We start from the raw sequence: 54,487 nt of genomic DNA on the forward strand, positions 1-54,487 counted from the left end.
TTTGCGTCTTAGGGTAAAATTTGTTTGGGAATTTTGTATAATTAGGTTTACTTTTTTTATTTTTAAGGATTCAAACAATTCCTGGGCAAAATTGGTTACTCTTTTTTCCATAAAATCGGGTTTGGGATTTTGTTTTTCTTTAATCGTAAGGATTTAGGGGCTTTTTAATTTGTTTGCTTTTAAATTTTAAGGAAAAATTGTTTACTCTTTAATTTTTTTAATAAAATAAGAAATTTGTTTTTTTTGTATTTCTGTGGACCAAAACCGAATTGGTTTTCCGGATAAACGGAAAATTGGTTCGGTTCCCAGTTCGATTAAGTTTCTATATTTTTCTAAACACCCTTACATTTGGGTGTTCAGGATACCCCTCGCCAAAAACTCACCAAAGTTAACAATCTTCATTGAAACAGACATAGAGTAAGCGCCAAAGTCAATGAGTGAGTTGTTGTCTACTGAACGGCAGTGGTAGAAACAATAACTTTTTTTCCAGTGCCAAAAGCAAGTCGACTACGAGGGTTTGCACAAATAAGTGAAATAGAGGATAAGCATAAGTTTTAGGGAAAAAATTGTGAGAATAATTAATGAAAAATGGGTGGGAAAAGTTTTAGGCAAATTTTTTTTGTTTGTTTGTTATATACTTAATTCTTGTCAGTTAAAAATTGTCAATGATTGAGACTACAACAATGAATAACAAGATTGCAAAATTTATTTTTAATCAATTTCTTGATAGTTAATAACTTTAAACATCATTTAAAATGGTTAAAGATTATTTCAAACTCTTGAATCTGTTAAAAATTACAATTCTTGACAGTTTTTTAGAACGGTCAAAAAAATATGTCAACTCATTCTGTTAAGAAATGGGGTTTTTCTCGTAGTGACATAGTTTATGATTATTGTTTTATACTTCTTAAAAGATTGTAGGGATTTAGTTCAAACTCGAGCTTGTAAAGGAAATTCGAGAAAATTTTTAAAAGGATTATGACAATGAATTGCTATGAATTATCAACTAAAGGAAATTCGTAAGAGACCCTAGTTTTGAATTCAGGTTAATAAAGCAAAGTCAAGAAATATTTTATATTCACACAATAACTATAAAAATGAGATGAATTGGCATGAACCCAAGAAGCAAATTAATCAATATTGAATTTCACAAAACTTAAAATCATACATGACATGAATTAATCAATGGTGCATAGCAAGAAGCAAAATTGTTTTTATTGATGGAAGTGAGTGAGTGAATGAGTGGTTGGTGTGCATATGCAAATGGGTGGTTTGGACATTTCAATTTCACTCTTCACTCACCTATCTTCATCACTAGTGCAATTTTCTGACCATTTGGGTCCTACCCTTAATTTAATGCCCATTGTGTCTCTATTCAATCATTCAATTTTGGACCAATACTTCACTCAATCAAATTACATTTAATTAACTCATCAATCTTTCATTAATTGCCTCTAATAATGCACGGCCTCATTATATACTACCATATATATGGATACTACTATGTACCCACCTACTAACATTTAGGTTTTTTCTAAAATTTGAATTGATATAATTATAAGATTAAATTAAATTTCACTCACACACATATATTTTGAATCTTATGTTGGATTTTACATATTATTTTGTTCTTGACATCGTATGAATATTGTAGGAAATTAAGCCACTCCATAATAACAAATTTATTTGAACCTTTTACTTAACAAGGGTTATTATTAGAAATATACGCGGTTACTCATTTCAACGATTTTCTAGAACTATTAAATGCTCTAAAAAAATTAAAAACTCTTGAGATAAAAAAAAAAAAAAAAACCTATAAATACTTGATATAATTAAAAAGGGTTTTAACAATTAATCTAACGAGGTTAATAATCTCGAAACCTTTTAATAAAATTTACTTTTAATTAATCATGGGTGCGTTTCAAGTTAGTCAAGTATGTGGATATATAATAATAATTTAGCGAATAATAAAGTGAGTAAAATTGAGGAAACTTGAAGTAAAATTTTGAAAAAAAATAAAATAAAATTGGGGAGGGAGGGAGGGAGGGAGGGGGGACGTGGGGACGTGGGGGTGGGGGCAGGCTAGAGTCCAAAACCAAAAACGAAAGGGACAAGTCAAGGGGGTTAAGGTGACCCCATGGGTTGTATTCTTTGGTCAAGCCCTAGTCAAACTGATTCTGAACTTTGTACAACTCCTTCATGTCCTAGCTGGCAGATTCAAATTCTAAAAATGTGTTAAAAAAGTTTGCTGACATGGCATCTAGGCTTTTAAATGTCCTTCCTCAAAAGACGAAATTGACATCTCTCTATCTCTAAAAGGACAAAACTGTCCTCTTCATAAATAAATACATGCCAAAAAATGGGGTTACTTTTGCTATTTTCTAAAGTTTTGGGGCTATCATGTTTTTTAATAATAAATTATTTTTCTGACATTTGTAAATTATAAAAGTAGTAGCATGAGATTGTGAGACTAACCCAAATGATTAGTGTGTTCTTAGAATCTTAGTCATGTTATTTAGTCTTTTAATACAGATTTTCTTATCTTCATCTTCTCATTATTTATTATATTTTTTAACCTTTCTTTCCCTAATATTATATAATTAACATGATAAAAGTAAATTTCAGCACTTTCAATTTTTCATATCAAATTATAAAAAATTAGAAAAAAAAAATTTCACTCTGACGTCTTTGAATAAATTATTGGGACACATAAAATAGTTAACAGGGTTTTGATTACAATACAGTATTATACAGATAAATTTAAGAGTTTTTCATTTTAGTAGTTTACGAATTGTACGTTGATATATCAAAATACAACCATATAATTTTAAAAGAGATTGTACATACAATACAATCTCCATGAATGGAACAAAAAATCTGTGACCAAAGTCAGTGAAATTAAATGCATGAAAAACAACAATACAAAAGGAAAAGAGTATGATGATTAGAGAAGAAACCACGTGTGTAGGCAGTGGAAGAACTCATCTTCACAATTCTCTTTTCTATTCCTCCAAACACCGTATCTTTTTCTCTCCCACCTCCCCTGCCCAATCTCCCTCCTCTCTTTCTCTCTCTCTCTCTCTCTCTTTCTCTCTCTGTAAAAATTTTTCGGGGCTTGTAGAAATGTCAGTTTGAATGGATTTGCTTGGCCTTTTCTTATAATGATACCCTTTCTCTCTCTCTCTCCCTATAGATTTCCTTTCCCTCACAAAGTGTGGTTTGAATGAGTGGTTTTGGATTTGAAACCATCTTTCACCTTTATTATTAAGATTATTTTTTTCGAAGTTATGTTCATCTCAAAACATAAAAAAGATTGTCAAGTTTAAGGATATCCACCATCAAAAGATAAAAAGAAGAAGATGATCATCGTCTATCTTCTCTTTGAGCTATATGCATTGATACCCCTTTGCCTAAATTAGCAAACATTATTGAGATTTGACTGGTTTCAACACCCTATATCAAATCAAATTCTCCTAAAAGAAGCATAGACAAAGGCCCATCGGCCCTCTCTTTCTTTCTTTCTTTCTTCCTCTTCTTTAAAAAACTTACTCAAGCTTCTCTCAATCTCTTGTTCTTTTAATCTTTTTTTTCTTTTCTTTTTCTTATTTGCATGCATTTTGGAAGAAATGGCCGATCAAGGTTGTGGTAGTAGTGGTGGTATGAGAGAATACAGAAAAGGGAACTGGTCAGTGGCGGAGACCATGGTATTGATAGAGGCAAAACAGATGGATGATGAGAGGAGAATGAAGAGAAGTAGTGGTCATGGTGATCATCATCAAAGTAGTGAAGGAAGAAGCAACAAACCAGCTGAGCTGAGATGGAAATGGGTTGAAGATTACTGTTGGAGAAAAGGGTGTTTGAGGAGTCAAAACCAATGCAATGACAAGTGGGATAATCTCATGAGAGACTACAAGAAAGTGAGAGATTATGAAAGAAAAGTTGCAGAATCTCAAAAAGGAGATGGAGAACCACGACCTCAACAACAACATCTACAACAATCTTATTGGAAGATGGAGAAGAATCAGAGAAAAGAAAAGAATTTGCCAAGCAACATGTTGTTTCAGATATATGAAGCACTAGTGGAGGTGGTGGAGAAGAAAGGATCAGGTCAAAGAGTAATGTTAAGTGGGTCACCTTCATATCATGTGGTGGAGAGGCCTCTTACTGTACTTCATCACCATTCTTTGCCCCCTCTCTTGCAACACCACCAACAACAAATTTCATCTCCATCTCCTGTTCCTATTTTACCCCTACCTCTTCCGCCGCCGCTGCCGCCGCCTCCTCCACAACATCCAGCTAATCAACCACCACAATCTCATCACTCAGATTCCGATACAAGTGAGTATTCAGACTCACCTGCAAAAAGGAGGAGGAGAAATGGAGGAGAGGGAACAAGTACTGCAAGTGGAAGCGCTTCTCATGAAGTGGGCACAGCTATTTCCAAAAGTGCTTCCATTATAGCAGAAGCGCTTCAGGCCTGTGAAGAGAGGGAGGAGAGAAGACACAAAGATCTTGTAAGTCTCCAAGAGAGAAGACTCAGGATTGAAGAATCAAAGTCTGAGATTAACAAGGAAGGGATTAATGGCCTTGTTGATGCCATTAACAAGCTTGCTAATTCCATTCTTGCTTTGGCTTCCAACAAGAACCAGCAATCTTCTTCTTCATCACCTCCAAAATAATCACCATTTTCTTCATCTTCAAGTAATTATTAGCAAACATTATCTATTCAATCTCTTAAGATAGTTTCAGTCAGAGAGAGAGGGCTTAATCCCATTTTATTGTACATACATTATTGATAATTAATCCCATATGTTTTAATTCCATATCCATTTTCATGTTATCTCTTCATATATTCATGTTATATCTCTTAAACCCTAATCAGGGTTCGTCTTAATATAATGTTATCGATTATTTAAGAATTCATGTCGGCCGGATAGATAACATGACCTAATTTCTTCTCTCATTTATAAAATTTTTGCATGGCAGTTTAAGAGACCCAATTTGTGCTGAAATCTTGAAGCTTCATACAACAACCAAGAATAAAATATGGAGATAGATTCTGCAAATAGTCAAGCATTTTCATGGAATATCTCAACTCCACGCGCCTTAATTTTTATGTTAATAAGGTTTTGATACTGGTTTTGTTTGATGACATTAATGAGGGGATAAAGAAATTAATTGTGTAATTATATATTTTGATCTGGAGAGGTCAAGATAAACGAGGTAAGTCTAGGTATTCAAACCCCATTTAATCTGTGTATAAAAGATTGAGAATAAGTTATTTCATAAAAAATGCACAAACCAAATCATTCTAACCCATCTTGTAATATATCACAAGTCTTACACATATATGTATGTTAATTATAGTCATTAGCAAATTAAATGTATGTAATATCTTAAGAAGGTAATATTTAGTGATCAAAATAGTACATAAAAGTTTGGCCGAGATACCATAGTATTTATTGTATGATAAAATTAGACTATATGTACACTAATTTTTTCTTATGTGTCTAATTGGCATTAACATGATATGTCTAATAATGAGATTTTATATAATGTTTATTTTGAAATATTTGATTATAAAAGACTATTAACTAATATGACAAAACCCTTTTCGATGTGAATATAACTACACATCGGTAGAGTGATCTTTATTGTCTCATAATACAAATGTCAGTATTTCAGAAACACCTAGAACCTAATTAAGCACTCAAACAAATCTTAATGAGAAATGTTAGCTGTATAAAGAGAAATATAAAGAGGGACATACAAAGACAAATCCTATCATTGAAAAAAGGGAAAAAAAGAGAGAGAAAAAATCATAAAGATCAAAGGTGAAATTTACCTTTGTATACCCTTCTTTATATTTCCCTTTGTAATGTTAGTATCTCTCTATCTTAATTAGGTGATGATCATAGTCTAAAACACGTAAACACCACACGCCCATGAGAAGGGAAGTGGGGAAAGAAGAGAATCATATCATTAAGAGGAAGAAAATAGTGAGGTAAAAATGCTGCAGAGAGGCTGAGCAAAGAGCAGGAGTTGTGTGAGACTGGTCAAAGGGGAGACCAGTCAATGATCTGTGAATAAGGATATGTGGGAAGTGAAAATACGAAATTACCCCTTTTTTTTATTTTTTTTTATTTTGGGTGCCATTATTGGGGTCAGTCTTGCATAGTATTCCCTTGTGACAAAAGTTATGGACTTTTTTTAATTTTAGTTTTATTTAATTTCCACTCATAAGAATCCAGAGAGAGAGAGAGAGAGAGAGAGTCATTATTGACTAATTGGGTAGCCTTGCTGTAATTTTCTGACAAAGAGCCCTCTGTGTACTAAAGTTTCCCTTTCCCCTTTCTGGACTCTATCATTCACTGTGACCAATGCCCTATGTTTCATTACTGGCTGCCTGTACTGGCCCTTTACCATACCGGCCTTGTTGGATCCTCGGAATAGAGAGTTGTTATTTCGGTCGGGTTTATATGTTGTTCAGGATATCCTATCCTATTAGACCATTGAATCTCTTCAATGATCTAGTTAAAAGTTAAAATCACTTTAAAACATTATTTGAAACTAATTTTTTTCTTTTGTACAATAATGATCGGGTGTTCGTATTAATCCTTGGAGTAGAAATTTTTTATCTTGCTCTAACATTAATTTCAATCAGAATCCTAACTACGTCATTGGATACATTTAATAATAATATTATTAAATCTAATAATGTTTACTTTTGAAAATGAAACTTAAGCCATAGATCTTGAATCCAAATTTGTACCATGCTGGTAACATTACCGGTATGGTATCCTAAAATTGTTATAATTATTAAGGTTCCTTTTTTTCTGTTTGTTTTAAAGGCAAAAGCAGGAATTAAAGCCTGTAAAATTACTCTCTTTTCTTACATTTTTACAGCTCTCTGGGCTCTCACCACCCTTACTATCAATAGAACAAACAAAGACCTTTTTTGTTTTCCTTTTTCCTTTTTAATTTTCTTTTGTCTTTTTGGAAATTCTCCCATGGGTTTTGTCATAAAGTATTGGAAATCAATTAATTAATTAATCAATTGAGACTAAAATAATCCTAGTTTATCAAATTACCATTTTTGGCATCAAAGTTGAAAAGATCATTTAAATATAATCAAAAAGAGTAATGGAGAGAGAGAAAGAAAGAAATTAGAGTTTAATTTATTCCGGACGAGAAAATTTTCTATGCAACTTTATATATATACGGACACCGAATGTTGTTACCGAAATTTTACACCAATCTATTTGGCATCTAACTCAGATGTGGTCAATTAGGACACAACACAGGTATTCAGTGAATAAACGATTGTCCAACAATTATGGACGTATGTCCATATCTTATAGACGATCGTTCATCATAAATAGACGAGAGTCCAGGAAATATCAATGGACTCCTGTCCATATATTATGGCCAGTAGTCCTTTTACCATGGTATCGTCCATCTCAAATAATTTTTTTTTTTAAATTTACAATTTCTTTTTCATTTATAAAAAACTATCGCTTGTCTAAGTCAAAATGTTTAGATGAAATATTCATTTTTAAAGCACAAAACTTCTAGATGAAATAAAGGAAAAAAAATTTGATTTTTAAAGTAAAAAGCATGGACGCTAGTCCATCTAATGAGTATGGTCATCCATATACAATGGATGGCCATCCAAATGAGATCGACTAGTGTTCATACTCAAATAATTTTTTTTTTTAATTTATAAAAAAATGCAAAGAAAGAGAGATTGATAAAAAGTATTTACAATGTAGAATTTTTTAAAGAAATTTTTTTATTAAACTAGAATTTGGATATGGACAGCCGTCCATCTTACACGGACGACTGTCCATTATATATGGACGCCTGTTTATATTAGTTTTTAAACTTTTTTGGATGGGCATCCATACGTCTATAGTAAATTAACACCCGTCCATATTATATAGACGAGAGTCTATTAATATTATCGTGGACAATCATTTATTCGTGATGAACAGTCGTCTATAACGTATAGACAGTCGATTATGTAAGATGGACGACCGTCCATTCACGGAATCAATATTTTTTGTCCAACGTGGCCGCATCTTGATAAAAAATTTGATTGCACAAATTCTACAATTAATTAATAATATAATAAGTGTATGTCACACATGCTAAAGTAAGTCTTATGATTGGTTCGTCGTTCTTAACATAAAACAAAGTTGTTTAAAAATGCTCTTTTTTTTTTTTTTTTTTTTTTTGGACGCAAACCAATATGAGAATCTATCCTAATCTTTTTAAGTTTACTCTCATTTGGCCTAACAATCATGTACACTATCTCTTCTTTTTTCTTAAACCTTTCAATATCGCTCGTAAATCAATAATTAATCAATAAATATAATGTATTTTAAGGGATTTTTGTTAATAATATAGTTTTGAAGAAACATTAATTAACATGAACAAAGATAAAGGTTGCAAGTGGCTCATTAAGTTTGTATGCTCTTTACCTAACCGCTTACCAATAAATGAAGAAGACCATTTATTTTTGCGAATTAACAACATGTTCCCACCCAAAAAATAGCACATCGACAAATTCATATCCACCAACTTTTTAAATACCATTTTAGTACTCAAAACATAATTTTGTTAATAATTTTTGTTGTCAAGAAGGGTAAAATAGTCAAAAGTCCATTATTAATGAGGGCAAAATGATCAACAAACATTGACTGTCGGAGAAGAAGAACGACGCACGTTAGCAAGAGATGATGCATGTTAGCAGCGTCACAATTGGCATTTTTTGTCATTTTTCGACCAATCTCAATGTTCAAAATCACTTCTGAAACCACTCATAGAATCCTCATCACCTGCTTTACAAAGCCGAAGCCTCCATTACTGTCATCACTCACCATTTCCCACCACCACCTCCATTCGCAGGACCAACTCTACAAAACCCATCGCCTCCATTTTCCGATCGATTTCTTTGCCATGAATTCCCCCGGACACCACCAGCACACTCCCCAGTCCCCACAACCCACTCTACAAAACCTTTACCTCCATCATCGTCCCTTGCTCACCGATGGCCGACCGTGCACCGCATGACCTTTCGACTTCCAAGCCGATTTTCGATCGTTTCCAGTGCCAAAAATTGTCCCTGCCACCACCAATAGATTCCTTGGATCTTCCTCTCCAAAAGCCTCAACATCCTAGATCTCGTTTGCTCACCAAGTGCCGACGATTGAAGCTCCCCCACCCTAGGGTTTTTTTGAGTTTTAATTGGATTAATTGGAACTGATTCATTCGATTTGTGTGTTTGTTGGGTTGAAAGACAATTGAGGAATGTTTATTTGCAATATTTTCTGGTCGTTGGCGCTCCCCAACGTGGGCGGCAATTGCTGGCAAGGGAAGAGGCTAAGAAGAGGGCTTTTTCGTAAATCACTATATTTTCCACCCAAATCAGAGGGAAACATATTATTTGGCTTGTAAGAGGGTGTTTAAAGGTTCGAGGGTGGAAAAATGTCAATGAAACTTTTTTTTGGGTGGGAAATGTCATTAACTCTATTTTTGCTTGCATATGCACCCTTTATATAATTGAGTTTTCAATTTTAGGATGACAATTTTACCCGCAAACATACAAACCCGCCTAGTCCAAATAGACTTGTCATTGATTTGGGGGAGTCCTACGTAGGTCTGCAATCGAACCGAACATGAACGAACAGGCCCGTTCGAAAATCGTTCGATAAGCATGTTCAATTGTTTGTGTTCGAACGAACACAAGATGTGTGTTCGTGTTCGTTCGATTAATAATAAGCTCGTTCGTGTTCGTTCGATTAATAATAAGCTCGTTCGTGTTCGTTCGATTAATAATAAGCTCGTTCGNCATTTGGCCTAACACTCATATACACTATCTTCTTTTTTCTTAAACCTTTCAATATCGCTCGTAAATCAATAATTAATCGATAAATATAATGTGTTTTAAGGGATTTTTGTTAATAATATAGTTTTGAAGAAACACTAATTAACATGAACAAAGATGAAGGTTGCAAATGGCTCATTAAGTTTATGTGCTCTTTACCTAACCGCTTACCAATAAATGAAGACTATTTATTTTTGCGAGTTAACAACATGTTCCCACCAAAAAAATAGCACATCATACCCACCCACTTTTTAAATACAATTTCAGTACTCAATACATAATTTTGTTAGTAGCTTTTGTTGTCAGGAAGGTAAAATAATCAAAAGTCCATTATTAATGAGGGCAGAATGATCAACAAACATTGGCTGTCAGAGAAGAAGAACGATGCACGTTAGCAAGAGATGGTGCATGTTAGCAGCCATTTACCGTCATCACTCACCATATCCCACCATTACCTCCATTCGCACAACCAACTCTATAAAACCCATCGCCTCCATTTTCTGGTCGATTTCTTTGCCATAAATTCCCTCAGACACCACCATCACACTCCCTACAACCCACTTTACAAAACCCTTACCTCCATCATCGTCCCTTGCTCGCCGATGGTTGGTCGTGCACCGCATGACCTTTCGAATTTCAAGCCGATTTTCGATGCCAAAAATCGTCCCTACCACCACCAATCGATTCCTTGGATCTTCCCCTCCAAAAGCCCAACATCCTAGATCCCGTTTGCTCACCAATCGCCAACAATTGAAGCTCCCCCACCCTAGGGTTTTTTGAGTTTTAATTGGATTAATTGGGATTGATTCATTCGATTTGTGTGTTTGTTGGGTTGAAAGACAATTGAGGAATGGTTATTTGCAATATTTTCTGGTCGCCGATGCTCCCCCAACATCGGCGACAATTGTTGGCAAGGGAAGAGGCTAAGAAGAGAAGCAATAGAAGAGACTAAAAAGAGGGTTTTTTTTTCGTAAATCACTATATTTCTCACCCAAATCAGAGGGAAACATATTATCTGGCTAGTAAGAATGTTTTAAAGGTTTGAGGGTGGAAAAATGTCATTTAAATTTTTTTTGGGTGGGAACATGTTGTTAACTCTATTTTTGCTTGCATATGCATCCTTTATATAATTGAGTTTTCAATTTTAGGATGACAATTTTACCCGCAAACATATAGACCCGCCCGGTCCAAATAGACTTGTCAGTTGTTATAGATTTGGGGGAGTCCTACGTCCATTTTTTTTTTTTTTTTTTGTTTTTTGTTTTTGGGCGTCTAGGTCTAGGTCTGGGGAACATGTCTTAAACTTAGACTTGAAAGAAATATAATTATTTGACCAATGGATAGATGGCATCGGTAAAAAATAGAGTTTTGATGATGTGTTTCAATTTTAAAAATATTTGACTTTAATTATCACAATGAAATTTCCGATTTAGCCTTGGTATACAGGTCCTTTTGATGGGTTTTGAACTTTGTGGCCATTTGCCATCATTTTTCAGAAGTGGTTTTAAATTGACAATCTCCTTATACATATACATAGTAATTCTCTTGTAAATGTGTCCTCATATTAATCGGGACATAATTAAATATTATTAAATTTATTTTCTTAAATTTAAATATTATTTCATATGAATATCCTGAGAAAATTAAAATTAATATCCGAACATCTATATATATAAAGAAAAATATATATATATATATTATAAAGGTTTTTCTTTTTTCTGCAAATACAATGTTTCAACAAATTTCTACCGACAGATGTAGATGTTAAAGTATATTGTTTATATTATTCTTAAAAAATAAAAGAATAATATTTATACACTAAGCTAAATCTCCCCTAAACTTGTTGACATAATTAAAAAAATAAGTATCTTTATAATTATTAAACACTTTCATAAGCTAATCACATTAATTGACTAACTAAATAGCTTAATACAGATACCATAATTTGATGGATCGATTTTATGGAAAAAAAAAAAAAATTAACCCCATTTATGAAAAATTAATAATCCACCTAAAAAATAATTAAGGCTCCGTTTGGCTTATTATTTATACTTATATTCCCAATCCCATTCCCCAAATATTGTTTGACACATTATTTAAGAAATATTAGTCTATTTTTTTAATTACTTTTAGACCTTTTACGTTTATTAATTTCATCAGTATCCCCAGAAAAAAAGTTTAAAAATTAACAAAAACACCCCCATCCACCAATACTTGCCAGATTCTGACAACCACCGCCGGTGGTAGCCGGAATCTGATATAATGGTCTACACCATCACTGAAAATGGCTGGTAATTCACTGATCTGACGGCCAAATCTTGGCCATCGTTGACAGACAACGACGGCCATATCTTTGGCTGTCGTTGACGGCCAAAGATAGACTTTTTGGGCCGTCGACAACCACATTTGGCCGTAAATCTGGCATTTTTCGGTCAGATCCGTGGTGGATCTGGCCAAAAAGGCCATATCGATCGAATACCCGCCAAATCTGACCGGTATGTGTCGTTACGAAATTTTTCAGCCAGATTCCGACGGTGGTAGCTGGAATCTGGCATTGCAGGTGGTAGGGGTGTTTTTGTTATTTTATAATATTTTAATATATTGGGGTGTTTATTAAATTAGCAAACCTAAGGGGTTTTTTTTTATAAATTTTTAAATTTTACCTTGTAATACTCCCTTATTCAACTACCCAATATTATTTCCAAAATTCTATCCAAAATAATAAAACAAACGGACCCTAAAATATCATATCTCAACACCATTCTCATTGATAAGTGTAAATATTTTACCTATTCGATGATATAGTTGGTACATATATTGAATACTGTTTGTATATATTGACTATCGTCGTATTTAAGACTTTTGTCATAGTAGAGATGTTCAATAATTATGTTATTGAGTATGTGAATTGTGAAGAATTAAATTTTTATTTCAAACATTTAAGATTATTTTCTTACCTAAACGAATATAAATTGTATTATTGCAAGAAAAAAATTTACTAAAATAATTTTTTTTTTTCAACAATTTCCCAAATTATATATATTTTTCAAAAAATTATTAAGGACAGCCTTAAGTTTTGTCACCAATTATTTAAAAAAAATTATCAAAATACCCTTCAAATAGTTTATTTAAAAAAAATAAAAATTCAAAGATTATAATTAATAAGGAAACATAATAATAATAGTAATTATTACTGTCAATAAACATTTTCATTTTTTATTAAAAATTTAAAACAATAAATAAAATAAAATAAAATAAAAGCTATCGCTTTCGTGTACCTCGAGAATTCTTTAAGAGAGAGAAAGAAGAGACGAAGGGTTGGTGTTGAGGAACCTTCCCATTTCCCATTTCCCATTTGCCCTTTAACCTTTCTGTTTCCGCGTCAACCCTCACAATTTTCCTAATTTTCTTTCTTCATTTTTTTTTTGATCTGATTTTGATCTAGTCCTCATGGCGACCACCGGAAACAAAAACATCAATGCCAAATTGGTTAGCTTTTCGTAATTTTGACTTTATTTTGGTTGATTCTCAGATGGGTCTGTCTCAATTTTTTGGAATTTTTCTTGATGATTTGTTTTGTGGTTTTTTAGGCGAATTTTGATGTGGGTTTGTTTAATTTTTGAGAATTATGATCAGAATTCTGCATGTTCTGATGTGGGTTTACTTTGTATATTGATACCGATTGTTTTGCTTAATCTTGACGGAAAATTCTGATGTGGGTTTGCTTTGAAATTTAATTTTAAATCAGCGAAATTCATATAAGAATTATGTTTATTCATTAATTCCTAAACATGGAGCTTATTTTATCGTTTATCTTTTTAGTTTGTTTATGGTGATGGTGTTGTTATGAGTTTCCATGTTTAGTCAAATGTTTGATTAACATGATGGTTACTAGTATTGAATGAGTTTTAAGGCAAGTTACATTTTGGCTTTGTTTCATTTGCAAAATAATTCATGTAGATTTACTTCGACAAGTAGTATTGCTTCCTTGTGCTGTATTATGATGTATAATTGTGATGTGGTCTTGATTTGCAATTGTGTTTCATTCATTAGTTGCTGGTGCTAGTGTTGTTTAGAACTTTGATGATTAATTGTATGTTTGATTACCATGTTTTGATTTATTTTTTGTATTTATTTTTCTGAAATTTGGTTTTCATTGATGTTTGTTTGTGCTTTATGCTTTAGGTGTTGCTTGGAGATGTTGGAGCTGGAAAGTCTAGTCTTGTGTTGCGCTTTGTTAAAGGGCAATTTGTTGAATTTCAGGTATTTTGGACGACATATAATTGCTAGTGAACCTTCCCCTTTTGGTTTCAAGAGCTTGATTTTTTTTATATAATTTTTTTTAGGAATCAACTATAGGCGCTGCCTTTTTCTCACAAACATTGGCTGTAAATGATGCCACTGTAAAGTTTGAGATTTGGGATACAGCAGGTCAAGAGAGGTACCATAGCTTGGCACCAATGTACTACAGAGGAGCTGCTGCAGCCATTATTGTCTATGATATAACAAATCAGGCAAGTGTGTGCCAATGAATTTATTTCCCATTAGGATATGGAATCTTCGAACTGCTCATTGTTTGAAAATGTAAGGTGTAATACATATAGAAAAGAGCTTTGTAATCCTTGAGACTTGAGGAGTTGAGTCTCGAGGATTAAGCCTCTTGCCTCCCCTCTAACTTGCTTAAAAGGAACTAGATATGAGAGATGAAATACAGAACATGCTTCTATTGGGGGTTACCTTCTCTGTTGACATCTAAACCTGACATGATAGAGCATGTTACATATTGGATCTTGATTACCTATTCAAAGTCTTTTATGGAGTGTCAATTCTCACTGTTGCCTTTATTTGTTTTGCCTTAAAGAAGGAAAAAAAAATCAATTTCCGCCCTTGTCCCTTTTTTTCTTCTTCCACATGAAATTTTATTCTGCAACATTTAAAGCAAAAACAAGCATCTGTTTTTGTCTATGGAATTGGTTTCAGATAAGTTTCTAGAAGGTTGTACTGTTATCTAAAGTTGGTTATTGAGGGGTAAATCGTAGAACAACATGCTGTAAATATAAGATTCTTTAGCTGAAGAAGATTGTTCTGAACATTGCTCTGTTTGTATTCATTGCAGTTTTTTGTATTCATTTGCTACATTTAACCGTGTAATGAATTGATGGATTGTGAAAGTTAAAGAAAATTCTTTGATTTTTTATTATTTATTCTTTTGTAGGCCTCATTTGAGCGGGCTAAGAAATGGGTCCAAGAGCTTCAAGCACAAGGTAGTGAATCATATTTTAAGCCTCCCATAGTAGGGGTTTTATTCTTAATGTTATCATCAGGCAGCATTTTTTCGTTAGTTATCATGCTTATTAGGAATGAATTCTGGATTTTGAGCTGGATGTGTTTATCTAGACTATTTATGGATTGTCATTTCTTCATTATCCTTTTTTATGTTCATTTCTTTTATTTGAATTTGTCATATTGTTGTAAAGTGGTAATTTCTTATTTATTATATTCTTGTTTCTTTTGGTGACAAGGCAATCCAAATATGGTTATGGCTCTTGCTGGGAACAAAGCTGATTTGCTGGATGCAAGGAAGGTCACAGTGGAGGCAAGTACTTTAGTTTGTTGTTTTTTTACTACTTCCTATTTTCTTTCTCTTCATCCCTTTTTTGGAGTCTTCTAATGCTGCTTGGCTTTGGTTCCTCTGTACGAAATCCATTGATCTGTTTAAAAGCGGAAGCTTGTGAAGATGATAATAATCGAGAGGCTTTTTACCATCACTCTTTACCCTTTTGTACCTCTTACTGTTGAAATAAATTATTTGAAGAGCTCAAAGCTCAGAAAGATAGCTTAGTAACTCCATTTTTCTCTGTGAGGAAATAATGACAGTAGATACTTTCTCAATGCCCATTTGAGGCTGAAAAGGTGAAATGGGGATGAATGAAAATAATCACTTTGATGAAAAACTTCTGGCTTATCAAGGAAAATAAGCTGGTTCTTTGTACATTTTATGCCTGAGATAAAATATTGAGTGGCTATTCTTCAATTTTCCAATTGTATTATATTATGATGTACTTTTACTAATTATCAGCTTTATCATAAGTATTTGGAAGTTTACTAATGAATCTGTTAGGACAAGAAGAAACTTCCAATTGGGAACAGTATTTGCAAAATAACCCTGTTTTTTCTTTTCTTATGATTTAAATATTATGTGCCATTTTTAATCAAGGCGTTTCTAGTGTTTTCTGTCAGGAGGTTATTTTATTTGGGTTTTCTATTGTGATTTTTTTAAATCAAAATTTTGTATTGCTGCAGGATGCACAAGTTTATGCTCAAGAGAATGGACTTTTCTTTATGGAAACCTCTGCAAAAACAGCATCTAATGTCAATGACATTTTCTATGAAATTGGTATGTCTTTAATTTCTGTAAGTTCAAAGAGTATTTCTATTGGAACGAAGACATCGAATTTGAAATGTGAAATGATATCATTAAGCAGTTCATTCCCTAAATCACATTTAAAAAATAAAAAAAGCTCCATTTCAGAAACAAGTTTCAGCTTTCAGTTGCTGCGTCATTGTTTATCCATAATATGTGCCAGTTTGTTAATAGTAATAGTGAACCATAACCTACAGGAACAATAAAATATATCATAGTTTCAACGTTCTAAATCAACAATGCCGGTCATATCAACTTTTACTATTGAAAAATGTTATCCTTACAAAAACCCATACAAAGAGGGTTACAAAGTGAAATCATTTAAAAGAAAAAAACAAAGAAAAAACGGAAAAAGGAAGAGAAAGTGGGAGAAATCATGAAAATCAAAGGTGGGGATTGTCTTTGTATGCTCTCTTTGTACGTGTCTTTGTAAAACTAGCATTACTCTTTACCATTATATATCTTTTTTAACAAAGAACAATTGCTTGCCTAAAGATTCCAGCACATTTTTGAATATGGTATTTTATAATCTTGTTTTCATTTATATTTTGGATACAGCTAAGAGACTACCTCGAGTGCAGCCAGCACCAAACCCGTCAGGAATGGTTCTCATGGATAGACCCACCGAAAGGACAGTAACTACATCGTGTTGCTCTTAGGTACTTAGGTGGTGGTGACCGCTGCCCACCTACTTGTATCTTCTACATAGCTCCTATAATGCTTGCTAGAATTCAAAGTCTCTTCTCTGTCCAAGTTTCCTTCATGTATTATTCATTTGAAAACCAAACTGTACATGCATGCCTTGTCCGGATGCGCTCGTGTTGTCCTGTTACTGGAATTGAGGATTGCTTCTGTTTTAAAAATACATTGGTTTGAATGTAAATAAATGTGTTATTATTACTTATGCCCACAAGTGTTAGCCCAACCATATTGAATGCAATAGAAAAATGCTATCCTTACAAAGACAATACAAAGAAAGCTACAAAGTGACATCACCAGGAAGGAAAAAACAAAGAAAAAACGGAAAAAGAGGGAGAGAGAGAGAGAGAGAGATCATGAAGATGAAGGGTGAAAATTGTCTTTGTATGGCCTCTTTGTTTTTGTCTTTGTAAGAGTAGTATTGCTCAATGCAATATGCATAGCATGCTTTTGACAGGTTTATCTGTAACTTCGGAAAAAACTTACTGGATCTTAGGCTTTACATCTGGCATGGTCATCATATCAAATCTTGTGGAATATATCAGGGCCCCAGGAAATAAATGTGCTTTGCTAAATTTTGGAAGTGGAGCTTCTAGATTAGGTTCTCCATGTTTGAATGTTTCAAGAGCTTGTCACTCGTTTTGTTTAGGTCATAAAATTGGGTTTAGACTTTAAGCTTGTGATCTCTGACCCAAAGAAGGGGAGAGAGAGTCCAAGAGTAAGTTCTACTCGATAGCAATACATATAACTATAGGTGGATAATGAAATTAAATGCAAATATGAAATAATACAAGGGTATCATATTATCCATATCACAGGCGAATAAATTCATGTAAATTTTTTTCCTTCATCTATCGAAAAATTGAATGTTTTATATCTAAATTGATTTATGTACCATGATGGTACTATTAAAGTTGTACCAAAGTATCATTTAGTATTATTTTTTAGAGCAATACTACATTACAAATGAATCTCACCAATTCAATGCGACATTCGAACCACACCGTTAGGCAATGTCAATAGGGCAAAAAATTCATCAGAAAACAAATCATCGATTGCCATATTAGGTTTGTGAGAGAAAATTTTTAAGATTCGTTTATTAGTATAACTTTATTGTATTTTTTAAGACTTCTAGTAGGGCTTTTACTAATTTTCCTTTATGAGGTTTGGTGAAATGTCACTTTCAATTAAAAAAAAAAAAAAATCACCAGAACCTGTAGCTCTAATTTTACTTTTGCCAAACTTAAGGTATTTATTCATTTGTAATAATTACATAATTAAATTTGAGGAAAAAAGTGTTACTATCACAGCTCCCTGGACTAAAACGATTTCTTTCATAAAATTGAAGGGGTAATGGGAATTTCCCCATAGTATCGAACTATGTATATTGAGTAATGCTACTGCTAGATATACAAATAAGTCTTATAAAGATTTGTGTATAAACTGATGTGACATAAAATAAATGGAAGAGTGAATATAATGAGTTTGACTTTTTATATTCACTCATTCATTCATTTCATGTCACATTAATTTGTACACAAATTTTTGTAAGATTTGTTTGTAAATATAATATTATTAATGTATATTCCCAGTATTTTCCACCACGCAAAGGTTCATGCACGCGTAATTAAACATTAATAATAAATTAAATAAGTAAAACATTGTAATTGATTAGAATGAAGGTAAAGTGGACATCTAGCTGGCATAAAAATAAATAAACCATTTACGCCAAACAGAATCTTTAATCAGTTGATCATATTAATTTATACTTAAGAAATTGAGTTCCAAAACATCCTAAATTGCACACCAAATTTGTTCATAAGATAACCTACACATTAAGTTTTATCTTATTGATAACTACAAAAAACTTATGTCATGAAATACAAACTAATGAAAGAAAACGTCCAAAAATAAACTATAGACTTACTTTATTTATTTATTTATTTATTTTTTGTGACCGGAGGCATCCAGGCCAATTTATGGACACCTTAACTAATCTTCCGGAACCTTAAAATTATCGACTGGGTAAAAGCTCTAGTAACCATCTCTATTAGCAACCGAGGAGGGACTCAAACACAAGATCTTTTGAGTAATACACCCAAGAGTCTCTATCAAACTACGCGGCCACCTAAGTATTGATTATTACATTATGTTATCTATTTGAAATTATTTTAAGTAAGACCAATATATCTTATCATTTAAATACTCCTTCAGTATAAAAAAGATATAATATGTTGTTCCTACTCAAGATTGTTTTCTTCAATGTTATGCAATGAGAATGTATCCACTACATTAAGTTTAATCTTATTGATAACTGCAAAAGTTTACCAGATGAAAAATCGAAAAATTAACTAGAGAAATCATCGAAAAATAAACTATAAACTGAAGTGAAGTTGTCATTTTGAGACAATTTTAAATAAGACAAACGTATCATATCATTTAAATACTCATTCATGATACCAATGGTAAGATGCCTTCTTTTTATTCTCGTTATTTTAGTTAAGTTGGACAAAAGCAAGATTGGCAACTGCCAATAACTACCGTTTGAAATTGATCATTATTTTTTATGAAGTCCTTGAGAAGCTGCAGCTGAAGCACAATCCATTGGCTGAATCCCTATTCTTTCCTTCTGCAAATCATAAACCACTTGAACATTCTGTTGCTGGAAGCTCCCAAACACTCCCGCCGGTCCATAATCGCCGTCATCCATTCTCTGAAACAGCAAGCATTTCACCACAGACGAATTACTCGGAGCACTCATCGCATAAAAATGGTTCCCCTGAGGCAAAACGAGGCTCACATTGTTCAAGAAATGAAAGGTTATGGTAGGAAGAAGAAAATCGGCATCAACCAACGTGTTGTTCGGGCATGGAACTCGGTAACAAAGATCAAATCCACTCCTTTCTTCAACCTCCGTCGCTCGGGGATAGGTTATCTGAGATTGAAGAAGGGAGAGGAGGCGCGAGTAGAACGGTTCAGGAAAATGAGTGTAAGTTGTTCCTGAATCAATCAGCAATCCTCCATTGCCATTGGAATCAAAATCCCTCAAGCTCAATGGCACTTGAGCTAAACTAGAATTTCCCACAGATATGGCCTCCAGGCCAATGTAATAGTAATTTGGATACATTGGACTCTTTAACATTGGGGTGAATTGGAGATTTTCTTGGGATGAAATAGCAACATCTCCCAAAATCAATGGACTTGAAATGTTAGGGTTATTTGCATACTTGAATCCCAAGAAACAATGGGAAAACCCCTTTTGGAGAAACCCTAATTGGGAGGGAAGCGAGAGCGAGCCCTTACCGAACCCTGCAATCCCAATAGGCTCGCGATACGCTGACCCGACGCAACCGAAACGAAAACTAGGGATGTCCCTGGTGATATTTCCGGGGCTAGTTCCATGAACCCGAAGGTTATCCCTCGTTAGGGTTCCGGTAATGACACCGCCTTCACCGTAGGTGTAGGCAAAAGAAGGGCATGGCCTAGCGCAAGTGGATCTGAGAAGAGTGTTCAAAGAACATCCAGCAACAGTACAGGGATCAAAGGAGTTATCAGAGCTGTGAATGTCAAGACAAAAGGAGCTACCACAAATGTCTCTAGAGCAAGAGGAAGAACGAGAAGGAGAGAAATTAGATAACTTATTGTTCCTATAATCATCACAATCCATGCAATCAAAAGAGAGATTTCCACAAGGAACCCAAGTGAGATCACTCCCAGTATCCATATAAACCTGAATCACCTGCGGTGGCGTCCCGATGTTCAGTGAAATCAAGTATCCATCCCTCACTTCCCTCAAAGGCTCCACCATATCCAACACTTCTGAGGTTTTTCTGGTAATAATTTCGGAGGTTTTGGGAATGGGGATGGAAACCCTAGAATGGGATAACCCTAGAACTAAAGGATGATGCTTTTTGGCTAGGGTTCCAGCATTGAAACTAATGAAGAACAATAAAACAAGAAGGAAGAAGAAGAAAGATACGGCCATTGAAGCTTACTAATTAGTTGAATGAGGTGAAATGGGAACAGAAGTTGCATGAATTTATAGAGCTGCGGTTTGGCGGAATGAAGGGACAAATTAACAGGTGTTGCATGAAGGAGAAGTAGGGTTAGGGTTTTGCGGCGTGGGAGCTTACAGGATGTCCACTGTGAACGGAAATTAAGAAAAAGGAAGAAGACAAAGGAGTGTTGCATGGGATATACTCATTCTAGAAAGGGTTTGAATCGGACTTCTATGAATGGATAAAACATTCTTCCACGAGGAAGCATGATCATCAACTAGTTAAACTAGTGGAAAATGATCTGCCCGTGATTATTTTTATATGTAACATTAATGTACTTAATTAGTTAATTCATTGTAAATTAATTTTTTTTATTAGTTAGGAGTAGAGAACAAAACAGATTAACAAAGATTAGCATAAATCAATGTTTCAGTTGGATTGATGAAAAAAGTTAATTAACTGACCTATTAGTAAAGTTGGGGTCATATCATTGCCGATGTCACTAGAGAATGTTAGTTTGAGTCAATTTATAAACCTTTGAGTGGTCTCCTCGACTAAAAAAGATTCGACATTCGTGAGTGTAAGTTTGGATCAATTTATAAGATATGAGTACTTTCAACGTCTGAGTAGACTCGTCACTAACAAACACGAGTTAGAGTCAATTTATAAGTCTTGAATCATCTTCGTTGAGTAGATTTTTCACAAGTAAATGTGATTAGGAGTCAGTTTATAAGTCTAGAATCCTATCAACTAAGCAGATTATCTCGTTTTGGGTGAATAAGTGCATGAAACCCAAAAGCAAATCTATATAAACTAGACCCCAAATCAGACAATATACACTCTATTGAAGCTGATAATACTAATACTATCTGGTTTAGATACTAATATATACACTCGAGCGGGTAGTACTACTTATAAAAAGTACTAATTAATAGCACTAGCTTATGGAATTATTATCATTTTAGTACTAAAAATTAATACCCTTTGAGGGCGTATTCCAACGCTATTTACTGCTTCAAGAAAGGGGGCATCGGGATACATATATTTTCTAGTAGAGCTCCTAGAGCAAATTAAATGAAGAAGGCCACGTTCTTATGTAACAAAGAGAATATATGCTTGATTTATAGATGTCAAGCATACCTGCTTTTGACTGTTTTTAAATGTTAAAGTATGTCAGTTTTTGTTGTAGTGAAATTATTATTAGAGAATTATCTTTCTTGAAGAAAATTAGTAAGCGTAATAGTTAAATATTACGAACTGTCAATAAAGCCCTAATCAAGATTCTTCTTTACGATTTTTTTTTTTTAAGTATCTGAGGTATCCAGACTTATATTGGAGTCTGCCTAATTGCCAGGTTCACAAAACACCCTACAAACCTAATAAACTAAGATAGTTGCATAAATGTATGTATGTATCTCTCCCATAACTCGAACACAAGACTTTTTGAATATAACTAACCCCAATAACAAAAGGGTTTGTCATCCGACCACAAGGGAGAGGTCTTCACAGTTTTTTTATCATTAAGATTTGGGTATTTTCTACCATGCAAAGTGGCATAGGATAAAAAATAAAAAATGGTTCGCATACTAACCCAGTAACACTATCAGATTGGTGGTTAAAAATTAAATTAAATTAAGTCAATGATTCGTAACTCATAATTTCATACAAGTTTCCCTATCAGTTTGTGGTTTGCCATTTGCCATTTCATCACCAACTTCTCCAATCCATACATATGAAAGCACTAATTGTAATGAAATTGTATTAAATTGGAGAGACCAAAATTCTTGGTAATATCGAAGGATCTTAACTACTACTGCATGCTTTTTTTTTTTTCTTTAATTTGTATGTATATTATATATTTCTTAATAGATCTGAAATGCTTAGTAGAAAGCAATATAATTATGGCATTATGTGCTTTAAAATCTAAGTGTTTGTCATGATCACCTAACTAAATGTTCATCCAACCATATTCTTAAAACATGCATCTAATTCATCAGCAATATAATTGAAACCATACTGTTATTAACTTTTTATTTATTTATATTAAAAATAAATCAAGTACTTACCACTTATATAAGTTTTATATTTTATATATATGGTCATTGCTTAAAAATATTGAATAAGGTTATAAAACTTGTTAGGGTTTTGAATGTTGCCATTGTTGTCTATAGGTCATAGGTGCTCATTTATTTCTAGACTTGCATCCATGCCACTTTCAAATGAAAGACAATAAGTAACATGAGTAATATTCTAGCAAGCTACAAGCTAGTAGAAAACTACTACATCTAGTGTCTGGTATTACGAAAATCCTTAGATACGGACTATATATCTGCATTTTTCAAATTTCGAACCGTAATTAATTAGTATAGGAAAAGACAAAATTTTCATAATTTTCGATATAAATTTTTTTGTCTTAATATTAACCTATCTACCATGTCTTTGGATCCACTACTCCCAAGCCCCTTAGGGGTGGGGGGCTGTGTTGATGTTGAAGTCCTACATCGGATAGGAGACAATGACTTTGGTTACTTATATTGTATAAGGATACTCTCATCATCCAGAAACGTTTTTTCAAGGTAAAACCGTGTAGATCCCAGAACCCAAAGCAGATAATACCTCTGGACTCACATACCATGTTTTGGATCCGGCATAACAGCCAAAACAAAAGAGAAACCTCTTCTCTTTTAACGTTAAAAGACAACGTCGACCCATCTTTCTGATATCGAATATTGAAAAGTTTTCTCTACTTTTTAACTTCAATTTGAACTAATTAATAAATATTTTATTTTTGCGGCTCATCTGTCATCTGAAGAGAAGAGAAGATCGAGTTCTCCAAGAACGTTTGCGGCGGGCATGTGGAAGGTAGCTAATTGTGTGCTTGAATGAGTTCCATGCATGTGATGTGACTCATTTTAGTTTTACCTATAATAAGATGATCATTATTTAAAATTATCATAAATATTCCCTTGATTATATTTCTATATAATAACATATCATATATTATAATTCTTCATGTTTGAATAGGGGCCACTATGATCTTCGTGTACTACTTTGGTTTCTTCTTTAATTTTTAATTAAAACTTCCAGGCTTCAAATTTGTGGCTGTAGTTAATTAATTAATAAAACAATATGACCCTAATTTTGATTCTAGTCCTGCTTTCATGCATGCATCAGCTTTAGCTTTTCTTATCATTGCGTGTACATGACACAACATCCACAAACCAGCGACGGCGCTGATCAACCGCCGCATCAGAATATTAATATTGTCACATGGGTTTACTTACTATATGGAGATTTTGGTAAACCCCTTCGCGTTTTAGGTATTTTAGTAGCCATCCACTAGTTTTGAAATAAGATCCTAACCCTCATTCTATTGAAAATTGTTCATAAACATACGTTAACATATAGAATATGATTTTATCCTTCTCACAATTTTGTTAACCCCCTCTAACTCTTAAATTTATAAATTTCACCCTTGCTCAAAACTGCCACGCCTGGCCTCGTGGGAGCTATTAGGGCCTTGCAGTGTGCTAAAGACTTGAGTCGACACAAAATTATGTTAGAGGAGGGTTGAAAGCCGAATCTGCCTTGCGTCACTACCGACTGAGTGATGCAAGGTTGAATATGCCTCATGACGGCAACAAATAAGCATCAGAAGGTTAGATCCAGCCTTGTGGAAACACTCATTTGGTCAAATTTGGCATAGGGGTTGGGGGGAGGGGATGAAAGAGGGAAAAAAAAAAAAAAAAAAGAGTAATGCTACAGTTATCGGGAATAGTGCACCGAATGACGTGGCGAAATCCTGACCGTCGATTAATATTAAGTTATAATTAATAGACGGTCAGGATTGAGCCACGTCATTCAGTGCACTACTCCCGGTGTCCCTATTATTTTCCAAAAAAAAAAAAAAAAGGAGGGGAGAAAAGAAATAAAAGTAAAAATCGCCCCTTTTGAAAGTCAAAACATCAACAATACCTTTTCTTCATTTAATTTTAATGGAAAATAAATACTAATGTTATGGGGGTTAGGGTGCATTTACAAAACTAGTGAGGGGTCGTTGGTAATAGCTGAAATGCATAGGGGTTTACAAAGTTTCCCCTACTAAAACTAGAAAAAACTAATTTATTTATAGAATATAATATCAAACCACTAAGCAAGTTCATATTAAATTAGGTTTACAATACAATTCAAGGAATTGTACTTGATCAAGCTTTAATTATAATTAAAAACAAATAATTAAGGGGGTGTATGTGAAAAAAGTTAAAGTACTTAGATATTGGAAAATGACATAGATTTGCAGGAATTAATTAATGAAAGCTAGCTTAAGCTTTAATTAATTAATAATATTAGAGAGACAAAGAGTTGGTTAGTTAATTTAATTGAGGATCTTAACTGCTTGCACTAGTTGTTTTATTCATTATTTATTGTTTAATTAACTTTTAATTATAATGTAATGAATTATTAGCTCTAAAAGTGTTTTGTCGTAACTTCAAACCCATGTCAAAAGTCCAATAACATCCTTGAAACATGCTCCTTGGCTTCATCTTTGATGTTTATGAAACATTACATTTATATCCCTACCGTTTGTCGGAAATATTGCTTAGACCCAGTGAGATCTAGTTACTAACATTTTCCCACTCAATTTAACCAATATATCTCATACATCGCTAGCAAATAGGAGACTTAATTTTTTATGAATGATGTTAACTTGAAACCTGAAAACAAATTTGTACAAGTTAATCTAAAACCAACATTATCTATTTTTACTGCTCACCTCCTCGAGGTTTGTGTTTCTCGTATTGACACCCACAAGTTTAAAATAGCATCCCTCTCCTCCCCATCAAATTTTAATAATTCTTTCAAACCTTCCCTATCCAGTTTCCACCATTTGCTAACAAACTTCGTTAAAAAAAAAGTATTGTAAACCCTCTAAGTATATAGATATTTTAAATAACCCCATAGAGTATAATTGTATTAATTATTATTATTTTTTTGTAAACATTAAAAGTAAATTATACTTATTATTATTTTATTTTAGTGGAATTAGGGGTAAATAACGTATTTAATTGGTTTTGGAGTTGAGAGCAACTTGGTTTTATTGACAGGGTTGAGAATAATTTCAAATATTTGAGGGGGGTTTGTAACATAGGTATACATAAAGGGGTTAGTGTAGTTTTCCTTTAAGAAAAATACAATACACCTAACAGATTTTGTTACCAATCGGTGACGAGGGAAGGTTTGAGAGAATTTTTTTTTTTAATTTGAGAGGAGGTGAGGGATAATAACCCAATATATCACCGGCAAATGAGCGAATACGTCAATTTATAAGTTTGGGTTCCATCATATAAGTAGATATGTTTTGGGTGAAAAACGCTTCACAAGTGCAAAAGCAAGTTCGTGCGAGCTAAACCCAAAAAGGACAATATCAACTCGATTCAACCCAAACTGTCAAATGCTCAACAATATACATATACATAACCTGAGCAACAAGAACCAATCATGATCAACACATTTTAGGTACAAGCACAAAATCCTTTGTAGCCTTCTCATTTACAGAAACTGGGATTTTGAGCAACTTAACCTTAATTTAAACTTGAAAAATTACTGATAGACAACAAGAACTTGAAAACAGTAAAGACCAATTTGGTTGTAAGATTATAAATATGAACCGAAACAGCTTCTGCAACGTGGGCAGGTCATTTACAACAGTAGAATTTTCAACAACATAAAGGAACTACATTTTCTTTCACTTCTCTCTATCTATACAGTAAAGAAAACAGAAAAAATGCACAGAAATGTTAGTTAGCCCCAACTGTGTAACAACACATTTAGACTAGCACGTATATGAAACATTATCCATCACTGCCTTTTCGCTAAAGTTTTCTTCAATCCTTTGACGATCTTTGCGAACCACATCAAGTTCATGATGCCTAGTGCAGATGGCACTACCAAAACCAAGAGATAACCCATAACATGCATCTGCATGACCTGCCATGCCAATCAAGTAACTTCATGTCATAATTGAATCACTTAAATTTTAGTTACATACAATCTCCTCGATCTTAATTTCAAGAAATAGCCAGAAACTTGTAATAAAAATTCAAACCACTTATATAACTAGGAATAAAAAATAAAATCAATATGGATACCATAGATGTGTTTAGATGGCATTCATGATGATTTTGAAGAAGAAAAAAAATATGCAAATTTATATCAAAATTAGAAAGCGTAAAGCACTTTTTTGGTCCTCCAAGTTCACTTATTGGTTCTATTTGTTACTTTAAGTTTCAAGTGGTTATATGGTCCTTCAAGTTTTGTGATTAGTTTAATTTGATCTAACCGTCACCAGACACCCAACTCAGCTGATCTAGACTATTTAGCTACTGAAATGGTTATATTTAACTAATGTGACCGATATTTTAAATTGATTAGGCTCTAAGAGATATATTAAAATGACGTGACTAAATATTGCTTGATGCAACAAAAAGTATTGCTATGTGACAATCATCAACTCTCTCTTTCCTCTTTTTCATCATACTTCCTCACATCCATGCTTTCCTCTCTATTCTCCTCCTGGCCTGCTTTTCTCTCCTCGTCACCCTTTCTCACTTCTAACCACAAACCCAGTCTGATCATAAAGAGATGGAGACAAGAGAAAGCGCCAGGCAATAGGGAAATGAGAGAAAGGGTAGTTGGACAGAGAGAAGGCTACATAGAGAATAGAGATGGGGCAACAAAAAGGAAGGAGGGCTAATAATTGCCATGTTATCAAATTCTTTTGCTACAGTGAATAAGTCGCTTTCATCTTAAAATATCAGCAATAACATAAACTGTTTAAAGCATTAATCACATCAAATAAGTGTTGGTCACGCAAACTCATTAGCTGGCATTAATGGACACGTTTGTTGATCTGGGTGTCGGATGATAGGTAGACAACATTCAACTAGAAAAAAAGCATAAAGGACCAAATTAAATCACTTGAAATATGAACGAACAAAATGAACCTTCAAGCAAACTTGGACTTTTGAAGTAGGGTTTACCCTAGAGAACAGAATAAGAGAAGGAAAAAAAATTACCAAGATTACAACATATTCTTATTGTATATGCATCATTTAGAAGTCATTAGCTATTAGAAAAAAATTTGGTCATAATGAAGTCACAAGTATACGAAATAATATGGATTTTGTTACCCATTCGAGATTGAAGTTGGGAATGATCTCTAACTGATCTACTTTCCTCCCTTGTTTTAGCAGTGAGCATATCTTTAATGCAAACCACAATGAAAATTTGAAAATAGAAAAATAGAAAAAATAAGGAAAAACACAACCATCCCTAACAAAGTAAGAGATTACAACCTGCCACCTTACTACTAATTGAAGACAATGAAATTTTAACCATAAAAATAAAAAATATACATAGATTAAAAAAAAAATAGAGAGAAGAAACTACCTCATCGTAGTGCAAGTAAACATGGTTAAATATGTAAATGAACAGCAGAATTCTTGCAATCTGCATTTTAAAACTCATTTCAGCCGCAGGAATAGAAAAAAATAAGTAACCATTTTCAAGAGATATTGACTCCCATCATCGTCAAAACAACAGAGACAGGTAATCCTGTCATTACAGTTATCAAGTGACTTAAATACTTAATAAGTATATCTTTATATCTGAGTAGTCTGAAGTACCATTGCATGGTTGGTGACCCAACACTATCTGTTAACCAATTTTCTCTTCTTCTTTTCCTTGATTTTTCCCCTTTTTTTGTTTTTTTTTTTTTTTTAATAAATTTTTATTTCACGGACATGTATTTCAATGGATACCAAATAGTGAAGAAAATTTGTCTACAATGAAATTTCAAGAAGATTTAACTCACCAGCCAAGCAAAAAAGATAACTACGCCATTAATGAGATATGCATTGGACCTCTTCATACCAGCCATATCAAGAAACCTTCATGAGCCCAAAGATATAATTAGAGTTTAACTTCAGATCTTAATCAAAACTTAACATGCACAAAACCTACCATCTCATATTAATCTCTGGAGTTGTCACCTCAGAGATGAGGACCATGTATGTATAAAGCTGCCCTTCTCCAGAAAACATAGAATAGGCTACTGCAATACCGGAAAGAGAGTGGTGGATAACCTGAAATCAAGATTATACACTAATCCGTTATACAAGCATGCCTTTGGCATGGCCTATACTCATTTAATACAGACTTTATGTTTATTCAACTTCAAAATTGACTCTCTTTATACAACTGGCTTGGCTTTCAAGAATTTCTCCGCATCAACTATTGTTATGCAGATTCAGTTTCAGCACTATATCATTAGAAAAAAGCGTCCAAAGTTCTTTTAGAAATCGATACACAGAGGGATTCCAACATTGATGCCAATAGGATTCAAAAAAGCACATTGAAAACTCCTGAGGTGAAATATGGAGTCTAGAATGGATGTCAACTTCCTAAGTTTTCAATGCAGTAAGCTAAATCTTATAAATCCAATGTAAAATGGCTGGAAAACATATACGAGAAAGGAATATAAAAGTTTTAAAAAGGCAAAATATGCAAGGGAATAAAGGATGCTTAAATGTTTGTCTGAAAGTACGGTATGCAGAGAAAAATACACAGGGTAATGTTAAATTAATAGTGCTCCAACCACAATTCTTTCACAAAAAAATAAAAAAATAAAAAAATAATGATAGTAAACATGCAAAATTAGAACTTGACTGCCTTCTGTCCTAGTGCAAACACTTACATATTCCATTCCCCCTAAAGAAGGATATAGCCATAATATCATTCCAAGATCCGCGAGGAAGTAACCAACAGAAACCTGTAAAAGATCATATCCAAATTCTTTTATTAATGTATGTATAATAGACATCAAAGCAGATATTTTTATTAATCCAAGGGCACAATCAATAGAAGTCATGAAAACTAATTTCAAAAGATACATCCCAACATGCTTCAGGATGAAGTAGAGGAGTATATGCTTCTGATCTCATCATCCTGCCTGTAATTCCAAGAATGTATGCCTACCATTTCCATCCATGAAATATTTTTTCTCCTTTGAAGAAGAGAAAGGCAGCATAAGCCATACACATTACATGAGTTTCCTAGCCTATACACACAATAGGCGGGTCTTAACTCCGCTGATCAGGAAAGAAATATGTTGACCAAGAAGTCTCAGAAGGAATCATAACAAAACATTAGCGTAAAGAACATTCAAAAACAGCATTTCATTATGTATATATGTATTATAAGAAGTTAAACCTTTGTCTGTATAAATACCATTAACAGCTATCACACCAAACATAAAGGCAAACTGCTCAAATGTCTTGGGCATAATTATTCTTTTAGGGAGTTTTTGCCAATGCTTGGCACATTTATAATAATTAAAGCCATCAAACATCATTTTTGTTTCTTCAGTAGAAGACAAGAAACTTCTCACAAAAGATGGCTAAATATTTAACTAAGAAAAAAAAGGAAAAAAAAAAAAACTTACCCCTAATGAAAAAGTAGAGAGAGGAGAGTTTCTGAAAATAACAAGACCATCTGATCGTCGGTCAGAAAAGAGATCTGACCAGAACACAAAGTACAATGACATAGCTGAGATAAAAACGGCATGAACTGTAGAGATACCGCTGCCACAATAAGGATATTAATTAGTCAATAAGGATATATGCAACAATTACCACAACAAAAGGGAAAAGCTGGATCATGCACTCACCGATTGTTCCACTCTATTCGTTGGAGTTTTGTAAGGCCATTATAACTCTTCAAGTAAAAGGTGCTAATTAACTGAGTAAGATCATAGACCTGTTGGAGAGAACAATAAGTACATGCAATTTATGAGACGAAAGGCAAATCAGTTAGGTATTTAAAAGCAGAGAGAAAAGTTCGGTATACCATTTTGCAAGCCAATAAACCACCAAAGACTGAAGAATATGGAATAAAAGGCTCTGAGATTAAGTAGTCCTTAACCAGAACTTCAGCCTTACTTTGATACGACTTAAAAGCCATTGCCGTCGGGTCTGACACTGCTGCCATCTTAAAATCCTTCTACTTTATATTAGCAGATCTTATATCCCTTCTTCTGTACTTTCTCCTACTTTCTTCCTCTCCTCATCCTGACGTTTCATCTATTCCTTAGCAGATAGACAAGGAATCAGCCATGAACTTCAAAACAAATCCATCATTGTGAAGTACAATAGCAGCAAAGCACCATAATTGTAAAATATGCATTCTCCACAACCATGAACTTCAAAAAGCTTTTTATAATACTACATTCCATATAGTCAACTCAAAGCTTCAACAACAAACTCAAAAATTTAAATGGTATTGAATATTTCCAGGCTTGATGTTTGCAAATATCACCAATAAAACATAAAAATAAATAAATAAAGTGATGAACACAGAACCAACAATCTAAAGCAAGGATTATCATGTGTTTATATATCAATACATAAAAGCAACAACTAAATAAATCATAATGCACAGATTAAAAAACTCAATTAGCAAATTAAAAACAAACCAAATCTAAAATTCCCAGAAAGCTTATCAACAACAGGGGATCAAACAAACACCAACATGAATCAAAACTCAAAACAAAAGCCATTCAAATCAGATGAAAGAGCTCACCACAAGCAGAGAAATCACGAAATCAATAAAAAAACCAAAACCCCATCTCAAGAAAAAGGTAAGTGTAGAGCGAATCAATGCAAAAGCCAACAACCCACGAAGCAGAACACTAAAACAAGTAGTAAATGGAGATGGGTATGATGAAAGAAAGTTACACCAACCGTGAGGTCGCTCGTTCGTTCGTTCCTTTGTTTAATCAATCAATGTGAGTGTGTATTGGGACACAAACTCGAACTAAAACAAACAATTGAGTGATTCAATGAAATGGCTTTCCATTTACTAATGAAATGGGACCAAAAGTGGAAGTGGGGTTTGCTTAGACGTGTCGTTTTGTGTTGATTTGTTATATGTTTTCTCTTTGTGTAGTGTGTGTGTGTGGATTCAATTCACAAAACTGTTATCTTTGTGAGATAGAGTGAAAACTGACAAGAAACAAGGATAATGTGAAGATGTGATGCAACAACTAAAATCTCATGCCTTTTATACACCAATTCTCGGTCTGATAATGTAATCACTGTTTATCCCAAAAACCATAATACAAACTTTTGTCTGCCAATAATTTATTTATTTATCATACACAAGTTATCTAAACAATTTATATATATAACAATATGATATGATCAGAAATTGTATAAACTTTTAGATTTTTGCAATAAGAGAATATAAGTTACAAATGGTGAGATTATTTATTTTGTTAAAAAGAATAATTTAAATTATTTAATTATATCTTTACCGATATATAAGATTAAATTTATCTTTAATTACTTGTTCATTGTCAATAAATTGAACGATTTATAACTTCTGCCGCTCATTATAAATATCAGAAAAGTTTGTACTTGAGATCTTTTGATTAATTTTATTTAGGGGATTCCTTAAAAGTTTTGTTACTCCAAGAATAGTTTATTGTGCATGAGCTACTATAATTAGAAATTTTTATATTTTTAAGTCAAACAATGAAGATTTATGTTGAGATCGTTTGGTTTATTTTATTTTGAAAATTCCTCATGAGTTAAAATCATTTTAGTCCTTGAGGTTTGGTAAAAGCAATACTTGGACCTCAAATTCTAAAAACTTTCTACCCACATCTTCTCGAATACTAATGATCTTTACGACCTTAAAGCCAACGTACATGATATATAAACTAATAGGTGAAGGGCAAAGTTGTCATAGCACATCCTCTTGACATTTATTTGATTTCTATAAATTGATCCTTTTATTTGATTTTGTTAGGTATTATATATTTCTTTACATGGTTTTTAATATATGTTAGTATCGGATTTTAACATCGAGGAGGTAAATGACACTATTCTAAAAGTTTTAGTTTGAATGTGTTACTTTTTAGAATTTGAGGTACAAGTTGATACTTTGACTAATCCTTGAGGACTAAAAATTCTTAACCCCTCATGGGGTGTTTTGTGTGTATTTCAAGCAAATTATATTTAAATTTATTTAATTAATTGACTAACATTATAAAATATTATAAATATGTGATAATAATTTTAAGTAATAATCAAATTAATTAATCATTTGTTCAACAAATTGGAATTTATTAATTATGTAAATAATCTTGTTGAATACAATATTCACCAAGCACACCATTTTATTCTATTAAATATTGTTATCTAAGCCTCATTAAATCTCTTTGCAAGTCTCATTAATAATAAAGTTTATTGTAAAATTTGATGAAGTATATTATATTTTATTTCAAAATCATCCATCTCAAAACATTTATATCTTTAGTTCGGTGTATTCTACTAGAAAATACTTGACTACAAATTATATTCTTTTGAAAATTTTAATTGAAGATATATTTTTATTTTAAAAAATTATTAATGAGACTTACAAAAAGATTGTATGCAATTTAAATAACATAGCTAATTAGTCCAATCCTGTACGGTGAATCATACCTACCCGTAAGGTATAGAAAAAGAATGTTTAGTTAACAAAATAATCACAATGTGTGAAATAAAACTAAAAGCATAGGGTGTTTATTGATAGTTTTGAAACCTTAATTAAGGGTATAAGTGTAATTTCTGCAACTCTCAAGGGGTTGGGTGTATTAAGTAACCATAAACTTAGTTAATTAGTGATATTAATTAGATAATATATCACCATCTTCATGATTATGCACTTAATCTTATAATTAAAAAGCATCGATGTAAAACCCTAATAAATAAATTAATGTTATAATAACAAATTTAATGGATTAGGTGTAAGGAGGTTGATGGTACACCAATGTAATTAATTAAGATCTATTCTTATTTATTATTTATGTTTAGAATCTCATATTAATTTTTAAACTGTTATAATATTAATAGTAGGTGTAAAGGGCGAATTAAGCTTAATTTAAGTTGACTATAATACTATTGCAATAATTGCTAGCTTAAGGAATAATCCCCCATGTTCAACATATTAATTAAATGGATATTAAAATTGTGACAAAATTAATGATCAATGAACCTTTCTATCACTTTGCTTAATTTATTTTAATTATGCATCTATCTTTTCATTAAATAAAAGGCCAAACGATTCGCACCGAAGTTTTCCTTAACGACATTCACAACCCAAAAAAATTGAAAAAGAAAATTAACCCCCCATGATTAAGATCTGTTATACAGTTTTCCGCCCACCGTTAAGATTTGTTAGTAAAATCTGTTTAAAGAATGGTAGGGTGGTAATTTTCAATGTAGCCAAAAAATCTAACATTTTAAAATTCTTGTCTTGGTCTGTATGGTGGTCACGTGTCGGTTCTCTTTCTTTAATATTAATTTTATAAAGAATCTCTCTTTTCAATTATAATTATTTTATTTTTATAATTAACATAGTTGGAAGAAATGGTGGTTGGCGGCAGGGAAAATAGCCGAAAAAAACCCAATCAATCAACAACCAATTATATTCCACAACACAATCAATCTCCAATTCAAAAGAAACTCAAAAACAGCCTCCAATCAAACCTAATTTCAATAGTTTCACGAAACCCTAAGATGAGTGGCGGCAACAAACGGCGGGCTACCGTGGTCGGGGATGTTAGGGGTTTTGAAGGGGGATGTTGGTGAGTGAAGAGGTGGTGACGGGTGGGGTTTTCGTTGTCAGATTTTGGCTTAAAACAGTCGTGTGACGTGCTAAAAAAGCCAATAGTGGCCAGCAATCTGCGAGGGGAAAAAAGGGGGGTTTGTTGATTGGTCGTCAGGGGTGTGCACCAACCGGGTGCGATTTGGCCAACTAGGGAGATGAAGAAGATGAAGATGGGAGGAGGAAGGGGAGATGGAGAAGAAGAAGATGAGAGGAATAGTTTAGAGTTTCTTTGTTTATATATAGGGTAAAATGACATAATTGCTCTTTGACTGTTTTTGAATTTACCATTCTATATTTCTTCAAGTCATATTAACGGACATAATTAACAGTTGGTAGGTAATTGTTGTTTTCAAACTTTTTGGGTAGTAAATTATCATTAATGAAAACTTCGGGTTGGTAGATGTCATTCGGCCTAAATAAAATGAAAAAAAAAATAAAAACCTTAAGTTACTAAGAATAAATAAGGCAAAATTTGTTTCAAAACATCTTACAAACGTATACAATGAAGGGGTATTTGATCTTTGATTAAAAAACAAGTTTTATAAGTTTATGTTAAAAATTAAGTTATATATATAATTCACATAAAAAGTTACTAAATAACTTTCTTTTTCCTATAACAACAAGGTTTTGTTGTTTTGAATATATTTTAAAAGGGTTATTATTGTATACTCTTGTGATTGATTAATTTGAAATGTATATATAAAATTATCAAAAAGAAAAAAAAATTATATATTACTACAAGGGTTTATTTTCTTTTTCTTTTCAATATACTTTTAAAGAGGTGTATTTTAAAATATCATAGCATAAGTTAATAAGTTAATAATTTTAAAATATATAATATTTTCTTACAATTACAGGTATCAGAATTAATAATCCCATTTTAAATCTAACCCTATTATATATGAATTAGACTTTATAATTGTATTAAATGATAAATCCTTAATAGGAAGAGACAATTTACAAACACTCCAAGAGAAATCATTAGTGTAAGCATCCAAAATATAAAAATTGCAAATGCTAAATTAGTTGGCAAATGTTGACTTGTGAAACACAATTCCTAAATAAAACAATCAATGAAGTTCTTTGGATAATTAGAGAATCTCATTAGTTAAGGAAACTTTAAATGCTTTCTAGGCTAATTGAATTCTAGATGGGTCTACCCCTTTCTTCTAGATACATCATTTATTAATGTTGGTAGTTCAATCTAGAGCTTCATCAAGACAATTTTCATGTGTACACAGTTTAAATGATTTATGCTAATATTGATAAGATATTACTATATTAGGATTTTTATATTAGATTTTTACAGTACTAAACGTTAATTTTTATAGATTGTTAGGTTATTTTATTTATGTTTAAAAGAAATGATGTTTTTATTATTCACCCAGATTTGATTAATCTAACATTTAAAATCTGTCAACAATGTTGAAAGGTTAACATATTTTTTAGAGGTTAAAGTGATGAAATTGTTAATAAAATTAAAGGTTGCATTGATAATATTTATGAGACCAACAGGTACTCACTACAAAAAATTACTAAGAAATTGGTGTTAAGGTGGTTGCACTTCTAAAACCAGCAAGTACTCACTACAAAAAAAAGTTAAACACACAACATTTCAGAAACCAGTGAACACAAGGGTTTACTCTCTCTCTCTCTCTCTCAGATTACTATAAAAAACCAATACCAAAAGCTTAAAACTTTTAGTCTCATATAAAGGTTCGCATAAAAATTTGTTTGGTTGGACTTATTTATTCGCCGAAATAGTTTATTTAAAGTTAAAAGAACTTTTGAAATTCTTTTACGTTGTTTCTTTACATGTAGAGGTGGGCATTTGGGACTGGACCCAAAAGCCCAGTCCCAAAACGCAATCCTAAGACCGGTCCTTGAGTCCTAGGAGGCCTGGTCCCATAAGGAGGAGGGCCTGGGCCCTCCACTGGGCCCTCCTCCAAGGTCTGAGGCCTGGGCTCAAATTTTTTTACATATTTTCATTTTAGTCCCTTGTATAATTACATAAAACCCTCTATAAATTTAAAATAAACATAAATTATAGGGGTTAAAAGGAAATTTTATAATATTTATTAAAGAAAAAATCTTCTAGGCCTAAAAAATTTATAAAATTTACCCCTAAAAAATACTAAAAACCCCATACAAAATTTTGTTTTACCCCAAAAATATAAAAAAAAAAAAAAATTGAGAAGGGAAAAATAATTTTTTCAGGCCCATAGGACTGGTCCACAGGACCAGTCCTGAGGACCGGTCTGGGTTCTAGAGTTTCTCATGAGCCTAGGACCATACTTGGGACCGATCCTTGCCCAACTAGCAACTTTTTTTTATTAGAAGCTAGATACTAATAAGCTATACTTTTATAAAATGCGTTCAAAGAAGCCGTACTAAATGACCTAACTTGTTTTTGTGAATGCTTTTTGAGTCTAGCCGTCTAGGCCCTAAACATAACCTAAGATTTGGCTAAGAAAACTTAAATTGGCCAACTTACATTGATAATTTTCGATTGAGTAGAGCTATTGACACCCCACTAATGAACTAAAGAAGCATAATTTCTTAAGACACTTCATTTGAACGAGTACCCAAACCACTGATTTCAAATAGGAACTGGAGTCCACCTTCACAAGGTCGGTTTTGGTTTCAAATTTCATGGAACTAATATTGTGCAGTTTCGATTCTGGTTCCACCACTTCAAAAACCAGGAATAGAAATCGGAACTGACGTCCGGGTAAGGGGGATTGGCCGATGACCAGAATACAACCAACACAACAGCAAAAATCCAACAACAACCACAACAACAAGCCACTGACATCATAAAACATCCAACAACAATCACAACAGCAAGCAACTGAATAAAAAAACCAACAGTGTGGTGGAAACAAAGTCGCAAAAACGCGACGATTGTGCGATAGCAGATGTAGGTGACGGACGGCGATCAGTGAGCTAGGGACGCTAATGGTGAGAGGGGTTTTGTAGATGACGTAATGGAGATGTTGATGGTGGTGACAATGGTGATTGTCAGCATCGAAATCGATAAGCATTTGTGCAGAAAACCTAACAATCGCGCGATCCCAATAGAGATGGTGGCCAACGATTGGCTGGTGCACTCAGATGGAGAAGCAAGGGGTTTTGGTGAGGCAGAGAAGTGGATGTTGATGGTGATGTCGAGGTGGTCCAACAATGCCGGAGAGATTAGATTTAGGGGGAATTGGAATTTGAATTTCAAACTTTTTTCTTTGGTGTAAATTTGAGGAAGTGACGTGGCATTTTGTTGATGTGGCAAATGATGTTGCATATGCCACGTTGGCTGCCACGTGAGAGGATGGTGTAAAGGTTAAACCTAGTATTACTGGGCCCAAAGAAATCTAGAGTTGAACTGTGGAGCTACTGTTAAGGCATGGCCGAATTCTTTAATTCCGTAACACAAAGAAAGCTCAACTTAACAAACACCATTGCACAAACCAAAACCGAATCTTCAAACCCAGCTCCGGCGAAGGACACACCAGCAAAATATCGACGGCCGGAGAAGACCAGCCACTATTTAGTACTTGGCGTTCTTGTGAACCTCTCACAAAGGAATGAAAGATCTGGTTGGTGCTTTTATGAATCTCATATTTTGTGCTTCACTTGTTATGTTATTGCTGCCTTAGTTTTTTATTTTGAAACTTACTGATCAGATTAGAATTTTTCGAACACTTTGTTCCAGGCATATCGAGACCTATTCACATTATTCGAGCAATCAAATTACCAGTTATTGGTATGGGAGGAGTTGGCAAGATTTTTGAAAACCACATTCAAAAGTTAGCCTCCAAAACTATCAGTTTAGAGTAATAAAAAAACTTTTATTCTTTGCACAGACCCAGTGAACACTTTTTTGATGTTTTCTGGGAAAAAAAATTCAAAACTTTTGATTTTGGGTTGTGACTTTAGGTTTAATTCCTCTTCTTTGTTTAAAGCGCTTTCCTTTAATATGTTGTTAACATAACAATTTTAAATTTTCATGGTAGGTGTGTCAAAGAAGTAGAGGAAATACCCATTGATCCCCATCTAAATATCAGCCTCAAAAACCGGACCAATCATTTTGTGTCAAGTAGTAAGTATCATGTGACTGGAACAAGCATTTGAATTATAGCGTTTAATCATCTCTTTCATAGCTTGATTCATTGTAATGGGTTTGTTTGGCCATTTGCTCTGCACTAATAGGATTGAAGGAGGTTGTAAGTATTTTTGTGGAAGAGAAATCATGGACCTACGGGACCAAATTTGTACAATTCTTCAGGCCAGGTAATCTAAACTCCCTTATTAACTGAGTTTCTTTGTGTCTGAACATTAACAAATGCTAGTTATGGTAGGAAAATCACTGTTGAAGATGTGTCAAAGAAGAAGTCTATGGATCTTCGCCTACTCCATGGAGTTGCATATGAGCATCCATGATTTGGTAGATGGGGATACAGATTCTATCATGGAAGAGTTGCAGAGCACAACTACAATAGAGCAATTGAAATCTTTAGCTCTTTGGAACTTGATAAAATCATGCAAGATTTCGTGACACCAATAAGTGGAGACAAATTAAGCAAATAATTCACTACTACAGAGATATAAGTGAAACCAACTGATCACACTGAAAGATCTTCTCAGGTTTATGTTAACTTTCAATTCTAGAAGAGATCAAGTATTTGACTGACAATTGAATGTAAGGAGGTTAAGGTTGAATTTTCGTACGATACAAGTAGTTCAAGTTCTACTGGGACAATGTTGGATTGTTCAAGCAAATGCAAGTCTAAATGGAATGGCAGGAAAATCAATGTTGAAGATGTGTCAAAGAAGAAGTCCATGGATCCTTGCCTACTCCATGGAGTTGCATATGGGCATTCATGGGTTGGTAGATGGGGCTACATGATACAAATTCTACCATGGAAGCTTTGGAGTTGCAGAGCACAACTACAACAGATAAATTGCAATCCTTAGTTAGCTCTTTGGAACTTGATAAAATCATGCAAGATTTTCGAGACACCAATAAGTGGAGACAAATTAAGCAAATAATTCACTGCTACAGAGATATGAGTGAAACCCAACTGATCACACTGAAAGATTTTTTAGGTTTATGTTAACTTCCAATTCTGGAAGAAATCAAGTATTCGACTAACGATTAAATGTAAGGAGTAAGGTTGAATTTTTGTATGATACAAATAGTTCAAGTTCTACTGGGACAATGTTGGATTGTTCAAGCAAATGCAAGTCTAAATGAAATGCAATTCAGTTATATTATACTTATAATTGAATTAGGTAATTGCCGGAGATATCTATATATGCTTCGATAAATCCTTATGTACAAATATTAGATCTTTTTTCATTAAAATTTTTATCAATCAGGGCAGCTACAACAATATTCAATCTTACAGGAGAAAGCAATGGATCATTATAAGATCTATTCACTAGAAACTCATGATAAGATCACCAATTTCTTCTGCAATAGTTGTTCTTTAATGCTATATTGCTTTGAAAAAATGAAAAAAACAAAAACAAAAGCACAAGATACATTTGCTTTTATATTTGGCTATGGAGTTATGAAGGATATCTGCCTGACAAAGCCTGCTGGTAATCAATCTGTACAACTTTTGCTGGGGTGCAAAGAATAGAAAAACTACAGTGTTGAGTGTTTCTTTTCTACTGCCTCTTTTAAGTTTTCGTCTCAATGCAAATGCCAAGGGCGGGGGCACAACATTTCCAATATGCCTATGCTTGTGTTGGATGTTGCCTGCAAATTTGTAGCTATACGAGAAACCCTGCACGAACAAGAAGATCAAGGAACGTTCAATGATAGCCATTGGCAAAATAGCAAAGAACAATAATCCAATGACTTCGCTAATGAGCTGGTGCTGCAAATAACTCATCTTGATATTGAGAAGTTACTGCAGAACTCATGGTGTGTTTGGAACATCAGAAAGTTGAGTAGACTTACTTGTGAACGACCACATTTGCGTACAAGTATTCTGTCCTGATCCAGGTAAATTCACATTCAAATTTTGCCCATCTGTTGAGGATCGATCAGTAATGGAGGTTGGAAAGTGTCCTCATGGCACTTCTATTGGTTTTTGAAGGTAATGTGGGTGCATTACCTTTTCTAATTCCCTTGTTTTGAGTATCTGTGATGGTGTTGGAGCAGTCTCTAATTCTTAATCTTTCTGGATTTTAGTACAGCAGTGCATCATATAGCCAATTATCTAAACTGCAGTTACAACTTCAATCTCTGATGGAGACCTTGAGTGCAACAGAACCTCACTACATCAGATGTGTAAAGCCAAATAATGTTCTAAAGCCTGCTATTTTTGAGAATTTCAATGTCATTCAACAATTACGCTGTGGTGTGAGTATATTGTGCTTAATGCATGCCTTCAGCTGCTTTATAATAACCTGTCAAACCTTTTATGAGACTTTAGTTTAATTTTGCTTGTTCAAATTTATAGCTTTTCTCATCTCTTAAAGTAAATTGGCTTTCCCTTATACCTTTTAGGGTCTTCTTAAGGCAATTAGGATCAGTTGTGTGGGTTATCCTACCAGGCGTAACTTTTATGAGTTCCTGAATTGTTTCGGTTTACTTAGTCCTGAAGTTTTGAATATGCATAGCAGCCATCAGACGTGAATTTGCATTAGAATCAACAAATTTCAGATAATTTTGTATGCAGAGTTCAATTCGAACACCCAATTCCTATCAAACCAGAAAAATGATACACATATAAACTCATAATTTTGTATGTAGATTTCGTATTCATAATATTATTCTGAATGAAAACATCATTGAAATCAGAGGTCATATGCGTCCAGTAACATTATCAAGCCAGACATAAAAAAAAGGGTAACATTTACCAAATCTTTAGTATCACAATTTATATATTATCCCTAATTTCATATAAAATTTTGCAAGTATGGATGCATTGCTCATTATAGGACTAATTGTTGGCAATGTTACATCCACACTAGCCAAGACATCATTAGCTCCTTCGCGCACTCCATCCTTTTTCGCAGCCCTTTTCTTAGATCTTCCTAAAACAAATTAACAATAGGTTACGTTTATCTTACAAAGGTGTGATTACATCTTAATGTAGTTTACCTTTTAATGAAGAGCACAAAAGAATTATGGTATGTTTACCATTGTTTCCAAATTTTTTCTTGTCTCTTTGTTGTCGCTGTTGCTTCTTCTGCTGATGTTGTATCCTCCACCTCCTCTCCTCCTCTCCTCCTCTTTTCTTGCACTATATTCACTGTTGCTCTCATTATCAGAAACATCAACACCAACAATGTCATCCTCCTCCATCTTCACCTTTTTGTCCATACTGATAGAATCACCAGATTCTATCTTCTCACACACAGATCTCTCAAAAATCATAACATTGAATTTATGATCGACATCATAGTTAAAAACTAAAAAATCCCCATGCTCCACACAATTATCTTTGACATAATTTTGTCAACTATGTTAAATAAATACCTCATTACAAATATATCCCAGACTCACAGGCCATAACTTTTTCATCTTATATATTCTGGATCACAACAGCAATTGGAAATCCATTGAAGTGTTCGACAAAAGCATCCAAGATTTTCTACCAAGGCTCCAACACCTAGAACAATCTATAGTTAAGTACGTCAATTAACCAAATATGTATGTGTTTAATCTGTAGTTTATACAATAATAGATGCATGAGTGTCAGTCAGTTCGGGTATGTCAACTGGCATAAATATAATCTCATTTGTGACACAGCATGATATCAAAATAATATAAAAAAATGCAAGACAGGACGGAAATGGGTAGTACTTCATCAGGATAGAAGCTGCTATTTAATTCCTATAATCTCTGAGCATTTAAATCAAGGTTGTGTTTTCAAGATGCTTATTAAATGATTGCTAGTTTAGTCAAGCATGATGTACTTTGTAATGGCTGAGGAAATAACACATAATAAACAACGCAATAAATTCATCATTAGTCAAAGTTACGGGAGCATAATGGTCAACTCTACCAGTGTCTTAAAACGCTAAAATATATACCAGATGCAGCTTACTGTTAATTGCTGAAGTTGTAAGAGCAATTCTGATTCCAAATCATTGAATTTAAAGCAAGAAATTATCCTTGTCAACAACTTTTTTACCTGCAAAATTGGTGACAATTATTTCATATTCTTCGCCAACCTTGGCTTCAGTCAAACCCACTGGCTTGGGCTCCAGGCAGAGTACCTGATCCCTCAACATTCTACCCGAGAGGGAGGAATTCAAAATATCCTGTATTAGGAAGCACAGCATAAGTAGCCGACTAAGGAGGCAAACTTGGATTGACATTTGCTCCAATCCAACCTTCGGAAGAACCATAATCAGCACCATGCAGCTCCCCTTCTTAATGCCCCAACTCTTTCAGATACGGCTCCATTGACCCAGTTAATATCCCATAGACATACTTCGCATTAGGAAAAAGTGTTGGAATTAATCCATACCAATTACTCAATCTTGAGCATCTTTTATGAATCAAATCAGCCAATTCAGGATTTGGCTTCAGTATTTTGGACATTGCTGCTCGAATTGAAGGGACAATGACTCGACTTGAGAGGACACCTTCTCTGTATGTCAGCACATAGCTCCTCCCAAACTAGTTCGAATGTCCGAAAGGCATGGACAATACTGTGGGCAAAGGTTGAAGACACAAGTTGAATTTCTTCGCAAAAGATTAGGCCACATAGGAGATGGCAATACAAGGATTGTTGGTAATCAGGACCAAATATTACCTCATCAGGGCTGCAACACTGGGACTGCATTGCCTTCATCCCACTCTTAAATTGTGAATTGCGGTAGACAATTGTAGTAGTAGTTCCTGCACTTAGACTCCCTTTTGTTATGAACTGCCTGCTGCTATATATAAATTGGCTTTCCCATTTCCAATAGGAAACTCTCTGCAGGTCATAAAGTATTTTCATTAATCCAGGGTTGTACTTTCAATCACACAAAATAAGAAACAGGCAGAACTTTTCACGTTTAACAACCCATGGGTGACTAACCCAAAATTAATATAGTTCATCAAAGCACAGTCCATCTCTAGCAAACAACTAAAACACTTTTGTAACACCGGGTTAATCTGTAACTCAGTATGGTTCTAACATGAGAAATTTGAGTTTGAAATTTAGGTTTTCAATCTAAAAGAAAATCAGATCAAATCCCATTCAACGTCTAAGATGGCAAGTAATAAAGTGTTATTTTTGGTCATGATCATCCATGCCTATGCTTTGTCATTTGGTCTCAGTCTCACCACGCTTATAGCATTACTCAAGTATTTTTAGGGTTCAAACAGAAGAATGTAGATGATACTTGGTGTGGCAGACTGTAAAATGACAGCTATTTTGAACAATTGCTACAAAAACAAAAAATTGAAGATGAAATTACCAGCTTCTTGGCTTCAAGGGTTGCTAGAAGGACGACTTTGAAGAACTGTGTTGGCTTCGTCTTCACAGGCTTGGACATGGAGATCTGTGTTCAATCGGTGAAAAACTAAACTTGACTGGAGATATCCCTGCTGGGAAGAACTATAGAGGATCCCGGATGCTTTTGTCGAACACTTCAATGGATTTCCAATCGCTGTTATGATCTATGGGGAAGTTGTGGCGAGTCTGGAATATAATTTGTAATGAGGTATTTTTTCAACATGGTTGGAAAATTTTTGTCAAAGATAATTGTGTGAAGTGTGGGGATTTTTTAGTTCTTAATTATGATGGTGATCATAAATGTGACGCTATGATTTTCAGGAGATCTGCGTGTGAGAAGATAGAATCCGATGATTCTATGGGCATGAACAAAGAGGTGAAGATGGAGGAGGATGACATTATTGGTGTTGATGTTTCTAATGATTAGAACAACAGTGAATCTCATGAAGAAGATAGTGATGACAGACTGGCACACAAGGCGGTCCCTTGTAATTGGCCTCAGATTGCCATGCCTGTGTGGGATTGTTCTTCTCTATTGCTCTTTCCTGTATACAACAAAGATGAACCAACAACAATGTGAGACAAGTGTGGAAGCTGTACATCAACAAGAAACATAATTAAAAAATACAAAATGGACTCCATATTCGGTCAAGCATTAAAGTTCATATCTATCACGATCAAACGGCTAATGAATAGACAGTGGAATTACCTGATAGACTGGAAAGGAAGGGGAACATCCACCACTGCAGGTAGGAGGGTTCCCAGACACCTTAACAGTCCTCAAGCGAATGAAAAGGAGCAATTCCCAAATTCAGCTCAAGATTCTCATTCACCACTGTTTGAGAAATCATTAAGAGTTCACATTAAAGTCTTAGTAACACACAATTAAAGATAAATTATTAACCATTTAATACCAGTAATACCAGTGCCAGTGTCAACAGTCATCTCTTCCTCATACAAGCTTGGTGAAAATTTGGTGACCGCATCATTTTCATTGAATTTCAAGGCTGCCCTGTTTTAAGCCCTGATTTCTAAAGTAATAAAACATCAGATTTACAAGAAAATAAAATTTAGACATAAACCATAAGGAGAAGTTGATTTCAAAATCATCTAGACCTCGCCGCTTCAATCTGGGTGTCGAACAGCCGAAGATATACATACCCACAAAGCAAGAGATGATTTCCATGTTCTTAGTTCATTTCACAACTTTAAAGCAAGTGAAAATAAATTGAAATGACTTCCAAATATTATCAAAACAGAATAATAAATTAAGAATAACTAGAGAAATGCATCAACAAGAGTAGATTAGAGTAAAGAGTATTTACTTCCTGCCCAAAAACTGCCCCATTCGAGTTTCCCATGGCCCACATTTGTGCAGGGTTTGTGAGTGTAGTATTACTACTTATTTATATAACTTTCTTAACACACTCGTTTTCTCTACTTTTGTTAGCACCTTGATCTCTGACGTCGATCAGCTGATAAGCCCCATACCTCCAATTGCAATACTCATCTAATTTCAATGTCAAAATTTTGTTGTTGTGTTAATCTGTTTAATTTATCCTGGCCCTGGGTATTATTGTGATTGTTTTGTGCTTATGTGAGTTTGAAAAGATTAGATAGAAATAATGCGTTAAGTCTTTGAATTTGTATATCCAGAAAAGAAGAAAAACTTCATCAATTGAACTTGTAATTGTGCATATGAGATTGAATATAGACTAATTTTGTTATCGAGAAAAGAAGAAAAAGCATTATCATTTCAAGTTCTAGTTACACATACGTTTATGAGATTGGCAATTTTTCATTTGTTCATTATGTTTTCTGAATATAAATTAATTTTAAAGTTACATATGACGGGCAAAGATATTATAGTGAAGATGGAAGTGATGATTTTTTCCCCCAGATGATCGACAATGATCAGAATCAGGAGCTTGAAGCTACCAAGAAGAAGAACGCTGAGAGCAGGGACCTGATTTTCAATCTGGCCATGCTCTACGCAAAGGAGTACACAGAGCAGGTTCTCATTGCATTCTTTCTCACTATTATTTGTTTGATTTCTCCATTATGAGTTTTTTTTTTTTTTAGTGATTGAGATTCTTTTGATTATACAAGGAAAAGAGCTAATCGAATTGAAACGTGAAGCTAAATTGAGGGTAGGGTTCTATGTTGACCCAGAAACTAAGATCCGTTTGGTTTACTATTTTGACAATTTTTAGAATAGTTTTTTGAAAAAAAGTTGAGTTGAGTAATATTCTGAAAAGTTTTTTGTACATTTTTTAATAGCTTTTTCTGAAAATATTTAGATTATTTTTAACCTCTTAGGTTTGTTAATTTAACCAAACACCCCCAACATTAAAAGTTTATAGATTGACAAACACTCCCGTCCATCCACATTTCCCAGATTTTGGTTACCACTGTCAAAAGGTTGTTGAAATCTACCGACTAGTTCTGGCTAGTAGTGTGCCGATCTAGCATTTCTCAGCTAGATTCATCGTAGATCTGACCGAAAAAGACTAGATTTACAATCACAGATCTAGCTGTTGATGATCAAATCCACTATTATAATTCATTGATGATATAGTCTATCTCAAAAATATTAGTCTTGATAGATGTCTGGTGATACAATCAATGGCAATAAAGAGTTTTTGTTATATATATATATATATAGATAGATAGATAGAGAGGACTTAATGGGACACCTTATCTCAAATAGGACTAAGAACCATAACAAGAAAATAGAAACAATACAAAATGTATGAATTACAGAACATTAATAGAGAAGCATGAATTATTCAATAAAAACGAAGAGAGAAACATAAAAATTGAGAGATGAAGCCGGTAGTATGACTGATAATGTTTATTGACTGAAAATTATGAACAAACGTCATACATTCACATCTCTTTTTCAAAGTGATGTGATATTTTATTTTATAATAATTTAATATCAACCCACACCATCTCATAACTGTCATATCTGATGGAAACATGTCTTTTATTATTTCAATGGTTTTGACTAAGATGGACTGGTAGTTTAATACCCTAAAACAGAAGATTCCAAAAAATCTTAATATTTAAGAATATTGTTTTAAAGACACCATCTCACAAATCCACCTAAATCATTGGGGAACTTACCTAAAATAGAACAACATTTCAATGGTTTATTTGCATAAGTAGAACATGTTTTATTTATATTTATAGTACCTGATCCACGCCATCCAACTATTAACAAAAGAAGAACAATAACAACTCAAACTAGCTGATCTTCATAACATTAATTCAGGAATTTTAAACTGAGAACTCATATGAGAACTTAACCAACAGATTACGCCACCGCTACTCAAGCTTCACGTACATATTTCCCAAATATTATGATCCCTTTCTTCACTTCAATTGTGTACTTCACTCGACCAGCTTCATCTTGCTGCTGATAAAGAATGACTTTATCCCGAACTTTAAGACCTTTATTGGCAACAAAATTAATCCAATCACCAGTTATCGCGCGCTTTGGATGTTTACCTTTGTTTCGAGTGGCCAAACGAAACTCGTATTGCTTTTGGTCTGAGTCCATCACCATAAATTGAACACATTTAACATGTTCTTCTTCAGGGAAGAAATGATGAAAGGCTTCCATTGGCAAAACCAATCTATTCTTTGTGTCAGTGGTAGATAAAACCTTTGAGAAGATCAACTCCGCCATCAGTAATTAACATAAATTAATCAGATAGGTGATATTTTTATTCGGTTCTTTGGCCTTTTTATAGACAGTTTGCTGAACTAAATACATGTATATCGCCGATTAACATCAAATCGTCTTTACCCTACCACTTAAAAGTGTGTGTGTTTTATGTAATTGAAACAATCAACTTTTGCTAGAACAAAAAATTCAACAAAAGCTGACAATTGACAAAAAGTTCTTGTTTGAAAACTAAACAAAAAAAACAAAATTAAGCTTGTAAAAGGTTTCTAATGATCTATGGAATAAGAAATGAGAATGTTTGGTCGCTCATTGGTCGATACAGAAGATTGTCAACGGTAATGCCAGATAAATTAAGGTTTTGCACGTTTCCAACTTGTACTGTTTATTATTAAATTAAGGTACAAGCACCATTGATCATTTTGTTTGTTTACTGGAATCCGGAACATTAATGCATGGTCACTTCATTTGACTGGTGATAGAAAAAGCTCTACCATTTGCATACCACACTTCTGTTTGAACTACTAAGTGATGAAGTTCGTTTATTATATTTCATTTTTAGTCTTTGTTTCTTCTGTCTTGAAGAAGTTCCAAAAGTGAGAAACAAGTGAATTTAATTGAAGTGTTTTAGTCAATCTTTATTGTTTCTTTCTAGTGTGGGCCATGGAATCAACCATTGATTATTTAGATTCTATTAGTTGGAATTAACATTTATCATCTAATTAGAAAACTTGTTTCCGTAGAATAAATATTAAAACAAAACCATNTTTTAAATAGAAATTAAAAAAATAATAAAGAAAGAAAGAAACTGATAGTTAACTAAAAGTCAACACGCACATATACATAAATAGAACAGAACCAAACTGGTAAAACGTAATACAGGAGCTTCGAAAACTAATCTGAGAAAAGGAAGACGTAATATAGAGTAACAAATTGTGGAAAAAAATACAAAAAAAGATTGAGAAACAACAGTACCTGGGACAGTAGCGCGAGACTGAGAGGTAGAATGAAGAAGGTGAAGTGAAGGGATACAGAAGTAACGAATTGTACAGAAAGAAGAGAAAGAGAAACTGAAATCAGAACGGAGTTCAGTGAAGGGCGTTACGAATTCACCGATTTCCACGCTTTCACTCTGTCTTTTCTCTGAAAAAAAAAAATTGACCAAAAATGATGAGAGACTGACTGGCTGAGTAGCTTTAAATAATATTATTTTAGTAATTGCCCAATGGCTGTTCCTTTGGCTTTGGTGGCGAATGGGGATATGATGAGCGAAGATTCTTTTGGCTCAAGCATTATATAAGCGTTACAAAATGCCGTCCACTTTTTGCCATTCATATATTTTTTTATATTCACTTCTGAAATACCAGTTTTGCCCATATATTGTTGCTAAAATGACATAAACCTTTCTAGGTTGGAAGTTTATGTGACTGAAATGACAATTATAGCCCTGCTTTATATTGTCTAAAATTAGACTTTTAGATGTGGATTTATCGCTGGGATGCAAAAAGGGAAGTTGAAAAGATTTTATTAAAGCCAGATTTGCCGTGGGGTCCTTCAAGTAAAGGGCTAGATTCTGGAAAATTTCCACTGTTTTGCTTTTTATTTTCTAGATTCCTTTCTTTTTATCTAATTCTTTATTTTATTGTCCAGATAAATAATTTTTTTACTTATTTCAGTGCACTAAGTACAGTATTAAATTTATTATATTTATAGTATCCTTATTATAGTAAAATCTCTTTATAAACATAATTATGAGATTAATTAATTTTATTACTATAAACAGGTTATAATTTAATAGAAGTGTAGTTACAAAAATTTCTTATTTTATAATTCACGTTTTAGTAGTACAGTATTAGGATTTCAGTTCATGTTTTAATAATATTAAGATTTCAATTGAACACTTCAATTGCCTATTTTTTAAAACAAATAGAAGATTGTGTCTTAGAATCAGCGAAGATAAGTGTCCTTGATGGAATAGTAAATACAGTTACTGCATGGTTAAATTGATGTGAGGCCACAGACAATTGTCAATTGTTTTAAGCATTATAAAATTAAGACTCCTGATATCGATGAATTGCAAGTTATAAATAAAGTGGATGAGAAGAATCAAATAATCATTGTAGAATTGAGTGATCAAATTTGACAACTTTACTACACTAATTGAATGGATATTAAAGTATTCATCAATCATTCAAATAAACAATAAGTCATGTAAGCTTTAACTAAAGAATAAATCTTTGTTACAATTACACAAGAAGAGAAAGAAAATAATCATGAGAATAATAGTACGAAAATACAAAAAATTTTGTAACAATAAGCTCCAAACATGCTTGAGAAGCTATAAATATTTTAGCTTCAACAAGAAAATATTCATGCTAGCGAGTAATGTATCTGCAAGTTAAAAGATGTGGTAACAACTCTAAAGCATAAATCATTCTCCTAAATAATTTTAAATAAATATTTTATTTTATCTTAAACCTTTAATATAACAAATAATTTTTTTTTTTTGTAATATGCACATAATTATTACTATATAGAGACAATTTTCTTTAAGATAGGAATTAAAAAAATTATAACTTATTATAATATGGAATTTATTTTTATTTATAACCATCACAAGTTGGGAATATAATTTTTTATGACTATATAGAATTTATTCTTATATAAAATATTACTATAGAGAGATTTTCCTGTTAACGTGTTTAAGTAAATCAAACATATAATAATCTTATAATTGAATTAAGCTGTGAGATAACATTTTTTATTTATTATATTTACTTTAAAAAGGCCCAATAAACTATTATGCGTCACAATTAATTTTAATTAATTTTTGAGATAAATACAGTTTTTAATTCAATTTTACAATTAACGGAATCTTGGCTTATGCCATATGTTGGAAAATTGCGTCCGAATTTTTAATGTGATTGTGATTCGTAATTCAATTTTACAATTAACGGAATCTTGGCTTATGCCATATGTTGGAAAATTGCGTCCGAATTTTTAATGTGATTGTGATTCGAATTTGATTGGAATTAATGGTGATAATATATATGGTGGGGTAATAAAGAAGGAATACAATCTATCTAAATTTAGGGCATTTTGGAATGGTAGACGTAATGACCATTTTGTTTTATAGCCTGAAAATTAATTTTATTATTAATTCTCCAAGCTACTTTGTTTTCTTCCAACGTTTCAGATCTTGTTTTTATTTCATTGAACATGCTTTCGTCCTTTGAAAGTAAAACAAACTGGGTTTTGGAATGAAATTAAATATATGATTCAATTATATATATATATATATTTGAGAGTGATCAAATCAACTTATACATATCTTAATAAGTTTATCAAGATTCTAAAATTAATGGTCAGATAAATTTTTAGTGATTATCTTTTTTTATTAATAATCGTGAAAATTCGAATAAAAAATCTTTTAAATAATAGGTCTAAATATTTCAAACGAGATAGTTTTTCATGGTTAATCTTGATTAGATTTTATCTTGTTATTCTTGGTTAGATTTTATCTTGTCGAGACTTGAGAGTTGAGAGGGACTTTGATTGGACTTGCCATTATCGGCGTTATTCTCATTGTACATCATCGTATTTGTATAACTGGACCCAGAACCCTTGATATTTTAAAAACTGCGTATGACTTTACTAGAATAGGCTACAAGTCTACAACATCTATGCAACAGGTAAAGATCCACCACAAATTATTACTAATTTATTAAATGGATAAGATATTAACCTTTAATTCCTGGACATGGAAAGAAGCAACACTTACTATACAAGAAGCAACATTATTTTTATCGACTAGTTTATTTTCAGATTCTTTATTGGGTCAATTAATTTAAACTTTGAAATATTAGTACGCTTGATTATTCTCCAAGGGCAGTCATCGTTTACTATACAAGGGCACCGGCAAGGACAAGATTTGATAATTCCACTCTCCCATACATCTAGTTGTCACCTTCCTGGAAAAAGTCAAAAAGGGTAATCCTGTAATTTGATTTCAAGTACTCCTTCTGATTCAGCGGATGACGTGTGATTACTGGAATTTGAATCACGTTGGTTGGAAGTCCACTAAACCAGCCAGACAAAGCGTCTGTTTTCCTTGTACAGTATTAATAGACAATGATATTTGCAGCTAGTGATTTAATTATACATAAAATATTTGTTATGAAAGTGATTTATGATAATTTAACAAACAAAGTCTCTTCTTTGCTTTCTAAGCGATGTTTAAGGTTAAGGATAATGACATATACAATTATTGTTATATAGATCTTATTTTTAAGAGTAAATAACTTTTTCTAATCCGAATAATGGTTTAATAACACTTTTCTATCTATAATTTTTTAAAATACCATTTTATTATCCAAATTTATATCTCGTTTCCGATCCTGACATCGTTGCGACCTCACACCATCACCATTCTCTTTCCCAATCATCACTCACTAAAACCCTTCAAATTCTATTCCTACCAACTTTGTCAATTGCCGACAATTAAGCTATTAAGGTTTGCGCAGTCACCAGACAAAGTCAAATTCTGATCAATCCCAATCACATAAATCTAACTTTTCACCACTAAAAGACTCATCCGTCTCTCTTCTTCAAAATGCCTAACAGTCTGGATCGAGTTTGCTCTATGTTCATTTTCAGAATATAAATTTAAATACTAAAGTGATATTTTAAAAGTCTGTGAGTGGAAAAGTATATTATTTGGGTGGGAAAAAATAAACTTTATCTTTAATCATAACTTAGACATGAACTAAACAGTAATCTCAAGAGAGCATGATTTAAAGATCTATTGTGCAAATGTGATACATGTGTATAAGGTTAATTACGTTAACGTCTCACTGCAACCAAAACACATATTGCGTGACAAGTTTGCTCCAATCAGAACCTAATTTGATAAGTGTATTAATTAACAACTAAACAAACTTTAATTCATTCAAATATTATGAATTTTTCACAATAACGTGAACGTCTGTCTGACTCAATATTGGAATAGAATAACAGTAACCCTATCTGTTAAGGCGTTAAGCATGCCTGGTTGACATTTATGTATTATAAAACATAAATATTAAAGCCGTTATTAAATAATTCTTCATTTAAATCATGTAATTAGTGGTTGCATAAATAAAACAAAACTCGTGTAAATCAGATTGTGTAGAAAAGGAAAAAACCATGATGAGATACAAACTTTTCAATTTAATTAATTAAAAAGAGTTACAGAAGTGACAAATTTTGTACTCTAATTAGTAACCACGTGAGACTTGGTAGTCGTAAATGCGTGACATAATTCAGATAAAAAAAAAATTGAGCTGACTTCTCCTCGGTGAGGCTTGTCAATTGAAATAAGCTGTTTGATTATCCGATAACTGTTTTGGTAATGGTCACGGGTGTCCATTTGCCTGTCTAATCCAGCACTTTAAATTTCAGTCGGTGAAATGACTATAACCCCACATTAATTTATTTTTATTTTAAAGGAATAGAAACAAGAAGTTTTGTTGGACATTAATACATGGATTTTGTTAAAAATAAGACCATTTTTTAAGGTTGTGGGAATTTTGCTAGAGCTGAAGATGATAGATTGACTTAATTAGCTAGATATTCAGTGGAGAGGAAAAGTAATCAATGGGCGAGAAGTCAATGTACGTCCTTAATACTTTCATACATACCTTTTCGTACATTAATTACATTGTGAAGTTCGATACATCCCTTTTTCCCATATTCTCATTCTATGGCAATGTGCAAACATGTTTATTTTCCAAGTTTGTAATAAACGCAAGCCAGTATAGACCATATAGTAGTCTAGACTTATCAGTCAACGTAGTTATCATAATAAAAGTTACAACAGCCAGGCATTAGGCCCATTCGTAACATACTGTATATTTATGTGGACTGCAACTTATTTTACACGACAACCTCACTTATTCCACTCGCCTTCGGTTACGATAAAAAGGGGCGCCTCTATTCTCTGGCCGTATACTGTTGCATTAGCACGCTCTTGAAATTTTAGGATTGTTATGACTACAAAACTTAGGGTTTGATGTTAACCTACGTTAGCAGGTGTTAATCAAAGTTAGAAAGGTTTTACACTATTTAAGGGCTATCACGTGACCCTATGATAGAAAGACCATGGCTATCATCAACTTGACATATTTAGATTTTGTCTATGAATGATTGAGAGCTGCATACTTATCCAAACCCTAAGTAATTTGAAGATATTTCCTAAATTACCAGTCAATGAAAGGTAATAAAAGACTACCCACTTACAGATTTATAATTATTACCTTAAATTCTTTTACTATAAATAAAAGACTCTCCCTCTCATTTTCGGGATTCTGATCCTGAACCCTCATTCTGATTGTAATATTTATTTTCAGAGTAAAGATAACCCACAAGAAAGAGACTGACTTGATATTCTCTTTGAATATTCAGTTATTGTATCTTTGCTCGCTGTTCGCTATACGCGACCTCTTGTAATCTTTCATATATAAAAAAAACAGTAAATGTAGAATTTGCTTTAAGCATCCGAACCACTTTAAAAATTATATCTTTCATTTATTATTCAGTTTTTGTATCTGATCATAATCATTGATGTGT

The 54,487-nt window shown here is 33.1% G+C and overlaps 5 protein-coding genes and 1 pseudogene across 8 annotated transcripts; 2 read left to right on the forward strand and 4 right to left on the reverse strand.

Annotated features, from left to right (window-relative positions):
• The first annotated feature begins 3,602 nt into the window (after nt 1-3,602).
• LOC116114157 lies at nt 3,603-4,794 on the forward strand. The gene has a single exon (XM_031400305.1). The coding sequence runs from the start codon at nt 3,627-3,629 to the stop codon at nt 4,677-4,679; it is 1,053 nt and encodes a 350-aa protein (XP_031256165.1). The 5' UTR covers nt 3,603-3,626; the 3' UTR covers nt 4,680-4,794.
• Nucleotides 4,795-13,193: 8,399 nt separating this feature from the next.
• LOC116114175 (ras-related protein RABF2b) lies at nt 13,194-17,221 on the forward strand. Its single transcript, XM_031400332.1, has 7 exons — nt 13,194-13,378; nt 14,075-14,152; nt 14,236-14,403; nt 15,105-15,153; nt 15,412-15,485; nt 16,193-16,286; nt 16,872-17,221. The coding sequence occupies exons 1-7, from the start codon at nt 13,340-13,342 to the stop codon at nt 16,970-16,972; spliced, it is 603 nt and encodes a 200-aa protein (XP_031256192.1). The 5' UTR covers nt 13,194-13,339; the 3' UTR covers nt 16,973-17,221.
• Nucleotides 17,222-19,486: 2,265 nt separating this feature from the next.
• Nucleotides 19,487-20,951, reverse strand: LOC116114174 (probable aspartyl protease At4g16563). Its single transcript, XM_031400331.1, has one exon. It carries the CDS (start codon nt 20,818-20,820, stop codon nt 19,570-19,572), a length of 1,251 nt encoding a protein of 416 aa, XP_031256191.1. The 5' UTR covers nt 20,821-20,951; the 3' UTR covers nt 19,487-19,569.
• A 5,623-nt stretch (nt 20,952-26,574) lies between these two features.
• On the reverse strand, nt 26,575-32,097 carry LOC116114172 (TLC domain-containing protein 4-B-like). Of its 4 annotated transcripts, none has more exons than XM_031400323.1 (9): nt 31,810-32,097; nt 30,917-31,149; nt 30,738-30,826; nt 30,513-30,651; nt 29,766-29,840; nt 29,033-29,154; nt 28,884-28,959; nt 28,460-28,519; nt 26,575-26,998 (listed from the first exon to the last, which is right to left on the reverse strand). In XM_031400323.1, exons 2-9 carry the CDS (start codon nt 31,055-31,057, stop codon nt 26,870-26,872), a joined length of 831 nt encoding a protein of 276 aa, XP_031256183.1. In that variant the 5' UTR covers nt 31,058-31,149; nt 31,810-32,097; the 3' UTR covers nt 26,575-26,869. The 4 variants fall into 4 exon arrangements, with proteins under 4 accessions (XP_031256183.1, XP_031256181.1, XP_031256184.1 ...); XM_031400321.1 differs by having other exon boundaries at nt 30,917-31,155; XM_031400324.1 differs by lacking the exon at nt 31,810-32,097 and adding an exon at nt 31,649-31,802.
• An 8,321-nt stretch (nt 32,098-40,418) lies between these two features.
• LOC116114168 lies at nt 40,419-44,230 on the reverse strand (annotated as a pseudogene).
• Nucleotides 44,231-44,688: 458 nt separating this feature from the next.
• LOC116114169 (B3 domain-containing transcription factor NGA4-like) lies at nt 44,689-47,884 on the reverse strand. Its single transcript, XM_031400317.1, has 4 exons — nt 47,540-47,884; nt 47,389-47,406; nt 44,900-44,959; nt 44,689-44,784 (listed from the first exon to the last, which is right to left on the reverse strand). The coding sequence occupies exons 1-4, from the start codon at nt 47,882-47,884 to the stop codon at nt 44,689-44,691; spliced, it is 519 nt and encodes a 172-aa protein (XP_031256177.1).
• Nucleotides 47,885-54,487: the final 6,603 nt, after the last annotated feature.

The sequence above is a fragment of the Pistacia vera genome, unplaced genomic scaffold, assembly GCF_008641045.1.
Source record: "Pistacia vera cultivar Batoury unplaced genomic scaffold, PisVer_v2 Contig701, whole genome shotgun sequence".
Classification (NCBI taxonomy): domain Eukaryota; kingdom Viridiplantae; phylum Streptophyta; class Magnoliopsida; order Sapindales; family Anacardiaceae; genus Pistacia; species Pistacia vera.

What these genes read in the sequence shown, in the direction of transcription:
- LOC116114157 (XM_031400305.1), top strand. Translation starts at nt 3,627, where the DNA reads ATGGCCGATCAAGGTTGTGGTAGTAGTGGTGGTATGAGAGAATACAGA.
- LOC116114175 (XM_031400332.1), top strand. Translation starts at nt 13,340, where the DNA reads ATGGCGACCACCGGAAACAAAAACATCAATGCCAAATTG. An exon ending in AAAACATCAATGCCAAATTG is followed by an intron (nt 13,379 to 14,074) that starts GTTAGCTTTTCG and finishes TTTATGCTTTAG; the next exon opens with GTGTTGCTTGGAGATGTTGG. An exon ending in CAAGGAAGGTCACAGTGGAG is followed by an intron (nt 15,486 to 16,192) that starts GCAAGTACTTTA and finishes GTATTGCTGCAG; the next exon opens with GATGCACAAGTTTATGCTCA.
- LOC116114174 (XM_031400331.1), bottom strand. Translation starts at nt 20,820, where the DNA reads ATGGTGGAGCCTTTGAGGGAAGTGAGGGATGGATACTTGATTTCACTG.
- LOC116114172 (XM_031400323.1), bottom strand. Translation starts at nt 31,057, where the DNA reads ATGGCAGCAGTGTCAGACCCGACGGCAATGGCTTTTAAGTCGTATCAA. An exon ending in CTTTAGGGGGAATGGAATAT is followed by an intron (nt 29,155 to 29,765) that starts GTAAGTGTTTGC and finishes TCTTGATTTCAG; the next exon opens with GTTATCCACCACTCTCTTTC. An exon ending in TTTACTTGCACTACGATGAG is followed by an intron (nt 26,999 to 28,459) that starts GTAGTTTCTTCT and finishes TTGGCATGGCAG; the next exon opens with GTCATGCAGATGCATGTTAT.
- LOC116114169 (XM_031400317.1), bottom strand. Translation starts at nt 47,884, where the DNA reads ATGGCGGAGTTGATCTTCTCAAAGGTTTTATCTACCACTGACACAAAG. An exon ending in CTTCCTTTCCAGTCTATCAG is followed by an intron (nt 44,785 to 44,899) that starts GTAATTCCACTG and finishes GTTGATGTACAG; the next exon opens with CTTCCACACTTGTCTCACAT.